This window comes from Monodon monoceros, unplaced genomic scaffold, assembly GCF_005190385.1.
Source record: "Monodon monoceros isolate NGI ecotype Baffin Bay Population unplaced genomic scaffold, NGI_Narwhal_1 Super_Scaffold_12, whole genome shotgun sequence".
Classification (NCBI taxonomy): Eukaryota; Metazoa; Chordata; class Mammalia; order Artiodactyla; family Monodontidae; genus Monodon; species Monodon monoceros.
In genome coordinates, this window is record NW_021703768.1 from 54,196,133 (window position 1) to 54,268,221 (window position 72,089).

The window sequence follows — 72,089 nt, forward strand, 5'->3', positions numbered from 1 at the left end:
TCAACCTTGGAAAGAAGATTTGGTGTGAAAATTTAGTAGATACCCTGTTTGCTCGGTCTGATCTGCTACTTAAGCCATTTCCACATAGGAAAATGGGGGTATGGTGGGTTGTTTAATGTTTCTATCGGAAATGTAAGAATTGAAGGCTAGAGTCAATAAAGGGATAATTCCTTAGAAATAAGAAAATACTACAGATCCAAAGTAGAACAAGAGGCAAGCAAAGCTAAAGGGACATTTTGACTTTTTAATGTTTGTTTACTTGTATATAAGAAAATGTGTGTATATTCTTTCCCACATAGGTTTACTTATTTTCAAAAAACACTATATTCCTACTCTTTTTTTGGCTGATTTTTTATGCTCTTTTCCCATTTTATATGGGTGGAAATACACCAGTACAGTCTGGTGCTTCACAAGCACCCAAGTCATGAAGTCTGTACCCTGACATATTTGGCCGTGATTGATCCCTCAACTAGATTCTGTTCTCTTTGTTCATTTTCAAAGAAGCCTTCCAGTGATATGTGACAGTACAGTTGCAGTTATTTCCTGACTGGAAGTATGTATCTATTTACATGTGCGTACACACGCAGGGTTGTATTGCAAAGACAGAACATCGATACTTAACTGTGTATGTGCTCTATCAGTATAATACTGGCATAGGTGCTTGTATGAGGGATAGGAAATGGTTAAAGATAGGCTAGAGGGAAGAGGTTTACTTGTTCTTCAAGCATCAGACTGCGCCGTGAATGAACCGGTAAGGGTTCAGAAAAGGTGAGAGACCTGGCCCAAACCTAGATTAGGAATTCTGCAGAAGTTACTGGACACTTGTCCAGTTTAGAATAATTTATACTTTTCATACTAGTTCGGGATGGTGGGGTTACTCTTTGAAGCTGTGGAGTAGCCTGCTGCCAGGTGGAATGAGGGAGCCGAATGAGCTTACCTTTGCTTCTCATGGTATCTTGGGTAGCTCATTTACAAATAAAGGCAATCATATTAGAAATATATAGACTAAACACATGGGCAATTATTTTAGATAAATGACCTAATTATAAAAGTTCTTATAAATCTGTTAAAGTCACACTAGAAAACATAACTGAGGAACTGTTGTTTTAATAGTTGTAAATTACTAATCCCCTGTTTTTTGGTATCTTTTCTTGCATAGAGAAATATTTTAAATATAGAACTCTAAACTCAATAGTTATGTCCACAAACACCCATTGGAAAAGTAAACAAATTGTGTACTCCACCATAGGAAAGATATCAAGGACAATAGTGCAAATCCTAACTGAATAAATTCTACTATGGCCAATCAGTTCTTTCCTTAATTCAAAACCTGTTTTATGGAAGAAGGTAAAAACATCGTTGTAAAAACTGAGGGATATGAAACCTCAGAAGCTTCTCTCAAATATAGCTATAAATATGCCGTTGTTTCAGCCATGGGCTGTCTCAGATTTTTGTTCCAACTGCAGGAGAATGAGTAAGAGAAGTAAGTTATCACAGTTCTCCACCATTTGAGGGGTGCTGGGCAGAGGTCAAGTCATAAATCAAAAGGAAAATAACATGGAGAGCTAAGCTGAACATCCGGGGAAGAAAATTTATCACCAGATTCACCGTGTGCTTTGGACAGTCATGTTATTATGAGTCTAGGTTACAGAAAAGCTGGTAGAAAAGAAGGGAATAGCAGTTTCTCTCTCTCTGTCAATCTCTTTATTTTCTTTTCTATTTCTTAGTTTTTCTCTCTTTTTCCCCATTATTCTTTCTTCCATCTCCCACTTTGGATTTCACCAGCTTGGTCCCAGAGGCCTTGGAGGCTTTCTCTTTGAGACTTACTACTCACTGGTGGTCAGAGCCTCACCTTTAACTGTCTGCCCCTCCTTGGATCATCCTCTCAGAATCTCCTCTAGCTGAACACGAGAATGATACAGTCCTAAATGAAGAGAGTTTAGGCCTGGGTGGACCTTGAGCAGGACACAATGAAGAGCTCATGAGGTCAGCCTCTCTTGCTAATTCCTCTTCTCTCCTCTGTTTACATGATGTATTCTGAGGCTCCAAAGCCTCAGAATTCCCTGGAATTTATGCAGAGCAGAGTAGGTGCTCCTGCAGGGAAAATGGAGGGGACAGGAAACTATACTGAAAAATGATAGGAAAGATCATGTACCAGTGGTGTGATATAGGTGAATTAAATAGTATTTAATAATTTAAACTAATATTAATTTTAATTGTTAAATTTAGTGAAAATAAATTTTATTTTTCTATTTTCCAGTTTTTCCTCAGAGCATGCATTTTTAAAACAGAAAAAAATGCTTATGTTATACTAAGTGAAAATGAAAATTCAGTATTATGTATACAATCTAGCTACAAATATATAAAAATCATGGCAGAGAAATAAAACTGGAAGGAAATATGCCAACCAATTAAGAGTGATGGCATTTGGATGGTGGGGCTAAGGCTTATTTTGATATTGTTGTTGTTTCTAGCCTGATATCGTCTAATTTTGCTCAAATGCATGTGTTTCACTTTTAGGATAGAATATATACAACATACTTCACTAAAATGGTGTTCCTTCTTTTCCTTTTTATTAAGGACTTGGGTTGCAAAAAAAAGCTAATATAAATCAAAAAGGGAGTTTATAAGCAACATTCCTTGCTTTTTAGTTACTTTAATTTGAAAAAAATATATATATATATTTAATTAAAATGCTAGATATAAAATGTAATTTCACCACTCTTTCTTTTGTATAAACCAGCACCATGGAACACAGGATTAGACTAGAGTCAGGCAACTGAAACCTCAGTTCCACACTTGCCCCCAGCCATCTAGGTGACCTTGAGTGACACAGGTTCCTCCCTCTGCTTCAGTTTGCCCACCCATGATACTGAAAAGTTTGGGCCAGCCAATGCAGTCTGGCCCTTTATGCCTCTAAAATACTCTTGCAGTATCTTTTCTGGCTGTGTACCTTCCCTGGTGTCTCTCTGCTTCTCTCCTCTGTAAAAGGATGTAGTGGCAATGGTTTTAGACACTGTATCCTCAGGGAGTTTAGCAGCACATGAGAAAAAAAAGTTTTAACGTAAGCAACATTACACGTGAGAGTGAGATTTTGTGACATTTGTGACTCTGTAGTATAACTGTATTTTTTTCCCTGCATGTAACACCACTCTACTTCTATTTGTCCAACTCTGAGAACCAAAGATATTTTAAAGTTCAGCAATGTGTTTTAAAATAAATCCTTTTTTAGTCCACCTACAAAATGATTGGCCATGAATGGAAACAGTGGTACTGCTGCTTCCAGGGTAACATTGGCTGGGATTACACAGGAAGAGTCTTGGTGCCGGAGGATGTGTTCTTAACTCATAATCCAAGCAAATAGTGACTTTTCCTAACGTGGTTGAAAGAACATCCTGGTACAACCTTGATGAAATCCTTTTAGACTTCTGAGGCTTACTCTCTTTGTTTTATTTGTTCAGTCAGTTTCATCACTGCTGATATAGATGGATTTTCACCTGTTAAAAGTACAGAAGTTATTATAAACCATGAAGCAAAAGGATGAATGGAATTTCAGAATGACTTGGTTTGTGTATCTGTAAGAAAGATGGTTCCCTGCAGTTTTTACTCCAGTCCAGGGAGTAGATAGGACAAATAATAATGTTAATGATGATGATAATGGTGGCTGATACTTAGTGAGCACTTCCTATATTCTAGACATTTTTCTAAAAATTTTAAAGGTTTTAACTTACTTAATCCCCATAACAACCTTACGAGCCAAGGTGCCATTGTTGTCTCCATTTGAGGAGGAAACAGAGGATGAGTAACTTGCCCAAGGTCACATGCCTGCTAAGTGGCAGTGTTAGAATGTGAACTCAGAAAAGTCTGACTCTAAAGCCCTGGTTCATAACCTGCTGACTATTGCCTCTCTGCTCGTCAATGTTCAGCCATCTGTGCAGGATCTAGACATGAGTCAAGAGACAGCCAGGCCTTCTGGATAATGTATGTTCCTCACTTTCTGTTCCCCATACCAGAGGTCTCAGCCTGCTGTCTCCATGCTTTCCTGCCACATAGAGTCATCTTCTTCCTAATCAAATATTTGCTGGGACTGTGGGTAGAGATTTAGAAACAAGTCTAACTTTAGGCAGGTGTAATGGCTCCGAACTTTGGGGATGACCAGTAGAGCAACAATTTGTAAAAGAATGCCCATGTGGGAGCAGGGAAACCTTGGTTTGATTTGCAGTTCAGCTACAGATACCTCGCCACAAGGGAGGAGATTCTGATCCAGTGGGTCAGGTATGGAGCCTTGTAACTATATATTTAAAATTTTTCCCCAAGGAATTCTGACACTCTTCCCAGGTTTGATAATCCCTAAACTAGAGCATGGGGAAAGTAAAATATTCAAGGGAAAAAGGACAGTGAATCATCACTGAATGTTTATGTTCATTAGATAAGGTGATGGCGTTCTTTAACAGCCTAATCCTGGAGAGCAAGAGGGAAGAATCAGGATCTAGGGCAGGTTTACTCTTAAACCCCTGTGCTTAAGCAAAGTATATTGAATAGCTCCCCAGTGTTGCATGATTGGAGCCTTCTCAACACCTTCCATGTGTTAGTCATGCTGTTGTAGCATGATGAGCCCAGAGGGGAGGCAGCTAGCTAGGCCTGGGGAGTGAAGGAAGATTTCTCAGACCAGGTGACCTTTAGACAGAAGGCATTACATGTAGGGTCCTTATTTGGACCCACATCTAAGTGGTGCATTATAGAGCCTGAACATAAAGAGGTTTATTTCGGAAGACATTACAACCATTCAGTGAACAGCTCATCAGCCCCCGTCTGACCAGGATTCCACGCCATGGACAGTGACAGCAACGGACTCCCTCACGTAACTCCACCCCATCCTGACCTGCCTCCTTACTTCTACTTCTGTCTGTCTAGATGAAGTCCCTTCAAGTGAAAGTCAATAACTAGAAACTAAAACAGGAATTTTATCGGACACATTGGTGTGTTTTTATTCATCTTTACCGCATGTTGAGTCTGCCCATTCTGGATTGTGTTTACATTTTTAAGTTATTAATTTAATTATCAAATATTTGAAACATACAGACAATTCAGGAAATGAATTGACACCCGCATTTCCATCTTCCATCTTTAATAAATGTTAATATTTTACCCTATTAGCTCCAGATCATTCTCATTTGCGAAGAAATAAAATGTTACAGAGACTGTCAGTGCCTACCCCCATCTTGCCTCTGGCATCTTGATGTTTGCTAAGGAAAATATTTCAGTAATATTGATATTTGCCATGTCAAAAGTAGTGTTACATAAGAACTGCATGGGACCTCAGGGATCCTATACTCCAAATTCCTTTGAAGCTGAGTCCTAAAGGTTCTAGAAAGCAGGCAGGGTTCTGGGAACACGGCAGAATTGGTCACCCAAAAATATTTGTGTTTTTTATTATTGATTGGCTTCTGTGCTATACCAGGAGTATTTGCATGAGTGTGAGAAAGATAGTAACATTCCCATTTTGATTTTTAGATCCTATTTACCCATCTTTATTCCCACTGCAGCTGAGCTAATTCAAGCCCTCATTAGCTCTGGGTGATAGCAGTAGCCACTCTATAGGCCTCCCCTCCTCACAACTTAGCTATTACCATGCACAACGCACGTTTCGATGGCAGGATGTCATCATGTCTCTTCTGATATGTGTCCGTTTCCATGTGAGTTTTGGTAAGAAGATACAAGAGAGGAGGAGATTCTGGTGTCTGATATAATAATAATCATGATAATCGTCCCAAACATTTATTGAAGTTTCACTCTCTGCCAAGAATTGTTCTATGAACTTTATATGAATTAATTTATTAAAGTCTCATAGCTTCTCTATGACATAGATATTATAATTATCCCTACTTTAAGGATGAAGAAGCTTAGGCACTAAGACTAAGTGACTTGCTTAAGTTTTCCCAACTAGTATGTGGCAGAGGTAAGGTTTGGACCTGGGCCACCTGGCTCCAAAGCCCACATTATTTACCACTATGCCACCCTGCCTTTCACTGTAGCTCTTGATGACAATGAATGAAAGAGCAAGCCCATTTGAGGGCTTCTAGATTTGCTAGTCCTTAATACATAGTGTAGTCTGTCAGATTCTTCAAAAGTCCGTATTTTGCATCTTTTCAATGGGTTCTGTTTGGCAATTATTTTGAAATTGAAGAATCCGGAATACTAGCATATTTCTCCACAGGAACACTTTTATAAGGAGTAGTTAAATTTCCAGACAAATCTGTAATCTAGTTAAGCCATGAAATAGCTAAATACGCTCATTTGCAATAAAATAAGATAAAAAGAGCAATGCTGTTACAATATTAGTAAAAAGAGAAGGTCACAGTTGTTACATTTTACTCTTAGATAGTTGTGCTTAAGGGAAAGGAGGATGAGGAAGTAGATAGAAACTTTGGGGATGATTTTAGATTTGTGAGTACTTTTAAGGGTTTTGGAGATAAATATTTATTATATCTAATTTCATTTAATATCTAAAGGCTTTCTTTTTATTTGATATAGTTGTCTAGTAGTTGTGTTTTTATACTTCTCAAACTCCAGAACAACAAGAACTTGTTGTCTGTATATATAACCAAGAGAAGATGAGAGATTTTGCTGAAGTAATTAGGCAAGAGTTAGAAAAGAGGAGGGAAAAGAGTTGTAGAGAATATACGTACTAGTTTTGTAAGTAGAGATCATTTGAGCTGCAATTAGTTTAAAGAATAGACGTACAGTAGGCAGTGTATGTACATGCCTTCCAAGTGGGAAAATGATTGTGAGGAAAAGATTTTGAGTGATGTATTTCCTTCTGTCAGTCAACAGTAGCATCATTGACTCAAACCAACATAATAGATGGAAGGAGGAGGAAACTGCAACCAGCTAGGAGCTCATGTTACCAAAGAACATTTGTAATTTAACACATACTTTGTATTTCTCTGATGTAAAGTGTATTCTTTTAGGTTAAAAATGGATTAGGCATGCTTTCAGGAAAATGACTTTAGAAATCTTGTGTTCTTAGAACACAAAAGTGAATGTACTGTGTATATATATATATATATTCTCTATTTTTCACGGCACTGTTAATGTACCTCTGCAGGGCCTCTTCTTTTATGTCTACTTATTCCCTCTTATGAGGGATGTAAGAAGCCTTGCAAGAATGGTTTCAAATAATCTTCTTATTGTGGCTGAGATAAGCTTGCCTTGTTATTCAGGCTCAGCCCTCTTCCTATGCCACCTTTCCTATATTTTGTTTCTTTGTTTCATGACATAGTCACTGGGGTGGACATACATTTTTTAGCTACCATAACAGAAAGCTTGTTTCCTTATTATCCATGGAGCTGGAGGTTAAGCTCAACCTTGGCTGCAGTGAGAAGGAAGTCCTGGACTTAACATTGCTAAGGGACTTAGAAACATTGCTGTTTTCAAAACATGTCACCAGGTCATTAATTAAACGCTAAAGTGAGTAACTTGAATGGACTCAGCTCAAGAGAACCCTTCCCCTGCACTGCTTCCATTTTGGCCCATGTAAAATACACACAATTTAAATCTTATTGAATACTTCTGAGGGCTCCAATCTCAATAGTTAGAATCACAGTTAGTAATATAATTTTTTCCAGTTTGTGAAAGGAAGAATAACGGACCTGAAAAAACTGGATTATTTTCACTTTCATTGCCTAGCTAATGATATTGGTCGGAATAACTGATTTAAGATACCTACTGATTTGAAATGTTTTGGGTATAAAGCATTAAAAGCCCTGATTACATGATTCCCTTTGAAGTTAGTCCCGGAAACACTTTGTTCTTAGAAGATATTGGAAGGAGCTCCAAAATGGACATTTGTTCCCCAGAGGGTATAAAATCTGACAGAGGGTCTAAAATTCTTGGAGAACTGATAAATACCATGGCATCTTATTTATTTTTCTGCAGCTCTTATTTATAGAACCGCAGCTCTGAAATATTCCAATGAAATTGTTTAATTGCACCAACCAACTCAAAACAGTGTAAGCAAAGCTTTTTCTCCTGATTTCTGAGTTTATAGCTCCCAAGTGGACTGAAACTAGGGATTTCTTTCTGCTGAGTAGCAATTTTAGAGAGGGTACTTTTGAAATTTTGTCAAAGTAAAATTTCAGAGAAGCTCCTTTAGATCTTTTTCCTGGAATAGGGTGATCAGAAGGGAAAAACATGGCTGGTTGCACAATCCCTTTGCCAGATAAATGTCAAAACACCCTAATTCCACATTGATGTTCCTGAAAGTTTTTATATGAGGACCTTGAAAAACACTTCATATACATACATTTCCTACCACCTTTTTCAGTTGGAGGCAGGGTGGAACATGACCACATTTTTAGTGGCTATAGATGGAGAAGTGCAATTTTTAGTCACACAGAAGAAAGCTTATTTTAAAAAAGTCTCTTCATGAATATTCTCCGATACCTCTACCTCCAGCGTCCTTATCCCCATAGTGAGCCACAGCTGCTCCCTGCCTCCCCCGAAACCCTGCAAGACTAGCAGGTAGATCTAGTCCAGGCTTCTATGAAGTCACTGCTTTTTCCCTGGGTCCTGGTGCCCACGAGACCTTGTGTGCACTCTCCAAGAGGAGAGTTTCTGTTTTCCCCAGTCCTACGGAGTTCCTGAGATCAAGCCCCGCGGGGCTTCAAAGCCAAATGCTCTGTGTGACATGGTGCTAATTCCTGGACTTCTCTGAGGCTCTTTCCCCCTTCTTCTAGACAGTGTAATAATACCCATCTCACAGTTATTTTGTAGATTGGATAAGACCCCAGAGCGCCTAGCATATTAGTCCTTGACAGATAGAAGTAGGAATAACTCATACACACAGGACTTACTATATATCAGGCATAGTTCTAAACACCTTAAAGATGTTAACCCACTGCATTCTCACAATATCTCAATGGGTCAGTAATATGTTATTCCCATTTTACAGATGAGAAAACAGAGGCACAGGAGATCAAGTAACTTGCTCAGCATCAGACATCTACTCCGTGTTGGAACCAAGTTTTAAATTTAGGGCAGACTGATACCAAATTCTATGTGCTTAGCTATCACACCAACCTATCTCTCAACAGGAAGGGTCTTTTCTATTAAGGAATACAAGGCTTTGATTTGGATTTATGGAACATATATTCCTTTCTAACATGCAGGATACCTTGATTTCTGCAGAAACTTCTTGCAGAAACTTTTTTTCCCTAAAATAATGGCTTATTAATAACATAATTTTTGTGAAGTAATAAGATGCAGTAGGTTCACAGATTTTCAAATACATACAGAAACTGAGAGAAGCAAAATGTATTTGATCAGATTAATTTCCCATACTGTGCTTGAATTAGCATACTCTTAATTATCCATTTTATTGGAAGTTTCTTAAGTACTATATAATTTAATGATTTGAAATAAAATTAGTAAATGCTTTTGTACATTTGCAGAAGTAAATTGGTGTTAGAAGACCTTATTAATTGTGTGATTTTAGGCAGGTCACATAAATTCTTTGAGTCCTGCTAGTGTTTGAACCTGAAAAGTAGGAAATATAATCCCTCTTGTGTCTACAGTGAGAATCAGATGAGAACATTGATGAAAATGGTTTTTGGCAAACCTGCAAATGCTATATAAATGCAAAGGTCATCATTAGTGTCAAGAGAGTTTCAGGATTTCATGTGATTGCTCATTAACGTGCCAAGAGAGCTGGGATATGAAATCCACATTTCTCAATCCCAGACCTTGGCCAATCATTTGAGATATCACCCCCTTGGAAATACATGGAGCTTAGACCACATTGCTTAACTGATTCCTATGGGAGGTGTTGGCTCATTGAGAGACATGGTTTCTATGAAGCCGATAAGAGCTGGCCTAGTTGACTTCCATAGTCCCAACTTTAAGAATTTAGAATTCGAAAATTAAAACAGGGGAAGTTCTTCTGGAGCTTAACTGAGCCTACAAATGAAAACTTCAAGGTTATTTAGTACTAGCATTTTATAGTAGAGCATTTGCCAAGAAAACCAAACACAATCACCCCCAGTGTTTTGAGCAGACTCCAGTTTTTCACAGGAAATGGAGAACTCTTTTTCATTTTAGCCATAGGAATTGGTATTGTTTATTTCCTCATCCATATGTTTTGTGTCTGGAAATGTCCCAAGATCCTCGAGCTCAGCGGGTCAACCTGACCCCTTCCCCTTATACTCTTGAAGTTCACTCTCATCTTCCCCTTCTCTTTACAGTTCCTCCAGGCTCCCGACCGTCTCTTTCTCTTATTCAGCATTCTTCCTCACATTCTCCCTGGCCCCATATCCCAAGTCCTCCCTCCTCTTCCTCATTTGCTGAGTTTTAATTATGCACATCCAAAAGCATTGAGAATGAAGGTCAGCAACTCTAATTCTACCTTCTTTTCTTCCAGCACCAAGCAAGCTTTATCTGGGGAAGATAGAGGTTGGGGGACATGGGGAGGGAGGGATGAACCTAATATCAGAGTTCTACCATTTTGATAGAATAAACAATTTTCTCTTTTAAATCAGGGCAGGCTGTCTGCTCTTGACCTCTTTGGAAGAACTCCTTCTCATCATGCCTTGCCTTACACTTTTCTCTCAGAGCAATTCTGGCTTCCCCTTCCCCCATAGGTTTCTGGCTGTCCTCTGGCCATCCTTCAGCTTTCTCTGTTCCCTTCTCTTTGAGGTGTCTGTGCTGACTTCTCGGCTCTCCTTGTGCCTTTCCAAATTCTTCACACTTCTGCTGCCAGTTTGGGAATGATTCATGATTTCTGCGTCCAAAATATTAGTTCTAGAAGATCTTCCTGGTTTCCCAGTCTCATTTGGCTGAGGTGTTCACTATCCCAAGCCAGAAAATGGGCAGGAGAAAATTTGAGATTCTTGCAGGCCCTTGCCCTGGTTCCCTCGTGGGCTGTCATGTTAACTGAGGTTTCCAAGCCTGCAATGAAAGACATGATCTCAAATATACACGCTCCCTTTTGGTTATTCTGTTCCTTTCACATTCACGGTAAAGTAAACACGCTATTATTTATTTCACAGTGCTCTTGCTTTCTGCTGAAAATTGCATTAATGATGTTTGAGGAATTGAAATTCTTCATTTGGCCTCATCAAATCATTTTGTGTCATTGGTTTCCTTCACTTTTCTTTGGATAATATCATCTTAGCTTTTGGTGTAGTTAGAAAAGTTGTTTGCTCTGCTCAGATTAAAGGCTTTCTTCCCCTTAATTATGTTATTCCTAATTATGTCCTCTTCCCCCTTACCAAGACCATCTAGAATACTATCTCCCGCTCAAGTGTTTATAACCTTCAACATCTTGCACATCATAAATGGAAAATGGCCAAGTATTTGAACTTTGTAAGCACAAACCATTAATGGAGAGTCAGTACAGCATATGGCTGTGATGAATGAAACTGTGTTTTTGACATGACTGTTCTGGTAAATTTAAGTGATTCTTGACCCACCAGTGCTACAGTCTGAACTATCAAAAATCCCCTACATGTTTGATATGGTCCCATGTTGTTTTCTATCACATGCTCTGTAGAACTTCTGTAGTATTCATGACAGTAATGAGGTATGGAATCTTTTATTCAAATTCATGAATTTCTTCTCTGCTCACTTTTCAACAAGTGGAAGATATGTTTTTTACTCATGATATGTAAGTTAAACGGTAGGATTTGAAATTTCTCATTTAAGCAAAGACCTTGGCAAATATGTTTCACAGAACATCATAATTCATTCAGATGTAATAGGAAGGGTGTATAATTTTACTTCAGTGAAGAAAATTAACAAAAAAAAGGTTGGCAGAACTGGAGAAGATGTGACAGGTAGAGAGTAGTAAAACCCCGTATTTACATAACATGTAAATACATTTGTCTGAGTACCTTGGGATGGCCTTACCATTAGTTCTACCTGTAAGCATTCCAAATTTACTAGGCTTTAGAAACATTTCTTAGCCTTAGGGCTTTGTGTGGAAAATAATAATAAAGTAATAATGCTTTATAAATAACGCTTACTGCATGCCTGGTACCATATTAAACACCTACATGTGTTACCTCACTTTATTCTGCGGACAACTTAGTGCAATAGATACTACTATTATCATCCTCATTTACATATTTGGGGCTCTGGTTAGGGAAATAAGGTAACTTGCTTAAGTTATGCTCTAGATAAAGCCAGAATTTGAGTACATTTCTTTCAGACTGTAGATCCTGCCCTCAAGCATATTGCTCACCTGGAGGAAAACTCACCTTTTAAGAAGCTGAGAGCTTCCCACAGTGGGTGCTGTCTTAACCTGTGGGACATAGATTTCTCTTCCTTGCTTCCTTTCCTGGCAAAGCCATTAACTAAGCCCGGCTCTTTCAGGAAGGACGAAATGTTCTTTGTAAACCTGTCCTAAATACATTTTTTTTCTTGAACAAGCTGGAATTTACCACTCTCTTTTATTATAGATTCTTAAATGATTAAACTGTTTTTACTTTATATCCCAGTGAGACCCAATCAAATTTCCCCCCCCCTCACTAAGGTGAAAGTAGAAGACAGGGAGAAACCTCCAGTTTGGGATAGCAGTTAGTGTGAGATAGCTGAGAGTACCAAATGTGATGATATAAATGTAGAGTGGTGAAACAGCAGTGCTGTTTCAACATTCTGTTTATTTCAACACTTGGGGCTTAAGGAAAGCCAAGATTTTGGTTGATCACTCTGCTTATGTTGTCAGTGGGGTAGCTGCAGTCTATAATGTAATAACTCTAAAAAGCCAGCTTTTTGTGCTATAAAATTTTGAAAATCATGTTTAATTCTCATACGGAGTTTTACGGGACTACTAGGATAGAGTCTGGTGGCACTGGAGGAGAACAATGGGATCTTTAAGTGGGAAAGAAGGTGAGAGAATTATTGAGGCCACATCGACTAATAATTTCAGATTGATTCAGTTCAGGGCAAGTTATCCATTTGATTGATTATAGCAAAAAAGTTCCACATTAGGAGAGTTTTTCTGATTAATTGCCTAATGTCATTTCATTCTATCCTTAGTAAATACCTACTGAGATTATTTACACACTAACAAAGAAAAGAGTTTTTCTTTGCAAAAATTCTGGTAATTTACACATTTTCTGAACAGGCTCAGTAAATGACTTGTAAAACCATGGGAGAATAAGCCAGTGCTTTGTCACATTATCTACCATATGTAAAAAACATTGTATTACTTTGCATTCTTTTAATGTACCATGCCATCCTTTTCCCATGTAGAAACATTTGAAATCTATTTTGTTTCTCTGAATACTCCTAGAATAGAGGGCATTAACATACCCACAAACCATAAGCACAAAGGGTTGAAAATTTCTTGCTTGTAAACATCATGGCAAAAGGTTTGGGTGCTTAAAACTAACCACATGTTGATTAGACCATTTTTGGAAATGTGTAAATAAGGTGGAAGGATGTTCAGTGGGCGCCTCTGTATCACTAATCTATCCTACATGTGCTGTACAATTAGAAGTTTTTGTATTGCTCCCCTTTGGAAATTTCATTAATAAATTTAGAAGGTTTAAGATTTTGAAGTCAAAAGTACCTGGTTTAACTTGTACCTTTGTCATAAGTCATACGTCTTTAAGCAAATTGCTTAACTTACTTTTTCACTCATCTGTTTTCAGTTTTTCTTATCTGTGTAATGGACTGAATAGCAGAATTTCCCTTACAGGCTAGATGTGGAGGTTACAAGCTAATGCACACAAGTTGCATATGTAGGAACCGGTACTTTTAAAAAAAAGCGCAACTTCCATGGCGGTCCAGTGGTTAAGACTCTGCGCTTCCAATGCCAGGAGCGCAGATCGGGGAACTAGGATCCCACATGCTGCACGGTGCGGCCAAGAAAATATTAAAAAAATAAAATAAAATAAAATAAAGATAGCACATCTTCTTTTATCAGCATTGATACATTCGGTTGGAGGTTTAATTTTTATTATATAAATATTGGCCTAAGATATGTTATAGTTTCAGCTGTGTACAGAGAATTAGACCATTCTTTATGAAGGGAAGCAACACCAAACTGATGGAATCTGAACTGTGTAGGGTATGGTATAATGTTTCATCCAAAAGGTTCTCAGGTTATGATGGGATGCCAAAGTGAACTGATGTCCAAGGAGGAGGAGGGCTGGGAGTAGATAAAAAGAACCTGTGAGTAGGGCCAGCCTCTTCGGAATCTCTCCATGCCGGCTCCTGTGTGCTTTGCTTTGCTGTGGTACTTCTTCTCAATGCCCTTCTCTCTGCTTCAGTTCCAGGCTTTAGCTGGGGTTTTATTTCCCTCTTGGAGGCCTAGCACTGGACTCACCCTCAGAACCTCTCTGGGACTGAATGCCCTTCAGTTTTAAAAACTTGCAGCTGGAGTAAGAGGTTTTCTCCCCCCTGGACCACTGTAACCTTGAGGTACCTACCTTGCCAGGAGACGGGAGATCACAATTATGGTCAAAAACAGCTAAAGCATTCAGAGTCTCTGGAACCATCTCCTCTTAAAGGATGCATTGCTTAATAATGATCTGGAAAAAGAATCTGTCAGAGTAGGAAGCTTAAATAACTCAGCCCCTGCATGTTATTTTTAGATACTTAACATAAATGTTCAGATTCAGGGTGGGCCCTTCTTTCGTTAGAAAAACCTGCCGTGTGGGTGGTCTTGGGGGTTCCACGCTGGGCTGGGAAAGTGTCAGTTCATATTTCCATCAGAAATTTCCTTCTGTTTCCTCACTCTCATCTGCTTGGAACTGTGCCCTGCATTTTCCTCTCCGACATTTCAGTGAGAAGACAGGCCTGAGACCAAAGGGCCATCTGAGATGTGGACATGGGTTTACTAACGTTTACTGTTTAAAAAAAAAAAAAAAAAAAGGATAAATCTCCTTTTAAGAACTTTTTAAAAACTTATCTACCAAAATGGCCATGATTATCATTCTCTGACAGCTCACGTGGAACCGGGATCCGACACAAATGATTTCAATTCATATTTGGTCCACAGGGTACATGTGATATTTTTCATTGTGCATTTCAAATGCATGGGACTTGTTTTCACATTGAGTAAGTGTAATCAAATGAAACAAATTTCAGTGGTACAGCGAAGGTAACAGAACTGCAGTCTAAATTCCATCACTCTCCCCCATTTCCATCCTCCTGGGTGTTTTCACCATGAGCATAATGGGCTAACCAGTTGTTTGACTGACTGGCTGGAAATTCCTACCCATCATGACTGATAGCTCTATAATCCTTTGTCAAAAGTCAGCAGAGCCCGGTGGCCACTCCAGATATCTCTGGAACTGAACAAACTCATATACAAAGCTGTTTTCTTGTAGAAAATGACTAGAGTAATATAACAAAATTAAGGATTTTCCTTAAAGAATGAGGGTAATTTTGAACTTAACTCCATATTTTATTTATTTTTAAATTTTTTATTCTTATATAATTTTTAAAGGTTCCTCTCCATTTACAGCTATTACAAAATATTGGTTATATTCCTTGTGTTGTACAATACATCCTTGAGCTATCTTACACCCAATCGTTTGGACCTTCTACTCCCCACTCCTATAGTGCCCCCCCACTGGTAACCACTAATTTTTTCTCTATATCTGTGAGTCAGCTTCTTTTATGTTATATTCACTAGTTTATTGTATTTTTTAGATTCCATGTATAAGCAATAACATATAGTATTTATCTTTCTCTGTCTGACTTATTTCACTTAGCATAATGCCCTCCAAGTCCATCCATGTTGCTGTAAATGGCAAAATTTCGTTTTTTCTATGGCTAAGTAGTATTCCATTGTGTGTGTGTGTGTGTGTGTGTGTATACACACACACACACACACATACGTACCACATCTTCATGTCTCAGTATATACTTATTGTAATGGCAGAATTGTTAGTAGTGCTTTTAATGACTCTCAAAAGTGCCTGGGTTTGGACAGTAATTTTTCAGTCACTCTAATAGTGAGGCTCATGGGAATTAGGAGCCTGAGCTCTGCCTATGAAATCTTAGTATCAATATTAGAGTATATATACAAGATGTAAACCTGGCAACAAATGTGACTTGCAGAATCAATAATGTTCTTAAAAGTTCTGTGGTGATAAATGTTCTCTCTCAGGTGTCTAATAGCTGAGTATCTAATTATGTCCTATGTGCAAAGCTTGAATTAATCACAGACTAAAATGCCTAGTATTTATACCCCTTCTCATTTTAAACAGAGTAGAGATGTCTTATAAAAATAGGCCTAACAAGAAAAAAATTAAGCGAGGAAAAGTAATAAGGTTAGTAAAAGTAGGATGAAACCTGGGATATAGTTATTACTCCAAATGTATGGGAGTGAGTTGCTCAAGTGGAGGCAGAGACGATTAGGAGGTTAAGAAATTTGGAGGCTAAGGAACTGAAGCAACTCTCTCCCATGGCCACATTTCAGAAGAATATATCTTTTGAATTCATAGCTGCCATATCATGCTTTGGAAAAAACATCCTATTTATCCATCAATCTTATCTCTTTGCCTCCCCAAACCTTCCCTTTAAGCTCACTGAGACCTTCAGTGCTTTGACTTCTCTGTTGTATCCAGATCTATTAGCATTTTAGGGGCTGTTTCCTCCTCTATTTAAATATCTCCCCATCTTACCAATACCTCACTCTCTACTTCTCCTACCAACACTCTCCCTTTTTCTCTCTGCTACACTTTCCTCATAATCTCCAGCTCTGGATCCATGTGAGCATCTGCATTTTACTCCTATACTTAGACTTCTTGGCACTGCTAGAGAAAGTCTCACCCGATTTAAGTGTTCACATTGATGCTGTTAGCACTGCACAGTCTCCAGTCTGGTTGGGGTGGTCCTTCAGTCTGTAACCAGCCAGCTCTTTCTTAGGTTGCTTCTGGTGACTGTTCTAGATTTTTCTCCTGCCATTCACTTGTGAGCAACTTGAATTCAGTATCTGGTCCTGACTGGCACATTAGTATTGAGTAAATGTTCATTGAATGAATGAAACCTTCATACTAGCCTAGCCTCCTTTTCCTCATCTCACCTCCTTCCTACTCACTGGCAACTGATAACCTTGCCTTTTTTTCATGGGAGAAAATAGAAGCCATCCTAAGGATATATGTCTCAACCTTCTGTAACTCTCCTCTCCTTCATCACTAACTCAGTGAAAGAGGTATTCATTCCTTTGTTCAGGACCTACCTCTTCAACTGTGTTCTCAACCCCTTTGCTGACTATCCTCCCCAGCTCCCCCCAATGCACACTCGTTCTGTGAACTCTATAAGTGGTCCGTTCTCTCTTTTAGATCTTCAGTTATTTCATTTCTAATGATCTTCACTCTCAGTATATAAGTTTCTCCATGGCTTTCATAGTTTCAACCTAAACTCCCTCTCTTTGTTATCTTTTGAAATTACTCTTGCCAATATACCAAAGTTGTTGGATTTAATGGGAACTCTTCCATAGTGTTGCCTCCATCTTCTCTGTTGATTAGTCCCTCCTTCTCAATGCTATCCTGCCTTGGGTTATATGACACTTTGATCCTGTGTCTTGCTGCTGCTTCTCAGATGCCTTTATGGATACCTCCCCCCATTTATCCACTCTTCTAATGAATGTGTTTTGCAGAGTTAAATTGTCTTTCCTCTGCTTCCTCACACTATACCCTGTCCTTTGGTGATCTCAGCTTTACTCATAGCTTTGATCATGGACATTGTGATGATTCCAAGCCTGCATCTCTAATTAAGACTTCTTCATTGGAGTCCCTGATTGCTACAAATTATTCATTTTTGCACGATCCATGGATACCTCCCAATCAAACATGTCTTAAGCTAACTCATCACCCTCTAAATCCTTCTCGTATTTATTATTTGTGTTTGATGCCACTGTCCATCTTCTCATTAAGCCTGGGAACACCCAAGTCCCTCTTTTCTCTCTGCTCACTGCATCTAGTCCATCTCCCAGTTCTGTTGACTCTGCTTCCTCATTATCTGACAATTTCATGTTCTTTCTTCCATTTCTTTTGTCATTGTCTTAGTTCAGGCTCTCATCACTTCCCTGCAACAAGCTCTTAACTGGTCTCACTGGCACTTAAATTCATCCATCATATAATTGGCAGAATGATTTTTCTAAAAGGAATATCTGAACACATTATTCCCTTGCTTAAAACCCTTCCATGTCTCCTATAACTTTCAGGATCAAATTCATAATTCTTAATAGGGCACACAAGGCCCATGTTGATGTGAGCACTACCCACTTTGTAGCATCATCACTCAACCGTAGCAATATTATGCACTGGCTGTTTCCCTCAGGGTGTCCCATGCTGTTTACTTTATGATCTGGTATAAACTGCTCCTCTGCCCAACCTACACTGTGACTCAGATCACTCTTTCCAGGCAGCTTTTCCTAAGCTTTGCCTAACATGTCAGGCCCCATAGCACCTTAAGCACATATCTTTAGATTCTGCTTATTTCTCTGTCCACTACGAAACTGTGGCACCTCAAGTAGGAATTACTTCTCTCTTATTTGTTATCGCTCTGCCATCCCTACCTCCTTTCCTCACTTATCAGAGTTTTCACAAATAACATTTTCTACTCAGTAAATCAATTCCAGAGACCAGCCTAAATTGTATCCCAAAAAGGAAAAATAAACCCACCCCACAATTTTAAGACAATAGTGTGTCACTGCTACTATTCATAAATGTATACAGGAAGCCCCAGAGTGTGAAAGGGCCACATCTGTGTAGCTTTTGCCACCAACACACTATTAGAATACCTGTATGATTTATGACCCTTTGATGTATCTATTTACAACAGCAGATAGATTGAAGTTTGAGAATACTAAAAGTATGTAAATTAAAATTTTAGTTATACATTATATATGGAAATGTAAAATGTATCAGTACATATAGAGAGATATAATATCGTACTTAACCACAAGTTTTTATTATTTTGGAAATTTTTCTCTATGGAAGCTTAGCTTGACTTTCTGCACAATTACTGTACAAACTCTAGCAGTATCACAATTTACCATATCATTAAATTCTGTTCCATTTCTCACTTCCTAAATGCATTTTGGCTGGTGTCAGATGATACTTCCATTTCCCCAGCACTTCAGTATTTACAGGGCCTACCTATCGTGGGAGGATGTGACCCAGGCAGATTGAAATTTTGTTTCTAGTGTCTGCAAGAGGGCACCTCCACCATGTTTAACTTTGGACTTATGAACTTCCCATCTGAGACTCTGAGGCACCTGATTTGCATCAACTATATACAATCTCAAGCTCTTTGGAAGTCCAGAAGCGTGTAATCTTGAGGGAAGGAAATTTAGCAATATGCTAATTTTTCATTGTGCATTGTACTTACAGTGCTTACTTTGCTCCAGCTTTCTCTTCCTTTTCTTCTCTGCTTGGAATTGTGTTTCCTGTTTATATGAGCTGGGGTGATCCAGAGGCCTCCACAGGCAATAAATCCTGCAGGGCAAAGGCAGACTGAGATAGGAAAACATTTTTTCCCCAGCTCAATGGACAAGGCAGTTCTGGAGCCTGCAGTATGGTTTTTATGTTTCTTTCAATTCCCTGTGTGGATTGTTCACAAGGAAGGACCGAGAGCAGCAGACCATTTCTCTTTATTCCAATTCTCACTCAGAACAAGCTCTAGGAAACAGATTGGAGACTGTGGACAGGAATAGAATCACACATGATCTGATGAGTACGGTTTAATTATGAACAGAACCAGGGAGAAAGTTATTTCTGAAATCCCTCCTTGCTCCCTGTACTTGAATTCTCTAAGATAAAATACAAGAAAATGTTTATTTTTGATCTACAAAATGAGCTACATGTGGAGAAGTGATTTTCTCTGCTTTTTGGATTATTTGCTTAATTTATTAGAGTGGTCCAAATAACAGGATATTATAGTATTGGGCTTTCCAGTCAAAACTCCCATTTTATAGATGAAGACACTGAGGCCAAGAGAAATAGATCTTCTTTTCTTAATATACAGGCTTTCTTCTTTCCCACTGATGCCTTATTCTTTTAACACTCATTCACATCCCTTGCCTACTCCCTGTCCCCCAAACACTTTCATGTTACCAACTCTGGTTTTGTTCAGGGTTCACTGGCAGTAGTAGACTGAGTGTAAAGCTGGGGTTCCTGGAGTATCCTTAAGTAGTGATTAAGCAATTAAAACTCAAATCGGTTTCTCTGCAGTTATTTCAGAAGAGGGGGAACAGAGCAGGCACGTGTTCCTCAAGCTCCCGCGAGCATAGGAGGACAAATTTACAAGAAATTACGTCTCAAATCCCTGAGACCATCCATGGTGCTCAATGAAGGCTGTCCAAGATCCAAATTCTGGGGAAAAATCCAGGAACTTCCAAGAAGAATTAGATTGTTTTTAGCAAGTAAAGAGGTGAGAGGAGATAGGAAGATGGTAGAGAAGAGCAAGTGTGTATAGAGAAGGGTTAAAAGAGAGGCAACTCCCTCAAGTGACCAAATGGCTGAGGTCGGGGCAATAAATCTCTCGACAGTTTTTCAGAGTCTGAGAAATCTGTGTTTAGAAGTCAGCTAACACACCTGCTTGAATTTCACTTTTGGGTTGCTTATGTTCTGTAGAATTTAGCTTGAATTTTAACGGGTGATGAGTGATTAGTGAAGCTGACCCTGATCCCTATTGAATTTTTCAAATAAAATGAATTGTATTTTGCACAGATAATGTGTGTGTGGGTAAAGCGTCAGCCATCAGTATATTTGAAGAGGAATAAACAATGGGATGAGCTCTCAACCTTTCCATTAACTTTTTATTTTAAACTAGTTACAGATGCATAAGAAGTTGCAAAAAATAGTGCAGAGAGGTCTCATGTGCTCTTCACTCAGCTACCCTCCACCTGCCACCCGCCTTACAGTAACATCTTACATAACTAGTCCATTATCAAAATCAGGACATTGATATTGGCATAATACAGTTAAGTAGACCTCAAATCTTATTCAAAATTTCACCAGTATTTAACAAGTACGCATTTTGTATGTGTGTACTTCTAAGAAATTTTATCCTATGTATAGATTCGTGTAACCACTACCACAACCAAGATACAGAACTGTTCTATCACTACAGTGGAACTCCTTCATACTGCTCCTCTGTAGTTACTTTCCATTAACTTTATATATGACTGAATGTGTCATGCAGCCCTTTTTCTTAATTGTTCTTCATTAGATGGGAAACATTTTTCTTCTGGGGAAAATTATAAGAATTCTTTTGTCTGTAATGAATGTTGTAAAAAATTGAGATGAAATGTTCTATAAAATTATATGACATAGGTGATATACATATATATATGTGTGTATATATAAAATATGGTTCAAATCCCTAATATAGTTCTTGAACAATGTCAAAGAAACTCTTTGACAGGTATAAAGCCCCACTGTTTACAGATGTGAATGATATGTTTGTAATGGAATGAAAAGATACCTTGTCAAATTTAGCGGAAGCTGCTCTCTCTGGCCTTACTGAATGAGGATTTTGACCAAATCATGCAATCTTTTTCCTGTCTATAGAATTGGAATTGATGTTCTAACACTCTACCCTTCTTACTATGTATTGATATCTTGGATAGACTGAAAAGTGTCTTAAAGGTGCATTCTTCTTTCAAGACAGAAGAAAAAGACATTTTTGGAAGTTTTTTACCTGAAGCTTAAAAGTTAAAAAGCAGATGGTCTTTAGAGCAGGGATTTAATAAAAACCTTTGTGTTGAGTTGCCATTAGAAATGCTTCTAGAAACTCCCAAGATGTAAGAACAAATCACGGTATCCTAATAATTAAGTATATTAGCTTCCAGTTGGTGGGGTTTGGGTCTATCTGAGACCACACATTCTTGTTATGCTTCTTGTAGTCTGCACCTGGGGAAAGCCATTACAGGGATAGACTAGGAAGACACCCAAGCCTTGTTTCTTCAGGATTAGAGTTTGGTAGATGGGACCCTACTTGCCATCGTGGATGCCTCCCTACACTGTGCCACACTGCACTGCAGAGGGATGCTTGCCCTGGCTCTACCTAATATATTCAGAGGGAAAGTGTTGTATAAGGCAGAGCTGGCCCCACTAAGGACGTCTCCCTCAGAGTTATTAGTTAAGAAAAGTGACAAAACTTGAATCTCTTCTTTGAAGTCCCTGAATCCTGGAGGTCATCAATTGCTGATCTTAGAGCTGTGGCTCTCAAACTTTATCATGGATAACTGTGGCAAAGGTGTATATTAAAATTGTCTCAAACTAAATATTTCTATTTAGTGAGGCCTGGGATGGTATCTACTTCATTCTCACTGAGCCCTCTAAGTTTTCTGTTGCAGATGGTCTTGCCCATAGGCCACATTTGGAGAAACGTGCCCCAAGATTGCATAGTCTGCCATCTTCATTTTGATGGTAATGGACACTGAACCCAGACCAGTGATTAAATGCCATCTAAAAATCACACAGTGTCTGGAAGTTGTCTCCTGACTTTCAAATGAACACTTAGTATTGAAATGACAACCAAGAACCTCACTTTTTTAAAAAGGAAAATAAATGCATGATTATGGGCATAGGAAAGTTTTCTCTTAAACCAAAAAAAAAAAAGGTGTGGGTGGAAATTGTGAAACCTTGCACTGGCATGTCCAAACATCAAACAGAAAAAGCAACCCATGTGAAAAGAATGCACAAGAACATGGCGCTGGGAGTCACATGATTCCAACAAGGACAAGGTCTCAGAATACAAATGATGAACTGTGTTTACACAGTTTCCCAGGAGCTCAAAGCACTTGGTAGGCTATTTTTTTTCTTTATTGTGAATAATTCTTATGCTGAACTCATTATTATTGATTCTATCTTGCCGCCACGGAGACTACAACACAAAGAGAAGTGGCTGATTTGTGGTGATGAAAGAGGATAGTGCACACAGCTAAGCAGCTGAGTAACTGCCCCAACCTCTCTTTAAATAGATGCCAACCCATAAGTAGATGAGCCCAGTGCTGCTTCATGGTTCCACTTGGCATCAGAGAAAACATTTCCAGTATGATCTGAGAATATACCTTGCCAGTATAGGCTAAAGATTATTTAGACGTTTTAAGATTAATCTAGATTGTTTTCAGGCATTGTTTTAAGGACAGATGTGAAACTGAATACTCAAGCAGATTGGCTATACCTTAGAAATAGTAGTGCTCAGGGCTGGGAATAATGAAAATGTATGGAGAAGAAGAAGCAGGTTACTTCACATACTAACTCTGCCGAAAATTGTTGGTGTGTGATATACGGGATGGTATATACAGTAACTACCTATAAGACCACAAAAAAAATAATCTTGGAACTCTTGGTCTCATTATATAAATTGTTTCCTCATTTTGTGAATTAAATTGAACCCTACAAAGGAAAGCCTTACTTTCCTGTTTTGGTTTTTGGTAGCTGGGGACAAAGAACATTACTATATATTAGGGCTAAAACCGTGATTACGTTGGAGTACCTGAAAATAACATTTTTACTAAGTTATATGTTTTGCCAATGTGGGTTACAAATTTCTTGGATTTTCTTATTTTTCTATAACTAATCTTAGAAGAATTTCCCACTACTGTGCATTTATTTATTCATCCACTATTTCTTGAGCACCTATTATATGCCACCACTGCATAGGAGGTCTACGGAAACGATGATATTGCTCAAAATAAAAACTAAAAGTATTATGTAACATGTTAACTTTTCTTTGATATCCAATTAATAACTGCTTTACCTTATAACTATTAGGCAAATAGTCTCATTAGATGTATTGGCTTAACCACTATGAAGAAGTAAAGCCAAATAGTAGTTATTTGGTCAACTAAAAATGTGAAAAACATTTGTCCAAAATTTTTCTGGGTCCAAAGAATGAATCTTTTTTAAAATTTTGCAATAAATAACTTTCTTTAGCTGTGTGTTTTTATAATCCTGATCTTTAATATTAGACTCAATTATCTCACTAAGTACAGTTTCTCTACATAATTTTATTGCTATCTTATAAGCCATAAGATTTTATTTTGTTAGAGGAAAGGATAAAAGTGAGAATGATTGATGACTCCAATTTATCTTAAGCATTGAAATAATTTAATGCCATATTTACTTCTGTCTTCAGCCTTAATTTTTTGTTCTAGCATCCAAGGGGGAAATTTGTGCAGCAATAATTCCATATTATATTATAATTTTTTTAATGTAAATAGAATATTTTCTTTGTCAGAACAACTTTCTGTCCTTTCTTCATTCCACCAAGTAGTTTGGCAGTTTAGCTAATTATTCAATTTAGAAATGGAGAAACTCAGGCATAGAGAGGTATAAAATGATATTCTCAAGCTAGGATATTCAATTCGTAACCCAGATGTGACCAGAATAGGTAGTGATTTTTTTCACCAAGTCACATAACCATCTGATATGTGAAATAAAGAGTATTCACAATGCTGAAATGTTCTCTCAATTATATAATAATGCATGAAATGTGTAGGGTCTTTGCAAATCATACCACATGGAGATTCTACTTTCAATAGATCATGAATATTTGTATAATATCTGTAATTAGTCATAAAATATTACTTGTTGTGATTACATTGGAAAGAATGAAGCACATTTTTTAGTGCTATCCTGAAAGTCTATTTGCAGATTTATTGCCTGGAATGTATTTACTTCTTCATTGTAACATCTGCTAAGCCTGTTGGTGTCTTATTATTAAAATAGCAGATCTAAGTATAAAGTGGTATCATTGAACATCACCCTTGGGCTGGTCAGGAAAGTATAATTGGGTAAAGGTTATGTTGGAAACATGTGACACTCACTGCCTTTGAAGGTTGGATTCTCCTCGATTCCATAGCAGAGTTATTCTGATAACAGCTGTTGAGTATTTGGGGAAGAACACTACCGGACCTCCATCCCACATACATGGATTAATAATGATATTGATAACTATTTGTACTATTGGTTTCAAAGGACTTTAACAGATACCTCATAAACTGGGTGGATATGTAATTCTTTTCTTTATTGGAGGCAGCTGGAAGACTTGAGAAGTTTTCTTCAGAAGCCTGTTTTCACTTTTTCTCAATCCTATTACTCTTTCAGGGTTCAGTTCAAGCCTAACCATCTCTAAACAAATACCCCTGTTTTTTCCAGTCCATTCATTTCTCTCATTTTTGGTCTTCTAAAGCATTTGTAGTCAGTATCTCATTACTTTTACACTTACATTTATATTGCCAATATATATAATGCTTATAAAGTCATGATTCACATGGCCAGTTCCAGAGGGATGTCATAGGCAAATGTGTAGTCCATAAAAGTCCTTTACTTGAAAGGAGCATATACTCATCCGCTCCTTCAAATTCTTTGTTTTCTTGCATCTACTGCCCTCACACACCACAGTTACTCCAATCTCTTTTCTCAATAACCCTCCATTACACATCCACACAGAGAAATATTCATCTAGGATAAGTGTGCTTCCAGTCATGGCAGAGTAGCTAGCAATGAACTTTCCCTTCCACTGTAAACAACTAGGAACTTGGAAGAAATACACAGCAACAGGTTTCAGACCTCAGAATATAGACAGACAAGGTTGTGTCCCCTGAGAGAAGAGACGCAAACAAGGTGAGCCCTAGACTGACCCAAATTTCTGCCTGTAGATGTTCAATGGACCCTGGCCCGGAGAGAGGAAACTCAAGGAAAGTATTGGTGGCTTCACCAAATTGAGGTGACAGATACCAGAGTTCATGGAAACAGAAGCAGCTAGAAGTGGTGGGGCAAAGTACCAGAAGAGGGGAAGCTTCTCAGAGAAAGAGCTTCAGGGCTTTTCATGGGTGGGTGGCTCTTGAGTTTTTGAAATAAAACCAAACGGTGTATACAGGGTGAAACTCTAGGAGGACAAAGAATGACCAAGGAGCTGTAAGCCAGACAAGGTCATATTGGGAAGAGCGACATTCATATTCATCTTTAAAATGGTCCAAAATGACTGCTAGAGTGCTGCTTTCCAGTCAGAAAGAAATGGTTCGTAGAGGTGGAGAGGGCTTCAGAAGAAAACAGGCTTCAGAAGAAAACTTCTCTCTCATAATCAGCCAGAATGAAGAGACTCAGTGGACACCTAAGGCATTCAATAGAGACTCCTGAAAGGTCAAACTTCATAAATATGGCCAAATTAAACCTGGCCTAACAAAGCCTAGAAACAAACCTTAAAAGTATCAAATTGATCCTTTCAATTTAACCGCCTAACAAATTGAAAGGCAACATTTTTTAAAGGAAGACAATGCAATTTAGATAAACAACAACATAGCATTCATAATGCAGCATTAATCAAAAAGTGTCAGAGATCAAAAGAAGCAAAAACATGTAACCAATAACCAAGAGAAAATTCAGGCATGATAAATAGACCCAGCAATGAGAGAGGTGATGGCATTAGAAGACAAGGACTTTAAAAGAAACTTTAAATAGTCCACAATTTAAAATAAAACATAAACATAATGCAGAGAGGAATGGAAGATATATAAAGAACCGTGTGGAACTTTTGAATTAAGCACTTGCACCCAGAATATAGAAATAACTCATAATTCCCTAATAGTTAAGTGAACCAATTAAAAATGAGCAAAAATTTGAACAGACATTTCACGAAGGAAGGTCTACAAATGGCCAGTTAGACATCACAAGATACTATGGTTAGTCATCGGAAAAATGTAAATTAAAACCACAGTGAGGTACCACTCTATATCATCAGAATGGCTAAAATAAACAAGCTGACAGTAACAAGTGTGTCTGAGAATGTGGAATAACTGGAGTTCTTATTCATCGCTGCTCGTTCTATAAAATGGAATAGCCACTTTGGAAAATAGTCTGGCAGTTTCTGAAAAGATTAAAATACACTTACCAGATGACTGAGAGAAGTAGATCTTAAACTTTAAAAAAGGTATTGAATATTAAGAAGAAAATATTCCTTCAGCCTTTGCTACTGTGTGTCCCTTGCCTAAAGGAGCCCCTATTCTCCCATTTCTTCCTGAATCTAAGTTGCAAAAGTCTGTTAAAATATAAAGTAAGGCATATTTAAAATTTTAAGAGTTTATTTGAGCGAAAATTGGTTCAAATTGAACAGCGCCAAACTGAATGTGGTTAGAAGTACTTGTGGGGACAGGAGCTGGGGAAAGACTTTTTTTTTTTCCCCCCGGTACGCGGGCCTCTCACTGTTGTGGCCTCTCCCGTTGCGGAGCACAGGCTCCGGACACGCAGGCTCAGCGGCCATGGCTCACGGGCCCAGCCGCTCTGTGGCATGTGGGATCTTCCTGGACCAGGGCACGAACCCGTGTCCCCTGCATCAGCAGGCAGACTCTCAACCACTGCGCCACCAGGGAAGACCGGGAAAGACTTTTATAGAGAAAAGGTGGAAGAAAAATAAGGAAATTATTGATTGGCTATAGCTTAAAGCCTAGTTGGCTCTTTGTGATTGGTTGTCCTTAGGTTTCAGTCTCTTAATCTTGAGACATTTACTGGCTTAGATTTTGATTTGCTTATGCAGGCAGCCATGGCAGTAGAGCCCCCTCAGTCTAATGGCCTCCTTGTTTAATTAAATAAGCCAAGCACTTCCATGGTTAAGCAGGAGCTTCTTACATGCAAGGAGTGGGCAAGACACAGGGTAGACCAAGCTGGCATTGTCTCTACCTGTAAGAGGTAAGAAGAAGGCCAGGAGAACTCATTTACCATCATTATTGTTGTGTCATAGTTGTATTATTCTTACTGATTATTCAGTTTATGAGTTAGACTCAGCTTCTCTTTCAAGAGTAATCCAGTCTTATTAAGAAGGAAAATTCATATGGGAAGTGGCATCCTAACAGAAGTATAGGGTGCTATGTGAATTCATGTGTATTACTGACAGAAGTGTTGACACTTCACTGTGCTCGATGTCGGTCTAATTTCCTTAAAATTTTAGTAAGAGGCCAAGTATAACCTCTTGAATGTCTGCTATATTAATGGAAGCACTAACCCAATGTTAAGAACATGGAACTCCATCAACTTAGATGATTACTTGATCAGTTAGTTAGTATTAGGCTTTGCAGAATCCCCTAAATGGAAAACCCAGGAATCTGTGACATTAAAAAGACACAGGTTTTCTTTTCTCTCTTCTATAAGAGGTAGGAGGTCTGGGGCTGGCAGATCAGGGCCACAGTTATCAGGAACCCAGGTTCCTCTTCTTTCTGCTTCATCATCCTTTGTGCTTCATATTCATCTTTAAAATGGTCCAAAATGACTGCTAGAGTGCTGCTGTCCATCATGTTTGTGTTCCAGTCAGAAAGAAATGGCTCGTAGAGGTGGAGAGGGTTACATATGCACACCCCCTGGGGAATCAGCTCCCTTTAAAGAGCTTTCCCAGAATCCCCACCCAATTACTTCCACTTACGTTTCACTATTCATGACCAGTTATAGAAAGACTAGGAAATATAAACTTTCAGCTGGGCATATCACCTCCTTGAATAAGATCAGATTCTGTAGGTAAGGAAGAAGAGGAAAATGCAAACCAGGTGGTCTAACAGCCGTCCTTGCCATGATCTATTTTTCAGTAATCTCAAGCTTGTGAAGGCTAATGTGGCTACTGCCAACTAGGTGGTTATATTTTTCTGTTTTTCTAATTCCAGTGGGGGAAATTGTTGATTCATCCTCATGGTTCTTGGGGTTGTGCGTGTACTTTTCGTTCATAATGTTGAGGTATTTTTCTTGGCACGTAGCTTTCATGAAGAGCAAAGAAACATATGAAGACAGAGAAGCCTTCCTAATAAAGAGATGGCATGTGGGATATTATGGGTGATGCAAAGGTAAACTGATGACAAATTAGCCTTCCAGATCTTTATGCCAAATGGTCAGTGTTGAAGGAGAAACTTAGGGGTGCTTTGAAGTACCCAGGTGTCAGGTGAGCTAAACTTTTTTCTTTCAGAAAGTCAGAATGGGCTAATTCTCCTACAAAACAAAAATAGACAAATGCACTTTATTTTAATTTACAAGTACTAGTTTCACTGGTGCCCAATGGCTAGAGATAATAATTAATGTTAGCTGCCCAAGTTCCCAGCAAAACTGAGAAAATTGAATTATTACTTTATTGGTCTCTCAAATAAGATGATAGGATATTTTTCTAAATCCTTTTGATCTGCAGCAGGAGGAATGTTGTTCCATTTGCAAGCACTGTCATTATCAACAATAATGGAAAAGACAGCAAATGGCACCCAGACCTAGGGCATCTCATCATGATACAATTTTCACTGCATCAGCTGTGTGGCAGGTGCTATGCTGAATGAAGTTTAAGCATAGCTTCTGCCCCATGGCCCAGATCAATTTTGCAGCCATTATTCTGTTTCATTTAGTTTCAGGACTAAATGGTCCATTGTGTAGTTAGGTTCTTGCCGGTGCATTTGTCTGTAGCAGCAGCATCCACTGTAGTGATGAGTCAGAAGTATAAAATTGAACAGAAAGAGGAAAAATAAATGAATCACAAGGCCTGTTAGAGGCCCTTGAAAGTCCAGCCCCAAGTGCTAGTAAATGCTAAAGGGGAACATGTTTACTGTGGTAGAGATAGACTAAATGGATTAAATTGGTAGATAATTGGGAAAGGTATGTGGGAAAATTGAATGAGTATAATGGGTAAACAGCATAGAACAAATGGACAAGTTTCTGATGTCAAAATTGGGTACAGCCCAGGCCAGTGCTTATGTCACCCAGATGAGAAGACGGCAGTTTGCTCCGGCCAGAATGTTTCCGCATGCCACACACATCTGGTTTGAAGCATCTTTGACTTAGTCATGTCTTCTGGAAACAATACTTTAATTAGGCAGAGAAACGGGGTACAGTGCAAGATAATGGGTCTGTGAGAGGGCTTGGTGACCACAGACCCACCTATTCATCCCAGAAGAAAAAGGTGCAGGGTACACACCCTTAGTGCTGTGGCATGTTACCTGTGATTAACATCTTCATTGGCATAACTGGATAGAATTGTTTTACTCCTTTTTTTTCCCCACAGTGCTTTGTTCTTGCATTCATTCCTTCATTAATTAATTCATTCAACAATTATTTAATAATTACTTCCTACACACAAAATGCTGGAAAATAAATCATATTTTAAAAAAGTCATAGTCACTGTCCAAAGGGTCAAGACAATTATATTTGGGAAGATAAAATATAAAGAATATTCATTATGTAGGACCTTCTAGGAAATGTGAATGATAAATTGTAGTTAGGTCATTGGGAGCACTAGCTATTTGAGTCTTTTTTCCTAGAAGGTTTAAAAATATCCTTTGAGGAATGAAACTAAGTGCAGGACTTTCAGAGTTGCAACTATCAGCCTTACTTCTTTGTGGTTCATAAATACCAATTAAATATTTTTCAATCATGTGCTGAAAAGGAGATGATGACTTCATAGCCTATTCTTTATGGTCTAGAACTAGTGGACTTTGCTTATTTTGAAAAAGATTGTTTATTTTTAGTGGGTCTTACTTTCAGTTAGATGAATATTTTGACTAACTGAGCATTTTGATATATGAATTTGAATTTAATACAGTACGCTTAGCAGTAACACTATCCCCGAAATGATTTAATCTGATTTGTATCTGTAGATAGTTTAGGAATTTCCGAACTAAAACACAGAAACAAAAACTGCTAGGATCAACCCAGAAATTATTATGCAGGACTACATATGTGGAAGCTCTGGGAAGTGGTGCTGAGCCTATACTAAGCCTAGGATACATTCCTAGGAATTATTTAAAAATTAATCTCTATGTATAACTGATTCACTTTGTTATAAAGCAGAAACTATTGTAAAGCAATTATACTCCAATAAAGATGTAAAAAAAATTAATCTCTGATATTAGCTATTCACTTGTCTCTTTTTTTATAGCAGTAGAATGCAGAATATATACAAAAGGAAAGAAAAGAACATAAGATGCAAAAACTAGAAGAACTCAGCTAGGATTGTGTGTATATAAGGTTTTATGAAGACGTGAGAACTAGGGAAGGTCCTGTTTCTTCCTTCTGTCTTAACTTACACCATTAGGTTGGCCTAATAGCATGGAAAACCTGAACAAACTTTTTGGCCAATCCAATACCTTACAACCATGGACACCTTCCCTAACTCTTGCCTTAAGCAATGTTATCATGGTCTATACAATGGCATCTTCTCTCTTCTTCCAGTCTTGATAATGGCAATAGTAGCAGTCCTCTCTTCTGTTATCACTGGTGTAGCCAGTGTGACTGCTGGTCCAGGGACTGCCCAAGAAGAGAATGAAGTAATACCAGAAAATATCTTGCACAGTAGCTGTAGCTAGAGTGACTGCTAACTGCCAGGGGCGTGGTGCTGGAGAACTCCCCCCATTCTCTGAGGGTGTATAGTGGAGCTGACTCCCTCCTGAGTTACAGATTAAAACTTAGATTTTGAATAATAGGGCACATTGTTAAATCCAGGCATTGCTGAAACATTTTCTGAGTTCGCAATGTCAAAAGCAGGGCTTTTCAATTTTATTTTTCAACTTATTGTACAGTAAAATTGACCTTTTTGGTGTACATTGTTGTGAATTTTAACACATGTATATATTTGCACTGTCACCACTACAAGGAGGATACAGAATAGTTCCATCAACCGCCCCAGAATGCCCCCAATCCTACTTCTTTGTCATCACACCTACCTCCACCCATGATCTCTGGCAGCCACTAATTTCCATCAGTATAGTTTTGTTATTTTAGAATGTTATATAAATAAAATCAAACAGTATATAATCTTTTGAAACTGATTTCTTCACTCAGAATAATGTGTTGGAGATTCATCCATTTTATTGCATGTATCAGTAGTTCATTCCTTTTAATTGTGAGTAGTATTCTCTTGTACAGATGTACTACATTTTGTATCCATTCTCTTATACAAGGACATTTGAGTTATTTAGTTTGGGCTTTTACATATAAGGCTGCTATGAACAATCATGTGCAGGTTTTTGTGTGAACGTAGTTTTTATTTTTCTAGGTAAACATCCAGGAGTGGGAATGCTATGTAATACACTAAGTGTATGTTTTCAGTGACAAACTCTTTTTTAGAGTGGGTATACCAATATATATGAGCAATGTATGAGAGTTCCAGTTGTCGTGAATCCTTGCTAGCACTTGGTATTATCAGTACCTTTTATTTTAGCCATTCTAATAAATATGTAGTGTGTAGACACCTTGTAATTTTAATTTGCATCTCCTTATGTCCAATGATGTTGCATCTTTTCTGTGTGCTTAATTGCCATCTTTATGTCTTCTTTGGTCATTTGCCATTTTTAAATTGGGTTGTTTGCTTTCTTAATGTTGGATTTTGAAAATTCTTTATATTCTGGATAAAAGTCCTTTGTCAATTACGTAATTTGCAAATATTTTATCCCAGTCTGTAGCTTGTCTCTTCATTCTCTCAACAGTATCTTTGGCAGGGTAACAGTTTTTTAATGTGATGAAGACCAATTTATCAACTTCCATTTTTATGGATTGTGCTTTGGGTGTCACTTTTAAGAACTCTTTGCCTAATCACAGGTCAGGAAGATTTTTTTCCTATTTTTTGTCTATGAGTGTTATGGTTTCACATTTAGATTTATGTGCATTTTGAGTTAGTCTGTCTATAATGTATAAAGTTTAGGTCTAGGTCCAATTTTTGCATACAGATAACCAGTTGTTCTAACATTTGTTGAAAAAATGATTATTTCTCCATTGAATTGTTTTATACCTTTGTCAAAATCAAATGGCCATATTTATGTGGATCTAATCCTAGACTCTCTATTATTCTATTCTATTGATATGAGTCTATTCCTTCACCAAAACTACATTCCCTTGATTATTGTTGCTTTAAAATAAGCCTTACTATTGAATAGTGCAATTTCTACATCTTTGTTCTTATTTTTAAAAATTGTTTTAATTATTCTTGTTTCTTAGCGTTTCCATACACATTTTAGAATCAGCTTGTCTATATCTACATAAAATCCTGCTGAGATTTTGGTAGGAATTGCATTAAATCTATAGATCATTCTGGAAACAATTAATGTTTTACTGTGTTAAGATTTCTAGTCCTTAAACATGGTATGCCTTTCCATTTACTTAGGTCTTCTTTGATGATTTCTTTCCTCAACATTTTGTGGTTTTAAATATAGACCCTGTGCATGTTTTTAAGATTTATACTTGTGTTTCATATTTGTTTTTATTGCAAATGATAATGTATATAAATTTTGGTTTCCAATTTTTTACCACTTCTATATGGAAATGTAGTTGATTTTTGTGTGTTGACCTCACATTCAGCAACCTTGTAAACTTACTTTTAGTCTACATGAGAGATTTTTAAAGGGATTTCATGAATCAGCCTAGAAAGATGTTCCCAGAAAAGAAGCAAAAAGGGAATTTGTTCAGAAGAGTTCAAGCCCTCAGTGAAGAAATCTCACTGAGTGTTCTTTAGAAACCAAAGATTGGAAATCTGATAGGAGGGTTTTCTAAGCAGTGAATGCTCTTTCACCAATTTTCATGTCTTTCCTTCCTTTTTTTCCCTATTAAATGGCATTTAGTTATCAAAATAGCCATTTCTACATGCAAACATTGGAATTGTGTAAAATTGTTTTTCCTTTTCCTTTGTCCAAAAGTATGGGCTTGAACTTGATTCTTAGAGTAAATTTGCCATTCCATTAATAAAGGGAGTTCAGCTCAAGAAGAGTCCAAGTGGTCCCACCTTACCCTCCAGATCTCCATAGCTTCTTTTCCCAGGTCTTTATAATATGTTAACTGTTCTATTCTCTCTTTTTTTCCATAAAAGGATTTAATTTAATAATATTACACCTATTTTAGTATCTTATAGTACAGCATTAATTTGTATGAGAAAATAATTTATAAGGAACCAAAAAATGATCTTAGGGGGGCAAAAAGCAGATAATTGAGGCAGGTTGGATCACTCAGGTGACTGAGACTCTATATGTAGCATGTAAGTATATGTTTTTCATTTGGGAGACACAAAGGTTTGATAAAGACGGGTTGAATAGATAAATCTGGATGTAGTGATATTTCAGAATAGAGGAATTTATGTCTTTGAAAATTTTCCTCATAAGAGGTGGATATAGATCTTTCCCTTCCACACATGCTCACACTATTAAAATCTTGGGGCAATTTTATAAGTGAAATAAATGCTTTTCTGAGAGATGTCATAATTGTTAAGAAGAGTTGAAAATCCAGTTGTCATGTGTAGCTCCTAAGCTAAAGATGTATCCTAGCCCCTCCCCCTTTCCAAAATATTCATTAGTTAATTCACTTGTTGAAGAGGTGTTTCCATAGAACACTGAGTACGTTCTATACTTCTAACAAGAAATAATGAGTTATTTTCACCTCATGTAGCATAAAGAGTAAACAATAAAGAAGAAGCATATACTGCTTACAAGGGGGAAAATGGGTCCACAACAGGCAGTCACTGAGAACTAAATTAAACATACTGAGAACTGATACTGACACTACTGCATTAAAAAAGTCAGGATTCAGGAAGATAGAAAGAAGGCTTGGTAGGGTTGAAACTGATGCATATGAGATTCCTGGATACATTTGTATTGCATGGTGAGTGATGAATCCCCATTCTTGGGATGTGCTGTCATGGAAACTAATGCTATATTTAGTTTTTCATTTCAGGTCATCTGTGTGTGTGTGTGTGTGTGTGTGTGTGTGAGTGTTTGCGTGATTTTTACTTTTAATTCAAGCCATAACAATTTGAAAAATATTAAATCCAAGGATTGGAAAGACATTGTCATCCCATTTAGTTTCTTACCCCAACTCCCAGTACGTCAGTACACCTGATTTTTACACTGAAATTGCCCTCCTGCCTTCCTCCCCTTCTCCTTCCCTCCTCTCTCCTTTTCCTTTTCCTTTCCTTTCCTTTCCTTTTAACAATCTCCAGAAGAAACTTTCATTCCTGAGTGATGCATTCTAGTCTTTGAAGATCTACTTAGTAAAAGAAGAAAAGAGATGTTCATTCTGCCCAAACAATAGCATTATGAAAAGTATGCCAGAGGTGTTTTCACTAGCAGCAAAGTAAATTAACCCCCAGTTATCTATTGTGGCCTTTTATTGGACTCAGCCAACAATATTTCACATTAAGTTATTATGAAATTTTATAAAAGGTAAGTGACTACAATTTAAAAAAAAGCCCTGCAGGACATTACTAGATATAATTAATGGATTCAAAGAAAATAAATGTGCTGCAATTGGGATGAAATTAGCATTTTAATTTTAACAAATTTTGTAGAAACAGTCGATTCTGGAAATTATAGAATTTAAATTTTTCTTCTGGAATACAAAAGATCTTACCTTGCTTTACATAAGTGTATTTTTTCCTATATAATAACACATTTTATGTATTCTGTGCCCTTTACAGTTATACCCTTGTCTGTGTGTGTCTCATCTGTGAGTGGATGTTTTCCATCACCACCATATGTCTAAAATTAGAAAAACAAACCAGGCTCCAACTCCACCCTCACTCAATAAGAATATCTTCCTATTGAACAGTTTTGATTCTTAATGAATATTTGAAAATGTCAGACTTGATGGAGCAAAACTGATTTAACTATTTCGAGTGTCAATACTCAATGAGGAGTGGTAATTAAATATAGAACAAACATAATTACAAATCACTAGCAATATCTTCATATTTATTGCTTTATTTTGCTAGATAATTTTGATATCTAACACCAAAGTAGCCTGGATAAGTTTAGCTAAACTTCATTCATTAATACAACAAATATACTTAGAACCAACTGTGTAGTTGACACTAGTATGTGCTCTTCATTGGTCAAAGATGAACAAAGCATTATTTCTCTCTTCAAGGAGCATATAATCATGTAGGAGTGATGGAACAAGAAACCAAGTGTGTATTGTACATGTCAAAATACTAGTTCACAGTTATTGAACTCCTACTACTTGTTCAGTGTTATATTGTGTTGGCCAAAAGATTTGTTCAGGTTTTTCCATAACATATTATGGAAAAAGATCTTTTGGCCAACCCAATAATATGTTTCAGCTGTTTTAAATCATTTAACATCATAAGGAATTTACATGGTAGATATTATTACTATGTACATTTTTGTTTGATGAAGAATCTGAGGCTTAAGATGCTAAAATCTTGCCATTAGTCAGTCAACTAGAAGAGCAGAAATTTAGCCCCATGCCATCTGACTTCTGTGTTCATGAATGACTCCTTAAGCATAAACCTTGGAACCATCAAACCTTCTATGGTCTAAAAGTACAACACATAAATGCTTAATGAAACACCACAAAGTGGATGTAATAATGTCTGATAGGACATGGTGTAGGAGTTCAAAAGTTGTCATTAACAGTCTCCTTTTGTAAATAGTGTTGCTAAAACATTGGGGTGCATGTATCATTTTGAATTAGAGTTTTCTCTGGATGGATATATGCTCAGGAGTGGGATTGCAGGATCATATGGTAACTCTATTTTTTAGTTTTTTTTTTAAGGAACTTCCATACTGTTCTCCATATGTCTACACCAATTTACATTCCTACCAACAGTTTAGGAGGGTTCCTTTTTCTTCACACCCTCTCTAGCATTTATTATTAGTAGACTTTTTATTGATGGGCAGCATAGCAGCACTATTTACCCTAGCCAAGACATGGAAGCAACCTAAATGTTCATCAACTGATGAATGGATAAAGAATATGACTCAGCCATAAAAAGAATGAAATAAGGCCATTTGCAGCAACATGGATGGACTTAGAGATATCATATTAAGTGAAGTAAGTCAGATAGAGAAGGATGAATATCATATGATACCACTTATATGTGGAATCTAAAAAAAATGATACAAATGAACTTATTTACAAAACAGAGATAGACTCACGGATATAGAAAACAAACTTATGGTTACCAAAGGGGATAGTGAGGGGGGGATAAATTAGGAGTTTGGTATTAACATATACAAGCTGCTATATATAAAATAGATAACCAACAAGGACATACTGTATAGCACAGGGAACTATATTCAATATATTGTAATGACCTATAATGGAAAAGAATCTGAAAAACAATATAGATATATTATACATATACATATGTATAACTGAATCACTTTGCTGCACACCTGAAACTAACACAACATTGTAATTTACCTATACTTCAATTTTAAAAAATGGTTAAAACAAAACAAAAACTAGAATCGCCTAGAATCTGTGGATTTTTGTAATTCTTTTTTCATTGATTCTACCTCATGAAAGCCTTGTCCTTAGAAAGAAGTCTGTAATTTCTTTCTGTATACTACTTCAGCTGCCATGTTTAGTGAGATGTTTATTGTCATTCTCTTTCATTTTAGTTTCCTCTTTAACCAAAGAGTTATTTAGGAGTGTATTTTGGGTTTTCAAATATGCTTATAAATTATCTTTTAATTATTGATTTTCATTTAAATTGCATTGTGAAGTGTAGTCTTTATTATATAAATTATTTGACATTTTGGAGACTTGCTTTGTGGCCTAGTATGTGATCATTTTTTATAAAGTTTACATATGAACTGGAAAAAAATATTGTGTTTATTGGGTGTATTGTTCTAAAGATAAATACGTATATGTCTTCTTATTTTTATGTAGTTCAAGGTTTTGGATTTTTTTTTTCTTATAGAGGACTGTTAAAATATCCTATTCTGATATTGTAGATTGAGTAATTCCTCCTTATCATTCTATCAGTTTTTATTCAATTTATATTGAGATTCTGTTACTTGTAGCAAATACATTCATACTTGTTAGAACTCTTTGGTAGAATATCAGTTTTGCCTTAAATTCTACTTTATCTCCTATTATTTTTCCATAGCAGCTGTTTGCCCAATGGATTTTTTCTATACCTTTTCTTTCAGCATTTCTGAATGCCTTTTATAAGCAGAATTTAGAGGCATTTCAATCTGCCTGTACCTTTCTTGGGGGTTTTTCTTCGTATATTTCTCCTATTGTTGCTATATGTTAGGAGCAGAAAGTTTGCATCAGGGGGCTGACTCTCTGCCCATCTTGGCTGGAAGTCCTCTCATGGGCTTTAGATAGGAGCTGGAAGTAAAGGTCAGAGTGATGGTATTCCATTTTACTGATCCCTGTGAGCCTAGGCCACTGTACAGTCTCGTGATATGGTTAAACAGAGTTTACCCTACATCTTCATGGCACTGGGTTAGTAGAGGGCTCTATAGGTAGAGCCAGGACTTTCCTGAAGATTCTTGGAGATTGATTTGTAAAGTGTGGCTGACAGAATGTAGCCAGTAAATTTTCTTCTTGAATAAAAATGGGGAAAACCAGTGACCTCAAGAAAAGGAAGAACTCTAGCTAACCATGTCACAAAAAGTTTTTTGTTTTTGTGTTTTTCAAAAATCAAGGCTAATACAAACTGGAAACAAACACAGATTAGCTTATTTGAAGTAAGCAAATGTATCAATAGAGGAAACAAATTTATTATGACCAGGAGTAACTTACCTCAGAAGACAATGTGATATCATTTTAGGGACCTATGCCTTTTGAACTTTTCTCAGGAAGTATAGAAAGTAAATGGTTGTGGTCTTTCTAAAAGTCTGCTTCATGGTTTGGCATCTTGGGAATTTACCCTAATGCCTGCTTGATAGAAGCTGTTCAACCTTGATAGTCACTGCTCCTCAACCTGGTTTGCAGTGATTATGCTTTTAACATTTAAGAACATCTACCTTCTAATTATACCCTTTTGGCGTGACTGATGCAGGAGTTGCAGAAGTAAATCAAATCAGCATGATTACTCAATCTCAGTGTGTGCTTCACTGAAACTATCTTGTGAAGAATGCAGTGTTCTAACGTGCAACAGGGTATGTGAAATTGGGGCAACTACTAACGAGCTGAAAAGCTTATTTACTAAATAAGAGTCTCATTTTAAACATGGAAACAGATCTGGGAGGGGTTTAGTTTTCCAATATTAGCATCTTGTGTACATACTTTCATAAGAGTATTTCTGGGTCCAGTTAGTACATGCAGGGTAAGATAGGCGCTCTGTTTGTGCTTGTTTTAAAGACCAGTGTAAATGCTGGTAAACAAAATAGCAGAAAAGACAAGGCACAGCTCTGTAATGATTCTCAATTGTCCAGGCCAGTTGATGTTTGTTTCTCATACTAATATGTTTTTCATCAAAATCTTCAGGGAAATAGTATAGTTTACCCACACCAGTGTCTTCCTAGATATGTGCTTTTGTCCTCTACTGGTGAGGGAAGCCTTCTCACTTCAGTTTACACCAGTGAGTCTCAACATGAGTTAAATTTACTAACATAACAAATTAAGTAAATTAAAATGTAGGAAGTTTTGATAATTCTAAATTAACTTTTTCCTTGTTTGAATGTTCAAATTATATTATTCTTACTTTTGGGGGTTTAAAATATCATTTTGAAAAATAGTAAAATGGGGATAATAGTTGGAAAATTTTTAATGTGCCTACCTAGAAAAATAAATCAATAATTTATGTAGCTTCCCTGATTATTTTTTCTAATTTTTACAGTATTGTGAAATTTAAAACCCTGGGAATCATTGACTCAAGTTATTCTTTGGTAGTAAACTTAGTTCCTTCAGAGAATAAGCGGATTAAGAGGTGTGTTTGAGACTAGAAAGAGAGTATTCCTAACATTCTTATGGAATGCATAGAGGAATCTGATTAAATAAAATATACTTGATTTGAATATACTGAAAGTGTTTTTTTGCCATTCCCTGATATACCTTCCAGTTGTGCTCAAAACCTAATAGAAGTGGATAAATGGGCCTGAGAGGAATTTAGGCCAAAGCAAGGCACCTGAGTCTTGAGCAAAAATCAGTACTATGCAATTTCCAAGGCAGTGTAAATGGAAAACCTGTGAAATGGCTGTGTCCTTGACCATTTCTTGTGTGTATTTTTACCATGAGAAGGCGCAGAGATCGAAGGCGGAAGAAATGCTGTATTGCATGTTACCTCACGGACTGTTTTCTTGACTCTAAGGTCTTCATGATCCCTCTGGGAACTGACATTTATTTGTCACTGTGATTTGAGAGAGGAAGGACTGTTGTAAAATGCTTCTAAAAAGACATTTCTCTAGAAACAGCAGATCTACCTAGCATTGTGTTTGTGCTATTTCCTCTTTAACAGCATCTTTCCGAAATCTGCACAGCTGCTAGGCAAGAGCTGTAACTTATATTTTAATCCTGCTATCCCAGGAGAAAAGCTTTTTTCTACGTGTTTATTATTGTGCTAAGTACAAGCTAAGCAGAAGAGATTATTGACGAGTAGGGAGGGCAGTGCTGACACACTGTAATTTTTTCCTGCAGATGATAATAAAAACATTGGTTGAACAGTTAGCATGTAAAAGAACTTTAGTGAATCATACACATAAATTTAAGGAACAGGCTCTAGAATGTTAGAATGTGCTTAAAGCATGTTTATACACTAAACTGAGCCTATAGTGCTTTATTCTCTTAATATTTACAGGACACCTTTGCTAGGTACTCTACTAACTTCTAGGGATACAATAGTGAATTAAATACAGTCTCTGACCCCAAAGGAGACTCATTGCCAAAGCTCCAAACCTTTGAGAAATAGCCACTGTTTAAACTCAGAACATAGATATGTTTAAACACAGGCAGTTGATATCTCATTGATAAGAGACATGAAAGGACCATTCAATATGGTCTCATTTACTTTCTGCCTGCCCACCTACGTGATAGCTATTTTTGACAGCTTAACAAAGCCAGTTTATGATTCTTGTATTTCATCTTAAAGCTACCCGAACTTGAACTCCTTGAACAAGGTTTCTTGCAGAGACACACATAGAAGAACCTCAGCACTATGAACTTCCTCACACTCAGGTACTTTGCCTGGTTGACACCCCACGCTAAGCCAGGAAGAGTCATGGTGCCAGGGAAGAGGCTCAGCATCCCTGGCAACCTGTTGTTAAATCCATGGGCCAGCCCACATGGCAGGGAGTGTTTGTTCGGCTTTGCATCCACCCAGCACAGAGCACGGGGTCAGGGGTACACAAGGCAGGCCACACTAGCCATAGTAGCTTCCTGGATGCCTGTGGCCCTGCCCCAAAAGCCTTTTCCCCAGTTAACTTTTGTAAACTTTTATTTTTGTCTTTTAGACCAAATTAGATGTTCTGAATTTATATCTCTTCATTAATGCTAGGTAATGAGGAAGAGACCAGATATGGTCAACAGTCCCCAGAGCTACAGTCCTTTTGATTTGGGCAAATAGATGATTGAGCCTGTAGAGTAGCCCACTAACACTCAGTCAGCTTCCTCAGTTGAAAGTACACTTAAAATGACCAATGTAGTAGGTGATTAACAGGGGCCTGCCTCACAGAATTTTGCACCTTTATTTTAAAAGCCTTGTTTTTGTGAAAAAGAGAGAGGGCCTCCTTTATAAATACAAATGATGGTTTGCTTTAATTTCACAAGATATTGAGAGGTAGTATTAGCTATTGTTATCAAATATCTATGCATATACAAATGCACATACAAGTCTACTCTGTATATTTGTGAGCAAATCACAGATATATATCTTATGAACTTGGATATTCAGTGCACATACAGTAAGTCCCCTACATACGAACGAGTTCCATTCCGAGGGTGCGTTTGTAAGTCCAATTTGTTCGTAAGTCCAACAAAGTTAGCCTAGGTACCCAACTATCACAACCGGCTATATAGTACTGTACTGTAATAGGTTTATAATACTTTTCACACAAATAATACATAAAAAATAAAGCATTTTTAATCTTACAGTGCAGTACCTTGAAAAGTACAGTAGTATAGTACAACAGCTGGTGTACAGGGGCTGGCATCAAGTGAACAGGCAAGAAGAGTTACTGACTAGAGGAGGGAGAGGAGGTGGGAGATGGTAGAGCTGAAGGATCGTCAGCAATAGGAGGCAGAGGGCAAGCTGCAATTTCACTCACGCCTGATGTTGATGGCACAGTTTCTGGTTCCTTGCTGGATTCAATTCTATCTACCCTCTTTAAAAAATGATCCAGTGATATCTGGGTAGGAGTTCTTTTTTTCTTGTCATAGATGACACAGTAGCACTAGATTGCATTCTGAACGGCTGTTGCAACCTTCATGTACTGTTCTTCGTTCAGGTCCTGTGCCTCAAAAAACTAACAGTGCCTCCAAATAAAGAAATCCCCTTGCCATTTACTGTGTTGTGAATCTCTTCGGTTCGGTTACTTCTTCTTCCTCTTGTCTCTTTTCGTCCTTTCTCTGGGCCTCCAATTCCATCAGGCCTTCATTAGTAAGCTCCTCATGTTTCACAGCAAGGAGTTCAGTTAAGTCGTCCTCTTGCATATCTAGCTCCAGCTTCTCGCTGAGGTCACTAAATTGCTGAAGACTTCTTTGGACTCCTCATTCACCTTCTCAAATCCACAAAAATTGTGAACAAACTGCGGGCAAAGGTTCTTGCAAACCCCATTCATGGTGACGGCTGTAACCTCATGCCAAGCAAAGTCTGTGTTTTTTATGGACTTGTAGATGTTATAGCCCTTCCAAAATTGTCACAAGGTTATTCCTGATTTGTTACATGCCTTTACTGCTTGACAAAAAGAGTGACATAAATAATATTTCTTGAAAGTTGCTATAATTCCCTGGTCCATAGGTTGGATGAGCGATGTAGTATTTGATGGCAGATACACTACTTTGACATTGGGATGAAAGTTGTGCATGAATGGGGGGTGGCCTGGAGCACTGTCGAACAGCAAAAGAATGTTGAATGGGACGGCCTTCTACAAGAAATATTTCTCTACCTCTGGGATAAAGTGGTGGAAAAACCAGTCCTGTAGAGAGACCTTCAAGATGGCAGAGGAGTAAGACGTGGAGATCACCTTCCTCCCCACAAATACATCAGAAATACATCTACAAGTGGAACAGCTCCTACAGAACACCTACTGAACACTGGCAGAAGACCTCAGACTTCCCAAAAGGCAAGAAACTTCCCACGTACCTAGGTAGGGCAAAAGAAAACAGAAAAAACAGAGACAAAAGAATAGGGACGGGACCTGCACCAGTGGGAGGGAGCTGTGAAGGAGGAAAAGTTTCCACACACTAGGAAGTCCCTTCAGGGACTTGTTTTGTGGTGTGGTTGCTCTCTTCTTTCTTTCTTTTCTTTATAACTTTTCAATTTTTTTAAGATTTATTTTAATAACTTAATAGTGTTTTACTTTATTTATTTTTTTCTTTCTTTTTTTCTCCCTTTTCGTCTGAGCCATGTGGCTGACAGGATCTTGGTGATCTGGCCAGGTGTCAGGCCTGTGCCTCTGAGGTGAGACAGCCAAGTTCAGGACATTGGTCCACCAGAGACCTCCTGGCTCCACGTAATATTAAATGGCAAAAGCTCTCCACCTCAATGCTAAGACCCAACTCCACCCAACAACCAGCAGGCTACAGTACTGGACACCCTTGGCCAAACAACTAGGAAGACAGGAACACAGCCCCACCCATTAGCAGAGAGGCTGTGCAAAATCGTAGTAAGATCACTGACACCCCAAAACACACCACCAGATGCAGTCCTGCCCACCAGAAAGACAAGATCCAGCCTCATGCACCAGAACACAGGCACCAGTCCCCTCCACCAGGAAGCATGTACAACCCACTGAACAAACCTTAGCCACTGGGGGCAGACACCCAAAACAACAGGAACTATGAACCTGCAGCCTGTGAAAAGGAGACCCCAAACTCAGGAAGTTAAGCAAAATGAGAAGATAGAGAAACACACAGCAGATGAAGGAGCAAGGTGAAAACCCACCAGACCAAACAAATGAAGAGGAAATAGGCAGTCTATCTGAAAAAGAATTCAGAATAATGATAGTAAAGATGATCCAAAATCTTGGAAATAGAATGGAGAAAATACAAGAAACATTTAACAAGGACCTAGAAGAACTAAAGAGTGAACAAACAATGATGAACAACACAATAAATGAAATTAAAAATTCTCTAGACGGAATCAATAGCAGAATAACTGAGGCAAAAGAACAGATAAGTGACCTGGAAGATAAAATAGTGGAAATAACTACCACAGAGCAGAATAAAGAAAAAAGAATGAAAAGAATGAGGACAGTCTCAGAGACCTCTGGGACAACATGAAACACACCAACATTCGAATTATAGGGGTCCCAGAAGAAGAGAAAAAGAAACAGACTGAGAAAATATTTGAAGAGATTATAGTTGAAAACTTGGCTAATATGGGAAAGGAAATAGTGAATCAAGTCCAGGAAGCTCAGAGAGTCCCATACAGCGTAAATCCAAGGAGAAAAACACAAAGACACATATTAATCGAACTATCAAAAATTAAATACAAAGAAAAAAATATTAAAAGCAGCAAGGGAAAAACAACAAATAACGTACAAGGGAATCCCCATAAGGTTAACAGCTGACCTTTCAGCAGAAACTCTGCAAGCCAGAATGGAGTGGCACAACATATTTAAAGAGATGACAGGGAAAACCCTACAACCAAGATTACGATACCCAGCAAGGATCTCATTCAGATTCGACGGAGAAATTAAAACATTTACAGACAAGCAAAAGCTGAGAGAATTCAGCACCACCAAACCAGCTTTACAACAAATGCTAAAGGAACTTCTCTAGGCAAGTAACACAAGGGAAGGAAAAGACCTACAATAACAAACCCAAAACAATTAAGAAAATGGTAATAGGAACATACATATCGATAACTACCTTAAATGTAAATGGATTAAATGCTCCCACCAAAACACATAGACTGGCTGAATGGATACAAAAACAAAATCCATATATATGCTGTCTACAAGAGACCCACTTCAGACCTAGGGACACATACAGACTGAAAGTGAGAGGATGGAAAAAGATATTACATGCCAATGGAAATCAAAAGACACCTGGAGTAGCAATACTCATATCAGACAAAATAGACTTTAAAATAAAGACTATTACAAGAGACAAAGAAGGACACTACATAATGATCAAAGGATCAATCCTAGAAGAAGATATAACAATTGTAAATATTTATGCACCCAACATAGGAGCACCTCAATACATAAGGCAAATGCTAACAGCTGTAAAAGGGGAAATCGACAGTAATGCAATCACAGTGGGGGACTTTAACACCCCACTTTCACCGATGGACAGATCATCCAAAATGAAAATAAATAAGGAAACACAAGCTTTAAATGATACATTAAACAAGATGGAATTAATTGACATTTATAAGATATTCCTTCCAAAAACAACAGAATACACTTTCTTCTCAAGTGCTCATGGAACATTCTCCAGGATACATCATATCTTGGGTCACAAATCAAGCCTGGGTAAATTTAAGAAAATTGAAATTGTATCAAGTATCTTTTCTGACCACAATGCTGTGAGACTAGATATCAGTTACAGGAAAAAATATGTTAAGAATACAAACACTGGAGGCTAAACAATACACTACTAAATATCCAAGAGATCAGTGAAGAAATCAAAGAGGAAATAAAAAATAAACCTAGAAACAAATGACAATGAAAACACGACGACCCGAAACCTATGGGATGCAGCAAAAGCAGTTCTAAGAGGGAAGTTTATAGCAATACAGTCCCACCTCAAGAAACAAGAAACATCTAAAATAAACAACCTAACCGTACAGCTTAAGCAATGAGAGAAAAATGAGCAAAAAAACCCCCAAAGTTAGCAGAAGGAAATAATAAAGATCAGATCAGAAATAAATGAAAAACAAATGAAGGAAACCATAGCAAACATAATAAAACTAAAAGCTGGTTCTCCGAGAATATAAATAAAATTGATAAACCATTAGCCAGACTCATCAAGAGAAAAAGGGAGAACACTCAAATCAATAAAATTAGAAATGAAAAAGTAGAAGGAACTACTGACACTGCAGGAAAGCTAAGGATCATGAGAGATTACTACAAGCAACTATATGCCAATAAAATGGTTAACCTGGAAGAAATGAATAATTTCTTAGAAAAGTACAACGTTCCATCACTGAACCAGGACAAAATAGGAAATATAAACAGACCACTCAGAAGCCCTGAAATTGAGACTGTGATGAAAAATCTACCAACAAACAAAAGCCCAGCACCAGATGGCTTCACAGGTGAATTCTATCAAACATTTAGTGAAGAGCTAACACCTATCCTTCTCAAACTCTTCTAAAATGTAGCAGAGGAAACAATACTCCCAAACTCATTCTACAAGGCCACCATCAACCTGATATCAAAACCAGACCAAGATGTCAAAAAGAAAGAAAACTACAGGCCAATATCACTGATGAACATAGATGCAAAAATCCTCAACAAAATACTAGCAAAGAAAATCCAACAGCACATTAAAAGGATCATACACCATGATCAACTGGGGTTTATCCCAAAGATGCAAGGATTCTTCAATATACACAAATCAATCAATGTGATGCACTATATTAACAAAGTGAAGGAGAAAAAACATATGATTATCTCAATAGATGCAGAAAAAGCTTTTGACAAAATTCAACACCCATTTATGATAAGAACACTAGAGAAAGTAGGCATAGAGGGAACTTACCTCAACATAATAAAGGCCATATATGACAATTCCACAGGCAACATTGTTCTCAATGGTGAAAAACTGAAAGCATTTCCTCTAAGATCAGGAACAAGACAAGGTTGTCCATTCTCACCATTATTATTCAACATAGTTTTGGAAGTTTTAGCCACAACAATCAGAAGAAAAAGAAATAAAAGGAATCCAAATCGGAAAAAGAAAAGTAAAGCTGTCACTGTTTGCAGATGACATGATACTATACATAGAGAATTCTAAAGATGCTACCAGAAAACTACTAGAGCTAGTCAATGAATTTGGTAAAGTAGCAGGATACAAAATTAGTGCACAGAAATCTCCTGAATTCCTATACACTAATGATGAGAAATCTGAAAGAGAAATTAAGGAAACACTCCCATTTAGCACTACAACAAAAAGAATAAGATATCCAGGAATAAACCTACCTAAGGAGACAAAAGACCTGTATGCAGAAAAGTATACGACACTGATGAAAGAAACTAAAGATGATACAAACAAATGGAGAGATATACCATGTTCTTCGACTGGAAGAATCTATGTTGTGAAAATGACTATACTGCCTAAAGCAATCTACAGATTCAATGCAATCCCTGTCAAACTACCAATGACATTTTTCACAGAACTAGAACAAAAAAATCTCACAATTTGTATGGAAATACAAAACACCTGAAAAGCCAAAGCAGTTTTCAGAAAGAATAATAGAGCTGGAGAAATCAGGCTCCTGGACTTCAGACTATACTACAAAGCTACAGTAATCAAGACAGTATGGTACTGGCACAAAAACAGAAATATGAATCAATGGAACAGGATAGAAAGCCCAGAGATAAACCCACGCACATATGGTCACCTTATTTTTGATAAAGGAGGGAAGAATATACAATGGAGAAAAGAAAGCCTTTTCAATAACTGGTATTGGGAAAACTGGAGAGCTACATGTAAAAGAATGAAATTAGAGCACTCCCTAACACCATACACAAAAATAAACTCAAAGTTGATTAAAGACCTAAATGTAAGGCCAGACACTATCAAACTCTTAGAGGAAAACACAGGCAGAACACTCCATGACATAAATCACAGCAAGATCCTTTTTGACCCACCTCCTAGAGAAATGGAAATAAAAACAAAAATAAACAAATGGGACCTAATGAAACTTAAAAGCTTTTGCGCAGCAAAGGAAGCCATAGACAAGGCAAAAAGACAACCTTCAGAATGGGAGACAGTATTTGCAAATGAAGCAACTGACAGAAGATTAATCTCCACAATTTACAAGCAGCTCATGCAGCTCAATATCAAAAAAACAGACAACCCAATCCAAAAATGGGCAGAAGACCTAAATAGACATTTTTCCAAAGAAGATATACAGATTGCCATCAAACACATGAAAGGATGCTCAACATCACTAATCATTAGAGAAATGCAAATCAAAACTACAATGAGGTATCACCGCACACCAGTCAGAATGGCCATCATCAAAAATTCTACAAACTATAAATGCTAGAGAGTGTATGGAGAAAAGGGAACACTCTTTCACTGTTGGTGGGAATGTAAATTGATACAGCCACTATGGAGAACAGTATGGAGGTTCCTTAAAAAAACAAAAATAGAAATACCATATGACCCAGCAATCCCACTACTGGGCATATACCCTGAGAAAACCATAATTCAAAAAGAGACATGTACCACAATGTTCACTGCAGCTCTATTTACAATAGCCAGGACATGGAAGCAACCTAAATGTCCATCGACAGAAGAATGGATAAAGAAGACATGGCACATATATACAGTGGAATGTTACTCAGCCATAAAAAGAAATGAAATTGAGTTATTTGTAGTGAGTTGGATGGACCTAGGATGTGTCACACAGCATGAAGTAAGTCAGAAAGAGAAAAACTAATACCTTATGTTAACACATATGTATGGAATCAAAAAAAAAACTTTCTGATGAACCTAGGGGCAGGACAGGAATAAAGATGCAGATGTAGAGAATGGACTTGAGGACACGGGGATGGGGAAGGGTAAACTGGGATGAAGTGAGAGAGTGGCATGGACATATCTACACTACCAGATGTAAAATAGATAGCTTTGGGGAAGTAGCCACATAGCACAGGGAGATCAGTTTGGTGCTTTGTGACCAGCTAGAGGGATGGGATAGGGAGGGAGGGAGGGAGGGAGGGAGGGAGGGAGATGCAAGTGGAAGGAGATATGGTGATATATGTATATGTTCAGCTGCCTCAGTTTGTTATAAGGCAGAAACTAACACACCATTTAAAAGCAGTTATACTCTAATAAAGATGTTAAAATAAATAAAATTTGTAGTTAAAAAAAACAATCCTGGGAAATGGCCTGTGTAACCCAGGCTTTGGGGTTACTCTTCCACACAACCAGAAGAGAGCCCTTGACTATGTTTTTAAGGGCTCTTGAGTTCTCTGAATGATAAACTAAGAGAGGCTTCAGCTTCATAATGCCAGAAACATTGCCACCAGACAACAGAATTAGCCTATCCTTTGCTGCTTTATAGCCTGGCATCAAATTTTTCTCTTTACTGATGTAACTTTGGTCTGGCATCCTCTTCCAGTACAGTCCTGTCTCATCCACATTAAAAACCTGCCCAGGTAAATATATGCTTTCATCAATAATTTCTTTTTTTTTTTTCCTCTTTCTTTTACCTTTTCCCTTCTATTTCTTTTTTAAACATCTTTATTGGGGTATAATTGCTTTACAATGGTGTGTTAGTTTCTGCTTTATAACAAAGTGAATCAGTTATACATATACATATGTTCCCATATCTCTTCCCTCTTGCGTCTCCCTCCCCATCAATAATTTCTTCAAGCGTTTCAGGAAATCTCCGGGTTGCTACCGTATCTGCACTTGCTGCCTCGCCACTTACTTTTACATTGTGAAGGTTGGCTCAGCCTTGAACGCGTAAAACCAGCCATGGCTGGCACTAAAAGACACACCTTCTGATTCTTCACTGTGTTTCTTTTTCAAGTCTTCATAAAGGCTTTTTAGTTTTCTCTTGAATCAGCATTAAGCTGAGCAGGACTTGATGCTGATGCTGATCCTTCATTCACACACTGAGAAGTTTCTCCATCTCCATCACTTTTCCACGCTTCTTCAATATTATTGTCGACATCATTGCCACAGCAGACTTCACGTGTTCCATGAACTTGTCCTTGTTCTTTAGAATAATGCCAGTGATTGAACGATTCATGTTATAAGAACGAGCGACGTCTTGGATCTTTTCACCTCACTCCACTCTTTCAATTATTTTTACTTTTGCTTCCATTGTTATTGCTTGGCGCTTCTTAGCAGTACCAGCTATATCTCCGCTGCTTTTACGCTTGCTTCTGGACATCCTGGGTTTGAAATAAAGATACTGTACTACTGTACTCTATACAGTGCTGTACAGTAAAGTACACAAGAGCACAACCACTTGTAGAGGATGCACACACGTGATAATGTACACCACACACGTGAACTAACTTACGTGATTGGACATGTGAACACACGTTCCCATCTTTGAAAGTCCTCAACCTGTAAGTTTGTATGTAGGGCACTTACTGTATATCTTATGAACTTGGATATTCAGTGCTTCCAAGTTTATGGTGACTGATGAAAATAAAAGTCATCTCTAAGTGAAAGACTTCATAATTGATGGTTTTGGACTTCAGAGATAAGAATTGACCTTCTGATCTTTTGGGTTTGAGGATGGACAGGGAAATCAGGCTCTGCTTTTGTCTGTCATATGATATAAGCCCTTTATTTATAGCCTAGCCCAGAGCACTGAGGACCCAGTGCTTTCCCATATGTGCAGTGATGTGCTCCTCGCAGGTGAAAACCAAGACCTTGGCTTCATTTTGAGCACTTGTTTTAATGTTTCAGATTTTCCATTTTATAGTAATTATAAACTATTTGGGGCTTTACTTTTAGACCAAGAAAAATTTTAATGATTGGTCTGAGAGCTTCAAGTCTGATAACAATGATCAAAACCCATGTGTCAATACCTGTTAGAAAACTCAACAAAATGCTTTGATTATGGGGATGACTTAATAGGCAATCAGTTAAAGTGTTTTAATGGAAGTGGTATGGTTAGGGCTCTTTTGCAAGGCGACTGGGCTGGATAGAAAGCAAAGCTCATCCATCAACAGAAACTTGGGCAAAGACTTTCTTCCCACAGTTTCCTTACATACTGCAATAAAGGAAGTATGAAATCCTGAGCAAGCAAATTAATTTTACAAAGCACTTAAAAACTGAATTTAAAATGCCAGTGGAGACCATTGGAAAAATATGTTGAGTGCTTTTAGTGAAAATTCTACTTACTGCTCAGTTGTAACCAACAGATGTAGTGGTATAACTGCCAGGGAGTCAGATTGTTAAGTGGAGGACAGCTAACAGAGTGTAACATGATGAATCCATGGCAAACATGATTCCCACGTCTTGATTCCAGATCGGGACTATCCATTGGGATGTAAAGTACATTATCCAGATCCATTCTCTTAGAAATTGTTCCAAAGATTTGTCCAGAGACATCAGAAGACATCTCACAAAACTGCAAGTTGTTTTTGTAAATACTTAACTTATGAATAAAATGACCACATAAATTATTATTCAGAATTTTATTTGGGGAGAATGTGAAATCAGGTAGAATGTTGAGACTCTACTGGGCACAATGAGATTTGTGGTCACTGTACTTAAGAAGAACTCGCCCAGTGACGGAGAGAGTGACCGATGGTTCCTCTACTATCTCTCAGTGTGAACAGAACAAATTGCTTATTGATACTGTTTTCATTTCTCATTCCATTTGTACATGCTCCTGTCTAGCCAGCAACAAGCTACCCTAGGCAAACCTTTCTGAAAGACAGACATAACTGAACTCAGGGTTTTTCATTCGTTAATTTTGGAGTTATTTGTTAAAATTTTTTGAAGAAATTTTTACCCCCACGAGTATCTAGGACAGTGGTTTTCAACCTGCATCTTGTTGTAACACATCGGAGTGTAACCAGAGGTGTATCATAAATGATAGGTAAGGCACCAAAATTTGTAACCTACTATTTATGTATAAATTCAGGTGAATTTAGCATTATCACTATAATGATATAACCCTCAGATATTCCAAAATGCTTTCTGGAGAAATAGAATGAGGGAGAGCTTGAGAGCCAGCCTATCTTAATTTTTACATCTGGTTGAGTTGAACAGTGCCTCCTGTGCCATTGTGTCTCTCACCTGTGTTTAATGAGGGAAAAAAGTTGAGAATCTGTCTTACGCTTATCTATTGCTACATAACATTCCAATCCATAGGTAAAGGCTTAAAAAAAAACAATATTTTTTTTTTTTTGCTCATGAGTTTGCAACTTGGGCAGGCCTCAGTGGGAATAGCTTTCTTTTCCTCCATCACAATCAGCTGGGTTGGTGCTAAGGCTAGAGGTTGGAATTATCTGCAGACTTGCTCACTCTCATGTCCAGAGAAGAAATGTGAGTTGCTGTGGACAGTGGACTGTGGCTACATTGTATTTTGCAAAAGTGGTTATAGCTTTATTTCTGGTCCCACGTGCTTTCCCAGGACCTTGGCACTTGCTCTTCAAGAAGTGGGGTTTATATTCTTTCCCCTCGATCCTGGGAAGGATAGGGAATGCTCTGACTATTCAAGTATGGCAGAAGTCTTGCCAGCCTTGACTTTAGAGACTGGGATGGAAGAGGTAATATGACTTTCCACCTGGCTCTCTCTCAGCATGCTTACCCTTAGAAGCCCAGTCCACATAAAGAAGACATGGGCAAGTGTTTTGTTGACAATCCCAGCAAAATCCTCAACTAGCAACTAGGATCACTCATCAGACATGTGAGTAAATGAGACTTCACTCACTCCAGCCTGCAGGTTTCAAGCCGTGCCAGCTGATGCCATGCAGAACAGAGACAAGCTATCCCCACAAGGTCTGGTAAAAATTGCAGATTTATAAGAAGAATAGATAACTGCAGCAGATAACTGAAACATTATGCTTTAAAGATTAGAGAGAGGAAGTATTAAAATTTTTCTGAAGATCCCAGAAATTACTATGGAACAAAAATGGCTTTATTAATCGTCCCCGCTGAAATATTTTTCCTGTCTAGTTAGAAATGGGCATGAGGCTCTTGTCAAATTTCACTCCCTTCTACCAAAGCGTATATTGTGATTTTCTTTTCTAGAAAACATCCTTGCTGTAGAATGCAGACTCAACTGAGCTAAATTGGTAATTTGCAGATTTCTTTTATCTTTGGCAATGTGTACCCCCAAATTCTTTACCTCTATCCTCTTATTTCTGAGATGCTAAATGAGGTAATATGAAACTCTAATTTTTGAGCTGTATGGTAATGATAGCAGAACATTCTTATTACATTAGCATTGGTGGATGCCAAAATTTTAGGGCTCTGGTGTTAGCATGAGTCCAACTTAATGAACACACATAGGGTACATAGAAAAATTACATGACAATGTGTAATGGAAGATAAACAAGACCAAGGTTCTTTTAGTAGGATTTTGCTGTCTTCCCCATGTTCCATGTTAAACAGAAACACATTGACGTATGTTTTTTCTTCTGAAATGTCACTATATTGTTTATTCATGACAAGAATTCTGATAAATGTGGAATATTTACCTTTCAGACATAAGAAATGATAAAAATGCTGTAAAATTTCCACAAATACATCATGGAAGAAAAAATTTCCTATAGATTTTAGCTATTGTGTTATTCTCTTCTCTTAAGTAGATCTTTAAGGATCTGTATCAAAGACCACCTGAAACAGTCATTCTCAAACTTTATATTCATTGGAATCATCTAGAGAGTTTGTTAAATAACTGATTGCAGTGCTCCAACCCCAGAGTTTCATATTTCATAGTAGAGGGCAGCCCAAAAATTTACATTTCTAACAGTGCTGCTGCTCCAGCGACCACATTTTGAAAACTACTGATCTAGAGAAAGAAGATAAAGGGTTATTGTGTGTGTAGAGCTTTCTCTAACCACTATTCTCTGAAATACTACTGTAAATTTAAGACAGCTTTCAAGTCATCACATGACAAAGTTGTTTTCATTTATCCATGGGTTAGATAAGCCATTTCTCTTAGCCACATTTCGTCACATATTGGGGTAGTGTTAGAGAAGAAATAAATTGGTTCTTTCAGTCTGAATGTCATCAAGTTCCAAATGAGTTCTAAAATTGAGGATGTGTCATGAGAAAGTTATTGCAAGCTTTTTTCACCAATGCACAACCAGAGAATTTGATTAGTTTTGCCAATTTCATTATAAAATAGCCAGTGTTCTGTCTCAAATATTTCAGTAATAAATGATGCAGTAGAAAAATTCAGTTATTCCTGGGAGCTCAAAAACCAAACTAGTTCTGGTCTAGATGCCTTGGACATATGAGTCTCAAGAGAATTTTATATTCTCACTCCTAAATACTATCACTCTTAAATATTTTAAAAATCTTTAGCATTTTAATAAGCTAAAATGGCATCTTGTTATGTTTTGTGATGATTTCCTTTTTTTAATAAACAGTTTTCATAGGTTGAGTGACTATTTGTCTTTTTTAATTTTCTGAATTGTCTAGATATAGTTGATGTCTATTTTTTCTATTATTATGTTCATCTTTGTATTTATTTGTAGGAAAATCATTATATATTAAAGATATGTTGCAATTTTTAAAACTAGTGTATCATTTGCCATTTCAATTATTCAGAAAATTTTTTTATATAGAAGTTTAAGTTTTTATGAAATCAAATACACATTTTTTTTAAATTTATGGTCTCTGAAAACAGCCAGAAGATATTTGTTACTGTTTCTCACCAGTGAATAATACCTACTATCAATAATAAAAAATAATATTTTTTATTATTAATAGTCTTAATGAAACCATTTTTTTCCTTTTGTTCATGTATTTGCATAATCATCATCTGGGTGAAGACATATATCAGCCTCTCCCAGGATCATCTCTGTGCTTCCACTCAGGCATCTCCTCACTCCCAAAGATAGCCAGACTCTGATTTTCTATAACAATAAACTACTTTTCTTGATTAAAAAATTTTATTGAGGTATAATTGACATGTTCATTAGTTTCAGGTGTATAAAACAATGATTTGATACTTGTATGTATTGCAAAATGATCACAATAAGTCTAGTTAACATCTGTCACCATACATAGTCACAAAAAATTTTTTTCCTTGTGATGAGGACATTTACGATATACTGTCTTAGCAACTTGCAAACATGCAATACAGTATTACTAACTATAGTCATGCTGCTGTACCTTACCTTTTCATGACTTATTTATTTTATAAATGGAAGTTTAACTGATTGATTTTTGAATGTTAACTACCTTTGCATTCCTGGAGTCAACCCTTCTTGGTCATTATGTATTATCCTTTTTATATATGGTTAGATTCAGTTAGCTAAAATTTTCTTAAGAACTTTCCATTTATGCTCATTAGGAATATTGGTCTATAGTTTTGTTTTCTTTGTTTTAAAATTTAAATATTAATTTAATTTTTTTTATATAAGAGGTTCTTATTAGTTATCCATTTTATACATATTAGTGTATATATGTCAATCCCAATCTCCCAATTCATCACACCACCACCAGCTGCCCGCTGCCACTTCCCCCCTTGGTGTCCATACGTTTGTTCTCTACATCTGTGTCTCAATTTCTGCCCTGCAAACCAGTTCATCTGTACCATTTTTCTAGGTTCCACATATATACGTTATTATACGATATTTGTTTTTCTCTTTCTGACTTACTTTACTCTGTAGACAGTCTCTAGATCATCCACATCCCTACAAATGACCCTGCTTCATTCCTTTATATGGCTGGGTAATATTTCATTGTATATATGTACCACATCTTCTTTATCCATTCGTCTATCAATGGGCATTTAGGTTGCTTCCATTACCCGGCTATTGTAAATAGTGCTGCAGTGAACATTGGGGTGCATGTGTCTTTTTGAATTATGGTTTTCTCTGGGTATATGTCCAGTAGTGGGATTGCTGGGTCATGTGGTAATTCTATTTTTAGTTTTTTAAGGAACCTCCATACTGTTCTCCATAGTGGCTGTATCAGTTTATGTTTCCACCAACAGTGCAAGAGGGTTCCCTTTTCTCCACACCCTCCCCAGCATTTGTTGTTTGTAGATTTTCTGATGATGCCCATTCTAACTGGTGAGAGGTGATACCTCATTGTACTTTTTTTTTTTTTTTTTTGCAGTACGCGGGCCTCTCACTGTTGTGGCCTCTCCCGTTGCGGAGCACAGGCTCCGGACGCACAGGCTCAGTGGCCATGGCTCACGGGCCTAGCCGCTCCGCGGCATGTGGGATCCTCCCGGACCGGGACATGAACCCATGTCCCCTGCATCGGCAGGCAGACACTCAACCACTGCGCCACCATGGAAGCCCCCCTCATTGTAGTTTTGATTTGCATTTCTCTAGTAATTAGTGATGTTGAGCAGCTTTTCATGTGCTTCTTGGCCATCGGTATGTCTTCTTTGGAGAAATGTCTATTTAGGTCTTCTGCCCATTTATTGATTGGGTTGTTTGTTTTTTTAATATTGAGCTTCATGAGCTGTTAATATGATTTAATATAGATATATATGATTTATATTTTACATATTATATTTATAATATATAAATACTATATATTTTGGAGATTAATCCTTTGTCAGCTGATTCTTTGGCAAATATTTTCACCCATTCTGAGGGTTGTCTTTTAGTCTTTGGAGTTTCCTTTGCTGTGCAAAAGCTTTTAAGTTTCATTAGGTCCCAATTGTTTATTTTTGTTTTTATTTCCATTACTCTAGGAGGTGGATCAAAAGAGATCTTGCTGTGGTTTATGTCAAAGAGTGTTCTTCCTATGCTTTCCTCTAAGAGTTTGATAGTGCTCAGTCTTACATTTAGGTCTCAAATCCATTTTTAGTTTATTGTTATGTATGGTGTTAGGGAGTATTCTAATTTCATTCTTTTATATGTAGCTGTCCAGTTTTCCCAGCTCCACTTATTGAAGAGACTGTCTTTTCTCCATTGTATATCCTTGCCTCCTTTGTCATAGATTAGTTGACCATAGGTGTGTGGGTTTATCTCTCGGCTTTCTATCCTGTTCCATTGATCTATATTTCTGTTTTTGTGCCAGTACCATATTGTCTGGATTACTGTAGCTTTGTAGTATAGTCTGAAGTCAGCGAGTCTGATTCCTCCAGCTCCATTTTCTCCCTCAAGACTGCTTTGGCTATTTGGGGTCTTTTGTGTCTCCATACAAATTTTAAGATTTTTTGTACTAGTTCTGTAGAAAATGCCATTGGTAATTTGATAGGGATTGCATTGAATCTGTAGATTCCTTTGGGTAGTAGAGTCATTTTCACAATGTTAATTCTTCCAATCGAAGAACATGGTATATCTCTCCATCTGTTGGTATCATCTTTAATTTCTTTCACCAGTGTCTTATAGCTTTCTGCATACAGGTTTTTGTCTTCCTAGGTAGGTTTCTTCCTAGATATTTTATTCTTTTTGTTGCAGTGGTAAATGGGAGTGTTTCCTTAATTTCTCTTTCAGATTTTTTATCATTAGTGTATAGGAATGCAAGAGATTTCTGTGCATGAATTTTGTATCCTGCAACTTTACCAAATTCACTGATTAGCTTTAGTAGTTTTCTGGTGGCATGTTTAGGATTCTCTATGTACAGTATCATGTCATCTGCAAACAGTGACAGTTTTACTTCTTCTTTTCCAATTTGTATTCCTTTTATTGCTTTTTCTTCTCTGATTGCCATGGCTAGGACTTCCAAAACTGTTGAATAATAGTGGTGAGAGTGGACATTCTTGTCTTGTTCCTGATCTTAGAGGAAATGCTTTCAGTTTTTCACCATTGAAAATGATGTTTGCTGTGGGTTTGTCGTATATGGCCTTTATTATGTTGAGGTAGGTTCTCTCTATGCCCACTTTGTGGAGAGTTTTTATCATAAATGGGTGTTGAATTTTGTCAAAAGCTTTTTCTGCATCTATTGAGATGATCATACGGTTTTTATTCTTCACTTTGTTAATATGGTGTATCACATTGATTGATTTGCGTATACTGATGAATCCTTGCATCCCTGGGATAAATCCCACTTGATCATGGTGTATCATCCTTTTAATGTGTTGTCAGATTCTGTTTGCTAGTATTTTGTTGAGGATTTTTTCATCTATATTCATCAGCGATATTGGTCTGTAATTTTCTTTTTTTGTAGTGTCTTTGTCTGGTTTTGGTATCAGGGTGATGGTGGCCTCATAGAATGAGTTTGGGAGTGTTCCTTCCTCTGCAATTTTTTGGAAGAGTTGGAGAAGGATGGGTGTTAGAGCTTCTCTAAATGTTTGATAGAATTCACCTGTGAAGCCATCTGGTCCTGGACTTTTGTTTGTTTGAAGATTTTTTATCTGTTTCAATTTCATTACTTGTGTTTGGTCTGTTCATATTTTCTATTTCTTCCTGGTTCCGTCTTGGAAGGTTATACCTTTCTAAGAATTTGTCCGTGTCTTCCAGGTTGTCCATTTTATTGGCATAGAGTTGCTTGTAGTAGTTTCTTAGGATGCTTTGTATTTCTGCAGTGTCTATTGTAATATCTCCTTTTTCATTTCTACTTTTATTGATTTGAGTCTTCTCCCTCTTTTTCTTGATTAGTCTGGCTAATGGTTTTTCAATTTTGTTTATCTCCTCAAAGAACCAGCTTTTAGTTTTATTAATCTTTGCTGTTGTTTACTTTGTTTCTATTTCATTTATTTCTGCTCTGATCTTTATGGTTTCTTTCCTTCTACTAACTTTGGGTTTTGTTATTTCTTCTTTCTCCAGTTCCTTTAGGTGTAAGGTTAGATTGTTTGTTTGAGATGTTTCTTGTTTCTTGAGGTATGCTTGAATTGCTATAAACTTCCCTCTTAGAACTGTTTTTGCTGCCTTCATAGGTTTTTGATTGTCGTGTTTTCATTGTCATTTGCCTCTAGGTATTTTTTGATTTCTTCTTTGATTTCTTCACTGATCTCTTGGTTAATTAGTAATGTATTGTTTAGCCTCCATGTGTTTGTATTTTTTATGTTTTTTCCCCTGTAATTGATTTCTAATCTTATAGCACTGTGGTCAGCAAAGATGCTTGATATGATTTCAATTTTCTTAAATTTACTGAGGCTTGATTTGTGACCCAAGATGTGATCTATACTGGAGAATCTTCAGTGCGCACTTGAGAAGAAAGTGTAATCTGCTGTTTTTGGATGAAATGTCCTATAAATATCAATTATATCTATCTGGCCTATTGTGTCATTTAAAGCTTGTGTTGCCTTATTAATTTTCTGTTTGGATGATCTGTTCTTCGGTGTGAGGTGTTAAAGTCCCCCACTATTATTGTGTCGATTTCCGCTTTTATAGCTGTTAGCATTTGCCTTATGTATTGAGGTGCTCCTATGTTGGGTGAATATATATTTATAATTGTTAAATCTTCTTGGATTGATCCCTTGATCATTATGTAGTGTCCTTCCTTGTCACTTGTAACATTCTTTATTTTAAAGTGTATCGTATATGAGAATTGCTACCCCAGCTTTCTTTTGATTTCCATTGGCATGGAATATCTTTTTCCATCCCCTCACTTTCAGTCTGTATGTGTTCCCAGGTCTGAAGTGAGTCTCTTGTAGACAGCATATATATGGGTCTTGTTTTAGTATCCATTCAGCGAGCCTGTTTTCTTTGGTTGGAGCATTTAATCCATTCATGTTGAAGGAAATTATTGATATGTATGATCCTATGACCATTTTCTTAATTATTTTGGGTTTGTTTTTGTAGGTCCTTTTCTTCTCTTGTGTTTCCCACTTAGAGAAGTTCCTTTAGCATTTGTTGTAAAGTTGGTTTGGTGGTGCTGAATTCTCTTAGCTTTTGCTTGTCTGTAAAGCTTTTGATTTCTCCATTGAATCTGAATGAGATCCTTGCCGGGTAGAGTAATCTTGGTTGTACATTCTTCCCTTTCATCACTTTAAATATGTTATGCCACTCCTTTCTGGCTTGTAGAGTTTCTGCTGAGAAATCAGCTGTTAACCTTATGGGAGTTCCCTTCTATGTTATTTGTTGTTTCCCTTCCTGCTTTCAATAATTTTTCTTTGTCTTTAATTTTTGCCAATTTGATTACTGTGTGTCTCGGCATGTTTCTCCTTGGGTTTATCCTGTATGGAACATTCTGCACTTCCTGGACTTGGGTGGCTAATTCCTTTCCCATGTTAAGGAAGTTTTTGACTCTAATCTCCTCAAATATTTTCTCTGGTCCTTTCTCTCTCTCATCTCCTTCTGGGACCCCTGTAATGCGAATGTTGTTGTATTTAATATTTTCCCAGAGGTCTCTTAGGCTGTCTTCATTTCTTTTCATCTTTTGTCTTTATACTGTTCCCTGGCAGTGAGTTCCACCATTCTGTCTTCTAGGTCCCTTATCTGTTCTTCTGCCTCAGTTATTCTGCTATTGATTCCCTGTAGTGTATTTTTCATTTCAGGTATTGTATTGTTCATCTCTGTTTGTTTGTTCTTTAATTCTTCTAGGTCTTTGTTAAACATTTCTTGCATCTTCTCAATCTTTGCCTCCATTCTTTTTCCTAGGTCCTGGGTCATCTTCACTATCATTATTTTGAATTCTTTTTCTGGAAGGTTGCCTATCTCTACTTCATTTAGTTGTTTTTCTGGGGTTTTATCTTTTTCCTTCATCTGGTACATAGCCCTCTGCCTTTTCATCTTGTCTGTCTTTATGTGACTGTGCTTTTTGTTCCACAGGCTGCAGGATTGTAGTTCTTCTTGTTTCTGCTGTCTTCACTCTGGTGGATGAGGCTATCTAAGAGGCTTGTGCACGTTTCCTGATGGAAGGGACTGGTGGTGGGTAGAGCTGCCTGTTGCTATGGTTGGCAGAGCTCAGTCAAACTTAAATCATCTTGTCTGCTGATGGGTGGGGCTGGGTTCCCTCCCTGTTGGTGTTTTGGCCTGTGGCAACCCAGCACTGGAGCCTACCCGGGCTCTTTGGTGGGGCTAATGGCTGACTCTGGGAAGGCTCATGCCAAGGAGTACTTCCCAGAACTTTTGCTGCCATTGTCCTTGTCCTCACCGTGAGACACAGCCACCCCCCACCTCTGCAGGAGACCCTCCAACAGTGGCAGGTAGGTCTGGTTCTCTCTCCTATGGGGACACTGCTCCTTCCCCTGGGTCCTGATGCGCACACTACTTTGTGTGTGCCCTCCAAGAGTGGAGTCTCTTTTTCCCCCCAGTCGAAGTCCTGCAATCAAATCCTGCTAGCCTTCAAAGTCTGATTCTCTAGGAATTTCTCCTCCCATTGCCGGACCCTCAGGTTGGGAAGCCTGACTTGGGGCTCAGAACCTTCACTCCAGTGGGTGGACTTCTGTGGTATAAGTGTTCTTCAGTTTGTGAGTCACCCACCCAGCAGTTATGGGATTTGATTTTATTGTGATTGCGCCCCTCCTACTGCCTCATTGTGGCTTCTCCTTTGTCTTTGTATGTGGGGTATCCTTTTTGGTGGGTTCCAGCGTCTTCCTGTTGATGATTGTTCAGCAGTTAGTTGTGATTCCAGGGCTCTCACAAGAGGTAGGGAGCACACGTCCTTCTACTCCACTATCTTGAACTGATCTCTAGTTTTGTTTTCTTGTAATGTCTATCATGTTTTGATATCAGGCAATTCTGGCTTCGTAGAATGTTTGGAATTATTTACTTCACTTTTCTGGAAGAGTTGATGGAAATTGATGTCATTTATTCCGCAAGTGTTTGGTAGAATTCACTAATGAATCCATATAAGCCAGGAATTTTCTTTGTGGGAAAGTTGCTATGAAGTTTCTTTAGCTGATATATAGCTATTGATATTCTTGATTTCTTTTTGAGTGTGCCTTGATATTTAGCATCTTTCAGGGAATTTGATCATTTCATATAGTTGTCAAATTTATTGGCATAAGTGTTTTTTATAATTGTCCCTTATTATTCTTTTAATATCTGCAGAATTTGTAATGATGTCACTTTCTCATTCCTGATATTAGCAGTTTGTATCTTTTCTCTTACTTTTTTTTCTTGCTTAGTAGTCTAGAGGGTTAGCAATTTTATTGATTTTTTCTTAAAGAATCAGCTTTTGAGTTCATCGATATGGTATTTTTCTTCCATTTCATTGATTTCTGCTCTGATCTATATTATGTCATTTTCTCTACTTTATTTGTGTTTAATATACTCCCGTATTTTCCATTCAAAATACTTTCTAGCTTCCCTTTTAATTTTTCATTTGACCCATGGGTTATTTAGAAATGTGTTATTTAGTTGGTACATATTTGGGTATTCTGGATAGCTTTCTGTTACTGATCTCTAATTCACTTCCTTTGTGGTCACAGTACATATTAAGTACATCTTGAATCCTTTTCAATTTATTTAGAGTTGTTTTGTGGCACAAAATAATGTATATAATGTTAAATGTGTTGTGTACACTTGAAAAGACTATATTTGCTCATGTTGAATGGAGTGTTCTATAAGTATTCATCAGGTTGATAGTGTTGCATCTTTTATATTCTTACTGATTTTCTGTCTACTTGTATTATTTACTGAGAAGGAGGGTATTGAAATATCTAATTTCATTTGTGGATTTTTCTGTTTATCTTAGCAGTCTATCAGGTTTTGCTTTGTGTATTTTGAAACTATATTAACAAGAAAGGTAAAGTATCAGAAAGGATACATATGTGGGTGAACATAAAAGTCAGTTAAAAAAAAGATATACAACAAAATAACAATGCTTTGTGATATTTATAACATGTAGAAGTAATATATATGACCACAATACCAAAAGGCAGAGCGGGTGGTAAAAACGTTTGTGATATCATAAAATATCCAAGGTAAATTATAATCAGTTAGGTGTGCATATTCTAACCTCCAGTGTAATCATTAAAAATAATACAAAAGATATAGCTAAAAAGCGAATTGAAGAAATATAATGAATAATAGAAATATTTGCTTAAGTTGAAGAAAGTAAGGAAGAGAAGAATAAAAGACCAAAGAACAGATTAGATAATTTGAAAACAGCAAAATTGTAGAGCGAATCCCAACTTTATCAATAATTACATTTGCTGTAAGTGGTCTAAACATTCCAATTAAATGAGATTATTAGAATAGATTAAAACACACCTGTGTTCACACATGCATGACACAAATATACTGTTAACAAGAGACACACTTCAAATATAAAGACATAGGTTGTTTGAAAGCAAAAGAATGGGAAATGATATGTCATGCAAACTCTACAACCTCAGAGATTTTTTGACTACTTCCTTTTCAAAAGTGGGATTTTCTTGTAGGAAGAGAGGGAGAGGAGAGAACAAAAAATAGAGAAGATGGAAGAGAGAGAGAGAGGGTTTGCAAATTTAGAGGAGAAAATAATGGAGATAGGAGAAGGGAAAGGAATAGGAGGTAGAGAAGAATAGTGAAGGACAGTGGCATATTACTCAGCCATAAAAAGAAACAAAATCGAGTTATCTGTAGTGAGGTGGATTTACCTAGAGTCTGTCATACAGAGTGAAGTAAGTCAGAAAGAGAAAAACAAATACCGTATGCTAACACACATATATGGAATCTAAAAAAAAAAAATGGTTCTGAAGAACCTAGGGGCAGGACAGAAATAAAGATGCAGACGTAGAGAATGGACTTGACACAGGGAGGGGGAAGCATAAGCTGGGATGAAGTGAGAGAGTGGCATGGACATAGATACACTACCAAATGTAAAATAGCTAGTGGGAGGCAGCCGCATAGCACAGGGAGATCAGCTCAGTGCTTTGTGACCACCTAGAGGGGTGGGATAGGGAGGGTGGGAGGGAGATGCAAGAGGGAGGAGATATGGGGATATATGTATATGTATAGCTGATTCACTTTATTATAAAGCAGAAACTAACACACCATTGTAAAGCAATTATACTCCAATAAAGATGTTAAAAAAAAAAAAGGATAGTGAAGGATATAATAAGATGGAGAAAGTGAATGCTATAAATTTCACAAGTAATTTCTCTTTGGGCCTCAAGTGTCTGGAAGCCCCAGGTCCCAATTCCCGACAGTTCTTCTAGTATCGAACACTCCCTAACTGTACCTTTACATTTTTCTATGTATTACATTTTCAAGTGCCCAACTTTTTTTTTTCTTTTAAATCAGCAAGAGGGCCTCTGCTTGGTTAGGAAATGTAGTAAAATGCTTTCAAATGTGCAAGTGCCACTAATTACTTCAATTACCTGCCTTCTCCTTAGCTACTCCTTGCTAAGTACTCCATTCCAGACCACATGGCCAACACCCTATCTGTTGAGGGGGTGATTTAATAGGTGACTTCTCCACTACAAGGATTTTGAAACGAACTTCATGAGAAGGTTTTATATTTGAAATGACTATGAGACTTCTATCACTGGCAGCACAAGGCCACAAAAATATGTGACAAGATTGGGAGCAGTTTATGCAAAAACAAGGCAGTCTCAATTTAAGGCCTTAGATGAGATTTTTTAAAAAAAATGATAAACATTTCTATGGAAAATGAGAAATTGTTTCACATTGTTGTTCCTGGATTGGCCTCAAAATAAAGAAGCATTTTGTAGAAATGCTTACAATGGAATTAGCTGCCAGAATTTTGCTTATAGAATGTTTGGCAATAGTTAGTGGACTTAAAAGAAATTAGCATTTTTTAATGATGATTGAACCATAATGTAGCTCATTATTCCCCCCCAACAAATATGTAAATATTGCCCATTGGTGTTGGAGTTGGGAATAGCATATACATATAGCACACATCCCTGTATTTTCCCCCCACGCATGGCCAACATTGATAACTAAGGAGGCCCTCTTTCCCTAGCTCCTTCGAATCCTTCTTCATATATCACCAGGGCTGCACCACCAATCATGTAGGCTTGGTATGTGATTTCTTAGCTTTCGTGTGTCTGTGTGCCACCATCTCCTTCAGCAGTCTGGCAATGCCTGTGGACTCTCTCTCTCAGAATAATGCTAATTTGTTTTACTTTTCAGAAAAAAATTAAATGCATAAAGTAAAATGCTTAGGATTATTGTGACATGCAATTACCAAAATTTTTTTAAATCTGTAATACGGTGATAGATTTGCCCTTTTATAAATAAACTAAAAACAATAGCTACCAGTGAGTTTTTATAAAAATTACCTGATTTGAACACAGCAATGAGTGTAAATAATTCCTCTGTATGTACAGTTTTTACATGACATAAAAAGTCTGTAATTTATACTGTTAAAGTCACTGATACTGCTACAAATTTTTTTTCTCCATCCAAGTTAAGAATCCTAGGAGGGTAATGTGACTGAAGGGTCATGAACTTTGGAAACTACTGATTTTTTTTTTTTTTTTTTTTTTGCCGTACGCGGGCTTCTCACTGTTGTGGCCTCTCCTGTTGTGGAGCACAGGCTCCGGATGCGCAGGCTCAGCGGCCATGACTCACAGGCCCAGCCGCTCCGCGGCATGTGGGATCTTCCCGGACCGGGGCACGAACCCGTGTCCCCTGCATCGGCAGGCGGACTCTCAACCACTGCGCCACCAGGGAAGCCCCATGGAAACTACTGATATTTAGCAAAAAAAAAAAAAAAAGCAATTAATATCCGAGGTAGAAGCAAAGAGAATTAAGTGATTGTTTATGGCATAAGAATTTCCCATAATAAAAAATAGGTGAAAAAATAATTGAAGCTCAATATTAAATATCAGTAGTAATGGTTAGTAAGATCAGTATAAAGTATAAATAGGTACATTTGAGGCCTCTATTCTTTCTCTCTCCTACTTCTATGAAAGGAGGCAGGCCTTTCTGTTCCAAAGTTGTTGTCTTAATAGCAGCCAAAATCTCAATATGGAACACACTTTGGGATTTGTGGGTATACGGAATATGACAATAAAAATGACATATACCCTAAATGTTGGACAGATAGTTCTATATTAAAAACAAATAAAAAACTATTTCCCTTCCTGGCCCTGGAAGATGGTTTCTATATTTAAATTTCTGTGTAGACCAACAAGGAGTGGCATGCAACAAGCATTGTTTCATGAAGTCCTTTCTGTCTGCTGGGCATAAACAATCACGTCTCAGGAGGATGGACCGGTGGCCCTTGGGTTTGTATCTCATTTGAGCCTTTTAAGAAAAACCAAGGGGGTAAAAGCCTCCAACTAAAATGCAGAGCCTCAGTCAGACCTGCTCTGACATCAGATTCCTTTTCCTTCTCTAGTAAATTGTTATTAAGGCAACACCTTCTGATTGCAAAATTGGCCTTTACCATATACCATTCAGATGAAAATTAACCAGTGGGGATAGATGGAGCTGTGAAGTATATTGAGAACATCTGACTATTAAGAAATCTGTGCAAAGCAAGGATAATATCCCTTTAAGAAAGGAAAAAAAAACCTTTCAGAAGGAAGAAATTCAGAAGAGGATATAATTCAGTAACCAAACAAGTCTTTTCAAGTTTTAAAAAGTACAGTTTCGCAAATGAATGCTTAGAAATTCAGTGGGGCATGTTCATCAGCAAAATGCTATAACGTGCTATAACGTTTGATACAGTGTCCGCTGTTGAAGCCAGGCAGGGGCCTATCATGACTGGTCTAGAAGGGCAAACTTTCTTAACTGTATTAGTTCTCTTAGAACAAAAATAATTTGTTTTCCACTTTTGCTTTTCTTTCCCCATTGAAACTGAAAAGATAGTAGATGGAAGATGAGTGGATTAAATTAATTTTCTTTATCTGGGAGAAAAGTTATTAGATGTTGTATAGTTAGAACCATAATAAAAAGCATATATGATATGGGGGATTTTGTATGGTTATTGGTATACCTTATAGTCTTCCAAGAGACAGCTGACTCTTGAAATGCAAAATATTGAGCATGTACTGTTATAAACCATTTGGGAAATTATGCTGGAAGTATTTTTTGAATTGAGTGGAGTGACACTTATGTTGTTGATTCATATGCAAAGAAGCCTTGCCAAGTCGACCACAGTTTACCACACTACAGAAGTTTTCACGAGCCTGTTCACTCTGCCAGCGCAGTGTATCCCCAAGGAGGCCCATGTGTAGACCACAGAGGCTCCCTCAGCTCACAGATCCCAGGCTTCCCACAGACACACAGAATGCCAGAGGGAGTGGGCACAATTCTTTGCAAGGCAGCACCAGCCGCTAACCCCGTGCATACTGACATGGACAGCTTGCTCTGGTCCACACACCCGGCAAAGCAGGAGGAGGAAGGGCCATCACTAGGACATGGGTTCTCCAACACAGCGGCAGCTCTCTCCACCTAAAGCACTTTCCCTCAAGCCAGCACCCGGACACTATGTTCTGGACACTCACTGCCAGTCTCCTGAGGGGGGCATTCACCTGACTGTCTCATTTTCTATAGAGCATCTGAAACCTTCTCTGTAACAGGAAAAGGAGAAACAGGGTTTTTGCCAGTCTGGGCTCCACTTTGCCTCCAGTTACACCCAGCACATAGATCTGGAAGTCCTACTGCAGAAGCCGTTCCCAGCTGGCATTGTTTTGGTCCCGCTGTCTGCAGTGGCAGGCCAGCTCTTAATCATTCACACCTGGGTTCGACACCTCGGCCTAGAGCCTGCCCAGCTGACAAGGTAACCTAGGAGGGGAATTCAGTGTCACGCGTGGGATCTATAAGCAGAGAGGACAGGCCAAGCGTGTGAGCACAGTCTTTAATGAGTCATCCTTCTGTATTGTGCTGCTTGGACCTTGCCTTGCTAAGCGCCACTTAGAGCTTTTGTTGGGGAGCCTGGTTGCTTTCAGTTGATCCACATGATGTGCTTAAGGATCACTTATCCAAGCAACATGGCCGCTCTTCACTGAGGTCACAGAACCTCTTACATTTCAGTAACCCTTCCACCACTGAAACACGAGCCCTTCTGCCGGGCAAGTGTCCTTAGAGCGGAGAGCCTCACCACTCTGCGGGCTCTGCTGAGTCCATGGAGGGGACGAATAGGGTCCAGGCAGCATTGTCCCTATCCTTGGCACAGGCCTTGGGGTAATGTGATAACCCAGCAGGCCAGCCTGGGGAGGAGGCCCCTGCATACATTACTCAGAAATCAACTTCTGACCTCCTGGCTCCCAGCCCCCATCCCCCAAATGATTTTGTTTAAAACACTAGCAGCTGTGCCATAAATTATTCTTTAGTTAAGGGGTTTGGCCCCTGTGTGAGTTACTGTGGTTTGAGAAGAAAAAGGAAAAAAAAAAAAAAATCAGAATATCTTCTTTAGCCAAGATTCAATGCCTAACCAAGGAGAAGTGGAAAGAGGTTGGAAACAGCAAATAGAGGGGTGGGGAGAAGAGGTTTATGCTCGTGCTCTTTCATGCTGCGCAGCTCATTACTTGTTGATAATAAAATTGTTTAGAAGTATTTTTTTCTGTACCTGAATTTCTCTGGGAGTGGGTTAAGAAGAATATACATTCTGATGGTAGTTAGCATTGTCATCTTTGGGTTCTTCTTCAAACCCCTGAAGGTGGTTCTTAGTGAGCCCTGGAGCTGCTTCTCTGAAAATCCAGAAACAGGCCAGGGAGCCGAGCTGCCCAGGCAGAGGTTGAACCTGCACTGCCACATGGTTTTGCAGTGAAAATTAACTACTTTCGTTTGTGATTTAGCTGGCATTTCCCTGTGCCCTCACTGGCTGTTTAGCAGGAAAACAAAAATTAACTGAGGGCCTAAAGCGGTTTAAAGTTTTACTTTTGTCCCAATCATTTACTTACTCTTTTCAGGTAGAACAAAGACTTTTAAACAAAAATGCTCAGTCTTTGGAAAGTCTCTTCCTCCCCAGGTTTCTCTCCTTTCAATGGCGTCTGGCTTTGTGGGTCATTGGGAGGAAATGGCCCTGGCCTCTGGCTCACCTGTGCAGTGGCTTGTAGCAGCCAGCTCCTTGGCACTGTCCTTTGGCCCCCTGGGTACTCTTTCCTTACTGGCTTCATATCTGCAGCTGGAAAGTGCGTGGCTTCTTTTGGCTTAGAATGTCCCCCATGGAGCCTGGGCCACCTTCTTCTTGCTGATTTGGCCTTCCCGTAGCTCTCACGGGCTGTGAAACATCACCCTCCTGCCCTGCCCTCCTCTGCCTTTGCAAGGTCACCTAGCCATGTTCCGTAAGGTCCCTGGCAGCCCACTCTCCCAGCTAAGTGTGTGGGCCACCTGGGGGCTGAGATCAGCCCAGGAGTAGAGCCCAGGGCTTCTCTGTTATATTACCTCAATGCCCTGTCCTTTTGGGGTCCAGCTCAGGTGGCTGTCTGGCAGCCTAAGAGGAGCAACCTGACTTCTGTGTTACCTCACGTGCCTCCCACCCTTGGGAACAAAGCCTAGGGGAGCAGTCAGGAAACACGTGTTCCATTGCTACTTTCTCCCACCTAGGTTTCCCTTTGTCTTCCTCAGGAAGGAGATGAAGGAATAGGATTTTCCTTTACCCACTTCTTCCTCTTGACTCTAGCTAAGCCTTAAACAAGGGTACTGGGGATATCATCTCTATACTACAGAAGGCCACTACCTGGGCCCTCCAGGATTGCTCTCAATACGCTAAAGAAGGAGACAAAGGAATTTAGCAAAGCTTCTTTTTCCACAAAACCTGGTTTTTAAGCCTAAAATCTCCCTAAGAAGTGAAATTTCACCCTCTCCTGCTATGGGGTAATATTTCTCATAGCTTGACCTCCAGGATGAAAAACTGCAGTGGAACATGCACAAAGGAAAAGGTAAAAATCATCAGTTTAATATTTGCTGATTTTCATTTTCAGTATTTAAACCTCATGTGGCCAGGATTGCCACAATGCACACCTCTAGGGGGATGAGATTGCTGCTCTCTGGAACATCTGGTTTAGAGCCATTGAAAAGAGAGGATTCCTGGAGGTAGAAAATCTTTCTAGAATGAGGTGTCAATCAGATTCTTAGCCAGGGTCTTCTAATATTGTTTGCTCCTGCAATGGGGGAGTAATCAGGAAAAGGAGAGTTTCATTTAGGTTAAATGACAAGAAGCTCCAGGTGAAATATATTTTGACTATCCTGTTGTTTGACCTTCTTCACCAATAATGTCTCTAAATGGCACCAGTAACCATAGATGTTTAGTGTTTCAACTGTGCCTTTAAGGATAAACTTCTGACGCTTCTGTGTTTCTGTCCTCTGCTTGAGTAAACAGTCTTTCTGCACTCCAGGTTTCCTTTGGTAGTTTTCCATGAAAGTTTAAAATAAATATAAAAATAAATGGCTTGCTTAATTGTACGCTTTGAAAGGGTAACTTATGGTCAAGCTCCATTTATGAAATGAACTACCTCTTCCCACTTATTGAAATATCACCTTAGTTATATATTAAACTCCAGTTGATATTAGGATTTGTTTCTCTTCACTGTTTTTTATTCCACTAACTTATCTGTCTATTCCAAGACCATAGTCTTTTATTAGCAGTACCTTTCTAGAATATTTTTGTGTCTGATAAGGCAAGTCTTCCCTTCAATAGTTTCAATGACCAGGGAGAAATGTAGGGGAGAATACCTACTAGGTTGTCTATTTTAGTTCATGAGAAGCAAGATGAAGAGGCGCTGGAGAGGTAGTAAAGGATAAAGATGGAAAGGGCAGAGAGAAGGCAATGGGGAAAAAAAATGGGGATTGCGGGATAAGAGCTGTCCATGAAAAAAATTATATGTAAGATAAAATGCCACCCAACTCTTTTTCTTCCTCCTACTCCATAGAAGATGATGGTGTGAATATTAGCAGTGAAATACATTACCACCATCATGATCATGTCCAAAAGAGCATCATTGTGTTACTACCACCTGCTGTGGTTGGTAAGGCGCATGAGAAAGTGGCTGAGGTCTCTGGCCTACTAGCTATAAAGTGAGTTTGAGCTCTGAATTCAGAGATGAGTGTAATTGGTACAAAATGGCCCTCTAAAAGGAGAATCTTCTTTTCTCCAAGAAATGGACCATACTAAATTATTAACTGTGGAGCTGGACACTGTTCTGGAAGGTTGAAAATCCTGATGGACCCAACTCATTGTTGCACATTTGTATTGCACTCTAAGTGCACAAAGAGAACACTGTTTCAGGGGAAAGATTGGAGTTTTCCCTTGAGTGAAAGGATCCTTTCTGCCTCAGGAGTTTTTATTTACACCAGCTCTCCCAAGGGTCTCTCCATCTGTCCTTCTTTCTCACGGCCTCAGTTAATGTTCTATGTTAAGACTACAGATTTACATAATTGGCTATTCTTGATTGGAATGGATGTATTTTAACCCACTTTGGGAAGCATATAGTAGAAGACCCACACTGTAGATTTTTGGTAGCTTCATTATTTATTTTTTTCTTTCATATCCTCTCTTTTTAAAAAAAAATTCTGATGTTTCTTCAGTCTTTATGATTTTTTCCTTGTTTACTTAACTTGATTATATTCTCTATGAAACATTGTAGACACACCCTTTATCCTATATAATTAGAATCCTTCATTTAGTGTATAGATTTTGTGTTAAAGGAATTGCATGGGAAAATTTAATGAAGTCATTTTAGTGAAGCAATTAGCAGTCATTTTGTATGTGAACCTTAATTTGAAGCTGGGAGATATTTGTAGAAATAAAATGATGTAGGAAAGTCCAAATGCTCATTTTGTTTTTTTATTTTTTGCATCACCTATTAATATAGAGTATTTACATTGCTCCTACTAGGGTATTTTATGTATAGTTTTCCTCGAACAAAAGTGGATATCATAGACTATATCTCTTTATATTGATTTTTTGAATGTTTCAATTAGAGTCATCAGATTTGCATGAACCAGAGTTCTGGATTGTTAATGCAAAAAAATGTTGAGAATGATGTATGGGACAAAGGTTTCAAATTGTATACCTTTAGTTTCTAAGTAGAGTTGCCACCACTCTCTGAAACTACATCAGAAGATATATTTCAAGCCCTCTTGTTCAGCTCTTCTGAGTTTGTACATAAAGGCTTCTTAACTGGCTATCAGTGAGTAACACCTAGGTCTCTTCCTAAGGTCTTCTCCTAGGTTTTTTACTGTAAGATGCGGGAGAAACAAAAGAAGCATATACTCCACAATGTAATTGTCTTATAGAGACAGGCTTTGATTCCACATCTGTAGATTTGATACTAAGGAAAAAGATTTTCCTCCCCTCCCTTTCTCTATTTTTCTAAAGCTGGTTTCAATTCAAGATAAAAAGAAAGTTCTAAAATTTAAGATTATTTTATTATCAAAGGGACACAATAAAACTGCATTTTCATCAAAATTATAGGCTTATATTTTCTTTTTAAATTAAGCTTAAAAAGCCAACCCCCAAATTTTAGCACAGAAGCTCACAAAGGTTAGGGGCATTGTTTATATAGCCAGGAGGGTTAATAAGTGTTGTGTTGATCTGACCTTGTTCATATGTTTTTTTTATTTCAAAATTAAATTTTTATTTATTTATTTTTTAACATCTTTATTGGAGTATAATTGCTTTACAATGTTGTGTTAGTTTCTGCTGTATAACAAAGTGAATCAGCTATATGTATACATA